Source organism: Pristiophorus japonicus, chromosome 3 (assembly GCF_044704955.1).
Source record: "Pristiophorus japonicus isolate sPriJap1 chromosome 3, sPriJap1.hap1, whole genome shotgun sequence".
Lineage (NCBI taxonomy): Eukaryota > Metazoa > Chordata > Chondrichthyes > Pristiophoridae > Pristiophorus > Pristiophorus japonicus.
The window spans coordinates 287043090-287115178 of record NC_091979.1 but is presented as its reverse complement, the minus strand read 5'-3'; the positions used below and the strand labels follow the sequence as shown (position 1 = coordinate 287115178).

General features: G+C 42.4%; 1 protein-coding gene across 2 annotated transcripts; it reads right to left on the bottom strand.

Moving 5' to 3' along the window:
* Positions 1 to 21459: 21459 nt before the first annotated feature.
* On the bottom strand, positions 21460 to 66824 carry pwwp2b (PWWP domain containing 2B). Of its 2 annotated transcripts, none has more exons than XM_070876795.1 (4): positions 66774 to 66824; positions 65467 to 65937; positions 60915 to 62567; positions 21460 to 24909 (listed from the first exon to the last, which is right to left on the bottom strand). In XM_070876795.1, the coding sequence occupies exons 2-3, from the start codon at positions 65622 to 65624 to the stop codon at positions 60929 to 60931; spliced, it is 1797 nt and encodes a 598-aa protein (XP_070732896.1). In that variant the 5' UTR covers positions 65625 to 65937; positions 66774 to 66824; the 3' UTR covers positions 21460 to 24909; positions 60915 to 60928. The 2 variants fall into 2 exon arrangements, with proteins under 2 accessions (XP_070732896.1, XP_070732897.1); XM_070876796.1 differs by having other exon boundaries at positions 21460 to 24905.
* Positions 66825 to 72089: the final 5265 nt, after the last annotated feature.

Sequence of the window (72089 nt, the reverse complement as noted above, 5' to 3'; positions counted from 1 at the left end):
GTGGATGAGCATGAAGACAGTGATAATGAAGACACACTGTCACTCAATTTCACACTCACGGCCACCAGCTCAGATACTGACACTGCACATAATTTAGAGGATTGCAAGGAAGCAGGATCTGCACGTGGTGAGACACCGGGCACAAGTGCGATGCAGCTGGGCAGGGGGAAAGGATAGCGCAGGTGCCAGCTCACCAGAGGGTGAGCTCATACACTAGTTCTGCTGCAGAGGACTCAGATGAGAACTTCAATGGGCCAGGGCTACAGAACAAGGCTGATGGGTGTACACAATGAAATGTTTGGTGCATTGAGAAGCCTGCCAGAAAGCCTGCATTCAATGTCAAGGAACATGGAGGAGTCTGGCATCAACAAGGCACAGGGCTTTGCACAGAGCTTGGAGCCCATGTTTCCCAGCATGGAACGGGTGGCCAGCTCTATCAACACACTTGTGGACCCAACCATGATGCAGCGTCTGATGACCGATGTCTCAGCTTCCATTGCACTAACACAAGCTAGTGCACAAGCACTAGCTACCAAAAGTCTGACTGCTAAAATGGAAGCTCAGACTGCTGCCATCATGGCTCTGGATACCAGTGTTCAAAGGGGTTTCCATGGTGTCACAGCAGTCCAGTAATCTGACCTCCAACAGATTACTGGGATTGCTTAGGCGCTGCCCCAGGAGGATGGCAGTGACTCCATGGAGCATGAACCTGCTGTCCTCTCTCAGGATGACAGCATTCGTACTCACACCACTGCCATTCCATTTTGTCCTGCCTATTTCCTGTTAGCCAGCCAGCCCAGATAGCTGCTGCCCAGGCCGAGATGTTGCAATTCGCAGCCGGGCCTGCTAGGCCCAGAGCTCTGAGGTAGCCCTCCAAGGCCATCTGCAGTGTTCTCCACTGAAAGTCAGCAGCAGTTTCCACCAGCCATGCTGCAGCTACTGGGGTATCACCTCGTAGGAGCACTAGATCAGGCAAAGGCACGTGAAAGAGTCACTAATAAGGGTGTTTCGATTATTTTTGTATGCACTATGCCATGATTTAATTTATACATTTGGATTGGAATGTTTGTTTTGTGTTGGCTTTTATTTTTGAATTAGGAGCAAGTGGACGATGTGATGGTCAGTGCGAGAAGAAAGGTAAGGAGTGCAGGATTGTTGGTGAATGGGGAATTGGGGTTGAGGTTACTGGTCTTGCTCTTTTGTTCACATACAGCCCGGGAAAAAAGGGGCTGTCTCGGTTGCAGCCTCCCTTCCTCTGCCGCCTCCTCCTTTTCCACATCCTCCTCCTCCATGGCCTCCTCCTCATGCCTCTGCTCCTCAACTTCTTGCCTGATAGGTGGTGGCAAGGGCTGATCCCTTATGATGGCAAGATTGTACAGCATGCAGCATACCACTACAAGTGTTGAGATCCGCTTTACTGCAGGGCTCCTTCAGCTTGGTCCAGGCACTGGAATTGTTGCCTCAGGATGCCAATGGTCTGCTCTATCAGATTTTTTGTGGCAGCACGGCTCTCGTTGTATGCATGCTGTGCACACGTGCATGGATTGCAAACCAGGCCATGTTGTCAGCAGATAACTCTAGTCGCCCAGTAGCCACCCTTTGGTTTGCCGTGGTGGTTGAAATACAGCTAGCACAGCGGGCTGCCGCAGAATGATCGCATCATGACTGCTGCCAGGATACCTGCATAAGGCACTGCTTGTGGTCACAAGCCAGCTGCACGCTGAGGGAGTGGAATCCCTTGCAGTTCAGGTATATGGCAGAGTTGACATGAGGCGCCCGTAAAGCAACGTGCGTGGAGTTACTGGCACCCTGCAGCATGCAGAAGCCTGCAATCCTTGCAAAACCTCATGCTCGCTCTGCCTGCTTCTCTCTGGCAAGAGAGAATGAAATGATGTTGTCATTCTTTGCATAGAGAGCCTCAGTGACCCTTATGCAGCAGTGCATTGTAAACTGAGAGATGTTGCTAATATTTCCTCAGCAGCTTGGAAGGAGCCAGATGCATAGAACTTTAGAGCCACATTGCTTGATAGTCACAAGCAATGTGGTCCTTGCCCTGCTCTGAGGTTGGAGTTGTAGTTGCACCAGATGGCAGGTTTTTAGTGAGGACATCCTTACTAAAGTGCAGGCGTCTCACACACTGTTTCTCGCTAAGGTTCAGGTAGGAGAATTGCTCCCTAATCACCCTCTGCAGATATGATCTTCTGCTGACATACCTTCTGTCCCTCCTTCTCCTCCCTCTTCCAACAGCTTGTCCTGCTCCCCATGGCTTGTGCTCATTTCCCCAGTCATGCTCAATGCCAAGAGGAAGGCCTACTGGTTCACCCATGTCTGGGAGCAACTGGTTTGTGCACCAGCCTTTAAGGCAACAAAAAAGTACTTCAGCACCTGCCACACCACTTCCTGGAGGCTACTGAAACATTAACCAACTATAGAAAGCACCCAAAGTGCATAGAATTGCAGCAACAGCCAGAATAAATAAACCAGCAACTAACCTGTAGGTAGTTCATGATCCCTTTAAATAGCACTGGTAGGGGGTTCTTCATGCTGCTTAATGTTGTGTTCAGCTGTGTAAGGTTAAGAGAGGGTGTAGGTTGCAGCATGGAGCTCCACAATGGCAGCGCTGGCCTCAAATCAGCACACTGATTGACGTCATGATGTGCCTGCTCTGCATGCTGCCGGCGGATGTTAGGTGTGAATGCACTAACCCCTTTAACAATATCGCGTCCTGTGCACTTCCTATCGGAAGTGTGCGCGCGCGCCGCTGATGCCATTTTGGAAACTTGAGGGATCAAAAAATGGATGCTACTGAGCTCAATTTCGCACGAGTTTTGACCAGACGTATCGTTGTCTGAAGCCAATTATTAAATCACATTTACCCAATCTTCATTGGCTATGAAGTACTTTGTCCTGAGGTTGTGAATGTAATTGTAAGTTCTTTCTTCTTTCTATCTAAAGTCATCCGAAAATATAATTGTGAAATCTCCCTATTTCACTGACCAATTCTCCTCTTCAGTAAACAGGAGTTAGTACATTTTAATAAGTGGTAATATTTAAATCAATTTCCTACACTATTTTGTTATGCAGTAATGAAGTAATAATCATTTTTGTCCTAAACTCTCAAATTAAATGAGTCAGTTTGTTTGCAACAGTGCTGCGTACTTTTATTTACTTCCCAGTCCAATATGGAAATGACATTATTCATCATTCTAAAGGTCACTCAAACTTGGACTGATGCAATCTGACGCCTGATCTCCATGATAAAATCTCAGGCTTTTAACGATATGCAGCACACCATGTGAAAACAGTGACCTCCAAATATAGGCAGCACCTGGTTATTCATCTATTTATTATCTCAATTCAAAATCTTTTGTTGCTTTTTAATTAAAGAAAGAACTTTCATTTATGTAGTGCCTTTAACATCTTCGCAAAGTGCTACAGCTAACGAGTTAAGAGCAATTTTCACAGTAGTGTGCTCTATTTCTGGACTCAATTTTGGAAGTAACTTGGCACTGCTTTGTGACATTGAAACTTCAGTTCTCCGGGAACCAGGTCAAAGAAGCAGCACTGAGCCAAAATGGAACCCAGTGTTGATGGCTGTCACCCAAACAACTATGTACTGATACTTCAATGTGTTTCCAAAGCAGTTAACATTGCTTAAATAACAAAATGAATAATAAACATAAGTTTAACTTGCCTTATAACTATTTCCAATCTGCGTACAGAAATAAAAGATAATGTACAACAATAAATTTATATTTTTGCAAGGGATAGGGCAGAAACAGGGGAGGCAGAGAGAGAGGGGGAGAGGGAGATGGAGAGAGAGGGAAGAGAGAGAGGGGAAAGATATAGAGACAAGAGAGAGAGAAGGGGAAGAGAGAAGTGAGAGAGAGGAGGGAGAGAATGGAGGGAGTGAGAGAGAAGAAAGGGAGGGAGAAGGGAGGGGAGAGAGGGAAGGGAGGAAAGAGAGCGGGAGAGCAGGTAGGGCAGAGAGAACAACTTGTATTTATATAGCACCTTTTAACATAGTGAAATGTCCCAAGGCGCTTCACAGGAGTATTATGTGCTAACAAATCTACACTGAGACGCATAAGTAGAAATTAGGGCAGGTGACTAAAAGCTTGGTCAAAGAGGTATGTTTTAAGAAGCATCTTGAAGGAGGAAAGAGAGGCATAGAGGCAGAGAGGTTTATGCAGCGAGTTCCAGAGCTTGGGGCCTAGGCAACAGAAGGCACGGCCACCAATGGTGGAGCGATTATAATCAGGGATGCTCAGGAGGGCAGAATTAGAGGAGCGCAGACATCTCGGGGCGGGGGGGCAGGGGTTTGTGGGGCTGGAGGAAATTACAGAGATAGGGAGGCGTGAGGCGATGGAGGGATTTGAAAATAAGGATGAGAATTTTGAAATAGAGGTATTGCTTAACCGGAAGCCAATTTAGGTCGGCGAGCACAGGGGAGATGGGTGAGCGGGACTTGGTGTGAGTTAGGACATGAGAAGCCGAATTTTGGATCACCTCTAGTTTATGTGGGTTAGAATGTGGGCGGCCAGCCAGGAGTGCATTGGAATAGTCAATTCTGGAGGTAACAAAGACATGCATGAGGGTTTCAGCAAAGGATGAGCTGAGGCAAGGGCAGAGACGGGCGATATACGGAGGTGGGAATAGGCAGTCTTAGTTATGCTGCGGATATGTGGTCGAAAGCTCATTTCAGGGTCAAATATGACACCAGGGTTGTGAATAGTCTGGTTCAGTCTCAGACAGGAGTTGGAGAGAGGGATGGAGTCAGTGTTTAGCGAATGGAGTTTATGATGGGATCCAAAAACAATGGCTTCGGTCTTCCCAATATGAAACTGGAGAAAATTTCTGCCCATCCAGAACTGGATGTCGGACAAGCAGTCTGACAGTTTAGAGACTGTGGCTGGGGTCAAGAGAAGTTGTAGTGAGCTAGAGCTGGGTGTCATCAGCGTACATGTGGAATCAGAAAGGAAAGAGAGGAGAAGAGAGAAGGGTGGAAGAGAGAGGGAAAGGGAGAGCGGTGAAGGGCAAGACAAGGAGAGAAAAGAGAAAAAGGAGAGAGGGCAGTAAAATAAAAACAGGGACAGAACGACACTCAGAGACATTATATAATTGGTTCAGATTTCCTAAAACCGCAGAAAGTATTCACCAAATTGTTCTATAATTATTTTTGTAGAGAAAAGGGTTGAAATTGCCCCTTCTCCTAAGACCTGTTAACACCGGAAATCAGCGGCCATGCTGCGGAGTGCAATGGCCGGCGACTTTTCGTGTCATGGCCATTATCAAAATTCCGCTCCTGTGGTAACCCGGTGGTGATCTGCTCCCCCCTACAGCTCTGCTGCTGCTGATCCATCCTAAGTGCGTCATCAGAGTGAGCACCGCCGAGGTCCCCCCCCTCAACCCGATGGCGAAATTCCGCTGGGAAAATCTTCCTCGCGCCGGGCAGTGCCAAAAGCTGCTTTTTTCAGATGGTGCAATGAGGCTGTAGCCTTCTAAAATGGCGATGCGGCTCTCATTAAAGGGGAGCACGCACTGCCGCTGCTGCGATGTTTTTTTTTTGTCAGCCGACTGCCATGTCAGGCCAACAATTAAGCCCCCGGGTTCAGTCCGGCTGCCAACAGGCAGCCTGGCACCCCGGCTTGGGTGCCAGCCCGCTGGCCCAGCCGAAACCGTCCCTGGTGGCCCAGTGGACTGAACTTTAAAATTCGTGCAGGCTCTCCCCTTTAAGTGAAGGGGAGAGCAGTGGCGACGTGGTGCCGTGATGTCATCATCAGCGCTGCGCTGATGACTGACAGCGGCAGACACTACACCGCCCTTCAACTTCCACCCCTATAGCGTGCTCACCACTACATATCTGCCCCCATTCTGAGCGACTTCCTGTCCGCCGAAAAAAAAAGCCAAAGAGCGGAATTTCGCTCAAGAGGCCAGCTCATCCACCGTGGAGGTAAAAACACTAGAAACGGGGTGCGTGCCCCCATTTCCAGCGGTGGGCAATTTCGCCCAACGTGTTTTAATATTTGGGCAGAATTTCCGACGTCCCGGGCCCATATGAAGTTTCTACGGACCCAGGAAGGCATCGGAAAAGCCAGTTTTCTGTGCGCAATGTGCATGCGCTGAAAACCAGCTTTTCCGATCTGTCAAGCTGGAGCTTGACCGATCGTAACCAGATCGGGAGCGAGGACAGTTGTATATGGCTATTTACCCATATCTTGCACTGAAAATGTCCTCAAAACTCTTGTGTCTGAAAAAGCAGGCGCATAGCCTAATTTTACAGGTGTAAGAGTTTAAAAACATAGAAAAAACATGATTAAAATAAAAATTTAAAAAACACATTTATGTTAAAACCCTGCCCATTCAGATAATGCTATTTTAAGCCCTAACCCTAACTTTTAAAAAAATCGACAATTGTTTTTTACATGTGTAACATTTTTAATTTCTGTTAGTTTATTGTGTGAGGTGTTTTTTAAATGTTTTATATATTTTTGAGAGTTTGGTGGTTTTTCTCATTCATTGTAATAGGAGTTTCATAACTTACGAAACTCCTATTACAATTAATGAGATGAGAAAATACTTACCTGTGATTGGGTGTCCAGGCACATGTGACTCCTGCGGACATCCCGACGAGCATGTGCTGGAGAGGAGGCCTGTGGATCGGGAGTTCAAGCGGGCGCAGCAGTTTCAGGTAAGTGCGCATTTTATTTCTATTCTTTATTGATTTGCCCGTGGGAAGTCCTCCTCGGAATTTCTTCCCCATAGTTTTGGGAAAATGCCAGACTCTGACTACATTGAATTGTTCATGTAAAATCAGCTAGTAAACTTGCAACACATTGAATAGGTTTATATACCCCAATTTATCAATTACTTTTTCAGGATATGGACGTGGTACCAAACAAGTAGGAGGGAGCTTTCCAAAACATAGCAATAGTATTACATAGTATTTACAACACAGACACAGGCTCAACAGGTACATGCTGGTGATAATGCTCCATTCAGGCCTCCTCTGAACCTTCTTCATCTAACCCATTTAACATAGCCTTCTATTTCTTTCTCCCTCGTGTTTATCTTGTATTCCCTTAAATGTATCCATACTACATAAGAACATAATAAATAGGAGCAGGTGTAGGCCATTTGGCCCCACGAGTCTGCTCCGCCATTCAATAAGATCATGGCTGATCTGATCTTGCTCTCCGCTCCACTTCCCTGCCCACTCCCCATCGCCCTTCACTCCCTTATCTTTCAAAGATCTGTCTATCTCCGCTATAAATATATTCAATGACCCAGCCTCTACAGCTCTCTGGGGCAGAGAATTCCACAGATTTACGGCCCTCTGAGAGAAGAAATTCCTCCTCATCTCAGTTCTAAATGGCAGATCCCTTATTCTAAGACTATGCCTCCTTGATCTAGATTCACCCATGAGTGGGAACATCCTCTCTGCAGCCACCTTGTCGAGACCCCTCAGTATCTTATATGTTTCAATAAGATCCCCTCTCATCATTCTAAACTCCAATGAGTATCGACCCAATCTGCTCAACCTTTCGTCATAAGTCAACCCCTTCATCTCAGGAATCAACATAGGCATCTGAACTGCCTCCAATACAAGTATATCCCTCCTTAAATAAGGAGACCAAAACTGTACGCAGTACTCCAGGTGTGGTCTCACCAATACCCTGTACAGTTGTAGCAGGACTGCCCTGCTTTTATACTCCATCCCCCTTGCAATAAAGGCCAACATTCTATATGCCTTCCTGATTACTTGCTGAATCTGCTTACTAACTTTTTGTGTTTCATACAGAGGGACCCCCAGGTCCCTCTGTACTGCAGCATTTTGTAATCTCGCTCCATTTAAATAAAAATTAGCTTTTTTATTTTTCCTGCCAAAGTGGATAACCTCACACTTTCCCACATTTTACTTCATCTGCCAAATGTTTGCCTACTCACTTAACCTGTCTATATTCCTTTGCAGATTCTTTGTGTCCTCCTCACAACTTGCTTTCTCACCCATCTTTGTATCATCAGCAAACTTGGCTACATTACACTCAGTACCTTCATCCAAGTCATTAATATAGATAGTAAATAGTTGAAGCCCCAGCACCGATCCCTGTGGCACCCCACTAGTTACCATTTGCCAACTGAAAATTACCCATTTATCCCGACTCTTTGTTTACTGTTAGTTAGCCAATCCTCTATCCATGCTAATATATTATCCCCACGCCCGTGAGCTTTTATCTTGTGCAGTAACCTTATCAAATGCCTTCTGGAAATCCAAATCACGACATCGACTGGTTCCCCCTTATCCACCCTATCGCCTCAACTACTCCTTGTGGTAGTGATCTCTACATTCTTACCATTCTGAGTAAGGAAGTTTCTTCTGAATTCCCTATTGAATTTATTAATGACTATCTTATATTTATTGCATCTAGTTCTGCGTTCCCCCGCAATGTCAAACGCATCTATTTGCCTTATTATCATATCTTTCTTTCTTCTTTCCAGAAAATTACCCAGTTGCCTCTTGAACCAATTTATACCACCTATGTCAATGGCTTTCCCTGGTAACTTATTCCATCACACTTTTACCCTTTGAGTAAAAAGTATAACTATAAAAATAATTATCTGTATATTAAATAACCACTCACTGGAAATGTGCTGAATTTGTCCAACACAATCTGTCTTAGTAATCAGTGATTGATGGTTTGGTGGGTAATGTTTGTTGGTATGCTCTTTGAAACCACATGGGCATTATATTCCCTTCATATTCCTAACTTAATATTTCAATTGTGTCCCCAGGTATTTGAACCATTCATATTGATAAATTTGCCTAGATCAACCTTGTTGAATCCCCTCAGATAAGTCTTAAAATTGTTAGTTAGATCACCTTGAAGTCTCCTGTTTTCCAAAGAAACCAACACCAACTGCCTTAAGCTTTCCTCATAACTTAGATTCCTAATAGTCCAGATCATCTTCATTACTTGCCTCTTGGCCTCTGTACACTCAAAGGTAAGAACATCCCAGGATGAGAAAAAAATACAACTGAAAAACAATGATAATGAGGAATAAAAACTTAAAAACATTGCTCAGCTCAGGCTAACAGATCATGAAGTAGCATAATAGTGGTTGCCTGAAATGAGAGAAAATACTAGTCATATAGTCGGTACTTGTCTACTAATCACTGCTTCTCAAAGCAAACAGTACAAGCAGCAGTTAATAAGACTGCAGTTTAATCGATTTACCGTTGCGCTTTTATAAAGGCCAGAGCTACTGCAACAGTTGAGGCCAAAAATCAACAGTGCAGTTCTTCAGGAAGCTGAAATGTTTCCTTTCTGTAGCACAGAACCTGATTTTTAGAACAATTTGCCAGCTAATATTTTTTTAAACTTCAGTTTATAACAAAAACAGCATTTCATAAATAATCACAAGCACTTTAAGGAAAATGGAATGTTTATCTGATTGGAAACAAAATAATCAGACCTCTAAAGTTGCTGTGTTTAGCTCTGAGCATTTTCACCAATTAATTGATTGGTGACTTATTGAAATTAAACTATAACTAAATTAAATTTGCATTTCTATAGTACTCCTCATGGGCAGGAAACAAGATAAAGAAGAACATGGAGAAGGGGTACAGTGAAAGGCCAAAGAAGGTTTATGAAAACAGGAAAAGACAGAGGAACTAGATGTATGGTTAATAATACAGTAGAGAATCAAGCTGATATAGAAACTACAAAGTAGTTCTAAAAGGGGAATGAGAGGAGCAGAGTGTGAGTATGAGAATAGATTAGTGGCTAACATAAAAGGGAACTCAAAAGTATTTTATAAGCACATAAAATAGTAAAAGCGTAGTCAAAGGAAGGGGACCAAAAGGAGATCTTTTTGTGGAGGCAGAGGACATGGCTGAGGTACTAAATGAATACTTGCATCTGTGTTCACTAGAAAAGAGGATGCTGCCAATGTAGCAGTAAAGAAGGAAAGGAAACATTTCAGCTTCCTGAAGAGCTGCACCGTTGATCTTTTTTGTCCTCAACTGTTGCCGTAGCTCTGGCCTTTATAAAGATGCAACGTTAAATCGATGAACTGCAGTCTTGGTAACTACTGCTTGTACTGTTTGCTTTGAGAAGCAATGATTAGTCATCATCATAGGCAGTCTCTTGGAATCGAGGAAGACTTGCTTCCACTCCTGAAGTGAGTGCTTTGGTGGCTGAACAGTCCAATACAAGAGCCACAGTCCCTGTCGCAGGTGGGGCAGATAGTCGTTGAGGGTAAGGGTGGGTGAGACTGGTTTGCCGCAGGCTCTTTCCGCTGCCTGCGCTTGATTTCTGCATGCTCTTGGCATTGAGACTCAAGGTGCTCAGCGCCCTCCCGGATACATTTCCTCCACTTAGGGCGGTCTTGGGCCAGGGACTCCCAGGTGTCAGTGGGGATGTCACACTTTATCAGGGAGGCTTTGAGGATGTCCTTGTAGTGCTTCCGCTGCCCACCTTTCGCTCGTTTGCCGTGAAGGAGCTCCCAGTAGAGCACATGCTTTGGGAGTCTCGTGTCTGGCATGCGAACTATCGAGTGTGGTCAGTGCTTCAATGCTGGGGATGTTAGCCTGGACGAAAATGCTGATATTGGTGCGCCTGTCCTCCCAGAGGATTTGTAGCATCTTGCAGAGACATCGTTGGTGGTATCTCTCCAGCAACTCGTGGTGTCTGCTGTACATAGTCCATGTCTCTGAGACATACATAGTGATTAGTAGACAAGTACTGAATATATGACTATTATTTTCGGGCCAGCCCACACTGCGATTTGTGTGCGCACTAGGTCCGTGCAGCAGAGCAGGTTTCCAGTCGTCCTGGTTTACCCTTACCACTAGATAAAGGCCTAGCTCTGTCAAGCCCGTGTGGTGGCTGATGTGCAACTGTCACCACACATTAAAAAAAATCCATGCACAGGCATCTTCCACCCCTGGAGTTCAGGACTGGAATATTGGGCCCTTCATTGAAACATCTATGAACTCATCCCTTTTGGTATGGAAGCAAGTCATCCTCGTTCACGGGACTGCCTATGATTTGATGAAAGAAGGAGTCAGTAGCGATATTAGATAGGATAAAAATAGATAAAGAGGATGTAATTAAAAAGTTGGCAGTCCTCAAAGTCAAAAGGTTACCCGTTCCAGATGGGATGCATCCTAGGTTGCTGAGGGAAGTAAGGGTCGACATTGCGGTGGCTCTGGCCACAATCTTCCAATCCTCCTTGGATATGGGGGTGGTGCCAGAGGACTGGAGAACTGCAAATGTTACACCTCTGTTTAGAAAAGGAGAGGGTGATAAACTTGGCAGCTACAGGCCAGTCAGCTTAATCTTAGAGGTTGGGATTCTTTCAGAGATAATGATCCGGGACAAAATTGATAGGCATTTGGAAAAGCATGGATGAATAAATGAAAGTCAGCATGGACTTATAAAAGGCAAATCGTGTTTGACTAACCCCTTGATCAAAGTTCTTTGATGAAGTAACAGAGAGGGTCGATGAGAGTAATATAGTTAATATTGTGTATATGTATTTTCAAAAGGCATTTGACAAAGTACCACATAATAGACTTGTTAGCAAAATTAAAGTTCATGAGATTAAAGGGACAGTAGCAGCATGGGCACAAAATTGGCTAAGGGGCAGAAAGCAGAGTATGAACATAAGAACATAAGAAATAGAAGCTGGAGTATGCCATTTGACCTCTCGAGCCTGCTCTGCCATTCAATAAGACCATGGCTGATCTACCTCAACTCTACTTTCCCGGCTTATCCCCATAACCTTTGATTCCGTTAGTGTCCAAAAATTTGTCAATCTCAGTCTTCAATATACTCAACGACCGAGCATCACCAGCCTTCTGAGGTACAGAATTCCAAAGACTTTCCTCATCTCAGTTCTAGACTCTCCATCCAGGGGAAATTGCTGTTTTTAAGACTGGAATGAAAGGTACAGTGGTGTTCCCCAAGGATTGGTATTAGGACCACTGATCTTTTTAATATATATTAATGACCTGAACTTGGGTATACATGGCATAATTTCAAAGTTAGAAGATTATACGTAACTTGGACATGTAGTAAACAATGAGGAGGATAGTAACAGATTTCAGGAGGTCATAGACAGATTGGTAAAATCAGCAGATGTATGGCTGATTAAATTTAACACCGAGAAGTATGAAGTGATACATTTTGGTAGGAAGAATGAGGAGAGGCAATATGAACGAAATGGTACAATTTTAAAGGGGCTGCAGGAACAGAGAGACCTGGAGGTGTATGTACACAAATCACTGAAGGCGGCAGGACAAGTTAAGAAGGCTGTCAAAAAAGCATATGGGATCCTTGGCTTTACTAATAGAGGAATAGAGTATAAAAGTAAGGAAGATATGCTAAACATTTATAAACCACTGGCTTCAGCTACTGCATTGTGTTCAATTCTGGGTTCCACAATTTAGGAAAAACGTTAAGGTCTTGAAGAGGGTGCAGAATAGATTTACTAGAATGGTCCGAGGGATGAAGGGCATCAGTTTTGTGGAGAGACTGGAGAAGCTGGTGTTGTTCTCCTTAGAACAGAGAAGGCGATTTGATAAAGGTGTTCAAAACCATGACTGGCTTTGATAGAGTAAATAAGATTATAAGAACATAAGAAATAGGAGCAGGAGTAGGCCCATCGAGCCTGCTCCACCATTCAATAAGATCATGGCTGATCTGATCTTGGTCTCAACTCCACTTCCCTGCCCACTTCTCATTACCCTTGACTCCCTTATCATTCAAAAATCTGTCTATCTCCACCTTAAATATATTCAATGGCGCAGTCTCCACAGCTTGCTGGGGAAGAGAACTCCAAGATTCACGACCATCTAAGAGAAGAAATTCCTCCTCATTTCCGTTTTAAATGGGTGATCCCTTATTCTGAAATTATGCCCCCTAGTTCTAGATGCCCCGACGAGGGGAAACATCCTCTCTGCATCTACCCTGTCAAGCCCCTTCAGAATCTTATATGTTTCAATAAGATCACCTCTCATTCTTCTAAACTCCAATGAGTTTAGGCCTAACCTTCTCAACCTTTCTTCATAAGACAACCCCTTCATCTCAGGAATCAACCAAGTTAACCTTCTCTGAACTGCCTCTAATGCAAGTATATCCCTCCTTAAATAAGGAGACCAAAACTGTACGCAGTACTCCAGGTGTGGTCTCACCAATGCCCTGTACAGTTGTAACTGGACTTCCCTGCTTTTATACTCCATCCCCCTTGCAATAAAGGCCAACATTCTATTTGCCTTCCTGATTACTTACTGTACCTGCATGCTAACTTTTTTGTGTTTCATGTACAAGGACCCCCAGATCCCAATGTACCTCAGCATTTTGTAATCTCTCCCCATTTAAATAATAATTTGCTTTTTTATTTTTCCTACTAAGGTGGATAACCTCACCTTTTCCAACCTTATTCTCCATCTGCCAGATTTTTGCTCACTCACTTAGCCTATCTATATCCCTTTGCAGATTGTTTGCGTTCTCCACACAATTTGCTTTCCCACCTATCTTTGTATCATCAGCAAATTTGGCTACATTACACTCAGTCCCTTCATCCAAATTATTAATGTAGATTGTAAATAATTGAGGCCCCAGCACTGATCCCTGTGGCACCCCACTAGTTACAATTTGCCAACCTGAAAATGACCCATTTATCCCGACTCTCTGTTTTCTGTTCGTTAGCCAATCTTCTATCCATGCTAATATATTACCCCCAACCCCGTGAGCTCTTATCTTCTGTTGTAACCTTTTATGTGGCACCTTATTGAATGCCTTCTGGAAATCCAAATACACATCTACTGGTTCCCTTTATCCACCCTACTTGTTACATCCTCAATGAACTCCAGCAAATTTGTCAAACATGATTTCCCTTTCATAAAACCATGCTTGACTACATTATGATTTTCTAAATGTCCTGCTACCACTTCCTTAATAATGGACTCCAGCATTTTCCCAATGACAGATGTTAGACTAACTGGTCTATAGTTTCCTGCTTTCTGTCTCCCTCCTTTCTTAAATAAGGGCGATACATTTGCCGTTTTCCAGTCCGCTGAGACCTCTCCAGAATCCAGGGAATTTTGGTAGATTACAACCAATGCATCCACTATCTCTGCAGCCACTTCTTTTAAGATCCTAGGATGCAAGCCATCAGGTCCAGGCGACTTGTCCACCTTTAGTTCCATTAGTTTGCCCAGTACTTTTTCTCTAGTGATAATCATTGTTTTAAGCTCCCCCCTCCCAATAGCCACTTGATTATCAATTATTGGGAGGCTTTCAGTGTCTTCTACCGTGAAGACCGATACAAAATATTTGTTCAAAGTCTCTGCCATTTCCCTGTTTCACATTATTAATTACCCGGTCTCATCCTCTAAGGGACCAACGTTTACTTTAGCTACTTTTCCTTTTTATATACCTGTAGAAGCTCTTATTGTTTTTATATTTCTTGTTTATCTACTCTCATAAACTATCTTCTCTCTTTATTATTTTTTTTAAGTAGAAACTCTTTCCAGTGGCAGAAGGGCCAGTAACCAGAGGACACAGATTTAAGGTGATTTTGCAAAAGTACTAGAGGCGACATGATGGAAACATTTTTTGATGAGATAACAGAGAGGGTTGATGAGGGCAATGCGGTTGATGTGGTGTACATGGACTTCCAAAAGGTGTTTGATGAAGTGCCACATAATAGGCTTGCCAGCAAAGTTGAAGCCCATAGAATAAAAGGGACTGTGGCAGTATGGATACGAAATTGGCTAAGTGACAGGAAACAGAGAGTAGTGGTGAATGTTGTTTATTGGACTGGAGGAAGGTATACAGTGGTGTTCCCTAGGGGTCAGTACTGAGACCACTGCTTTTCTTGATATATATTAATGATTTGGACTTGGCTATACAGGGCACAATTTCAAAATTTGTAGATGACACAAAACTTGGAAGTATAGTGAACAGTGAGGAGGATAGTGATAGACTTCAAGAGGACATAGACAGGCTGGTGGAATAGGCAGACACATGGCAGATGAAATTTAATGCAGCAAAGTATGAAGAGATACAGTTTGGGAGGAAGAATGGGAAGAGGCAATATAAACTAAAGGGTACAATTCTAAAGGGGATGCATGAACAGAGAGACCTGGGGATATATGTGCACAAATCATTGAAGGTGGCAGGGCAGGTTGAGAAAGCGGAAAAAAAAGCAAACAGGATCCTGGGCTTCATAAATTGAAGCATTGAGTACAAAAGCCAGGAAGTTATGATGAACCTTCATAAAACACTGGTTCAGCCTCAACTGGAGTATTGCGTCCAATTTTGGGCACTGCACTTTAGGAAGGATGTGAAGGCCTTAGAGAGGGTACAGAAAAGATTTACAGAAATGGTTCCAGGGATGAGGAACTTCAGTTATGTGGATAGACTGGAGAAGCTGGGGTTGTTCTCATAGGATTCCATAGGATATACGGCACAGAAACAGGCCATTCGGCCCAATCAGTCCATGCCAATGTTTATGCTCCACTCGAGCCTCCTCATGTCTTTCCTCATCTAAATCTATCAGCGTAACCCTCTATTCCCTTCTCGCTCATATACTTGTCCAGCCTCCCCTTAAATGTATCGATTCGCTTCAACCACTTCCTGTGGTAGCGAGTTTCACATTCCACATTTCAACTTAGAGCAGAGAAGGTTGGGAGATAATTTGATAAAAGGTGTTCAAAATCCTGAGGGGTCTAGATAGAGTATATAGAGCGAAACTGTTGCCATTGGCAGAAGAGTCGAGTGGTTAGGATCTGAAATGTACTGCCTGAAAGAGTGGTGGAGGCAGATTCAAGCATGGCTTTCAAAAGGGAATTGGATAAGTACCTGAATGAAAAACAATTGCAGGGCTACAGAGCAAGGGGGGAGGAGTGGGACTAGCTGAATTGCTCTTGAAGATAGCTGAAATGGGTTCGACAGGCTGAATGGCCTCTTTCTGTGCTGTAACCATTCTATGAATCATATTTTTTTTACATTGCGAGTTGTTGTGATCTGAAGTGCACTGACTGAAAAGGTGGCGGAAGCAAATTCAACAGTAACATTAAAAATATAATTGGATAAATACTTGAAGGGAAATCTTTATTACAGGACTATGGGAAAGGAGCAGGGGAGTGGGATTAATTGGATAGCTCTACCAAAGCCCGGCACAGACATGATGGGCTGAATTGCCTCCTTCTGTGCTGTATCATTCTATGATTCGAGACAGAGTTGAAGAGGACAGGAGCAAAATGGCTGAACGAGTTTCCAGCGGTGGAGCAAAGTACCAGGAATAGTGTTAGAGGAGGGGTGGGCATAATGTTGGAGATTGCCATGGTAGGGAGTGGCAAAGCATTGCGGTAGGGAAAAAGAGATTGGAAAGTAAAGACATGAACATTGAAGTTAACTTGAAGCACGGGGGACCAGTAGTGCTTAGAGGATAGTGTAATTGGAGCATGAGACTTTATGCAGGTGAGGCATTTTGAATGAATTGTAATTTGTGAAGAGTTGAGGTGGGAAACCCAATTCAAAAAATATTAAGAGAAATCAAGCTATGAAATTATGACAACTTGCATTTATATAGCACCTTTAACCTAGTAAAACATCCCAAAGCACTTAGATTGGCTTTTGTTTGGTGTGGGCCGGGGTGGGGAAGGGAAGGGCAGAGGTGGGCAATGTTACAGAGGTGTAAGAAAGTAGTCTTGGTAAGAGTGGATGTGGGAGAGAAAGCTGAACTTGGGGTCAAGCAGTATGCCGCAGGCCAAGGCTGTAGTGACAGTTGACAAGATTAATGGAGTCAAGAAGCACATATATTTTGATGGTGTCATTGAAACAAGAGTTGGTCATTCAACCCCTAGAGCCTGTTCTGCCATTAAAATGGATGACTGATCTGCACCTAAACTCCATTTGCCTACCATTACTCCATATCCTTTGATACTCTTATCCAACAAAAATCTATCTGTCTTGAGAATTTCAATTGGCAGGACCAGAATAATTTGTGCAATAGTACATGTGGGAATCATTTAATTATATCCATTACTCCCCTATGGTGAATTCTGCATGTTTGTTCAGGTGCATCGCTAGTGTTATTTATTTGCATCCTGAACTGCTGGTGTATTTTGTGCTATCTGAATGAACAGCCAACATCAGCTTTATCAGAACAAGATAGAACGACAGTACAGGAGGCTGCCAGAGTTCTTTCTAACAGGTTTCACACTAGTTATACCAATGCAAGATGACCATTTGATGTGCGCTCTGTTACAACCCCAACAGTGTTGCACTGCATTTTTGCAGCATGCCACATCACTAAAACTGACAGCATTGGTGCCCAGCACAGAATTCTGATAAGTTTCCACTGTGTATTGGAATCCATAGGTTATGTTTGTGAAGGTGGTTATTGAGGCAGATTCTCCTCACCTGTGCAATTGCACTGACGCTTTTCAACTATATGGCAATACTGAGATCTGAGTCAATAGATTTACTACCTCCATTCCTTACAGTTGTATGCTTTGTAGTCAAATCCTATTAAAATTGTTTGCTTCATTATTTTCTTCTCTAAAAAATAAATCTTAATTATTTACAAGAACAAGTGAGACCTGACCTATGGGTGACATATTTCACAAATGGTGAAGCAGAGTACACTGTTGAAGAACTAGCTAGACTGGTTGCCAATACTGATCACACCCAACACCTTCTCAAGGGAAACTAGGGATGGGCAATAAATGGCTGTCTTACCAGTGGCAACTACATCTCAAGAATTAATCAATACGTAAATTAAACTTCAACCGATTCCATATTCACTGTGTTGAGATGTAGTCCATTCTGTAAGCTACTTAAGTTCAATTCAGCTTTTGATTTTCTTATAACCAAATCAGTTCCTTTCTCCTCTCCAGGTCGACCTCATGTACTCCCTTTTTTGATTGGCTTAGATTATGGAATGTGTGATGTACAAGTTTAGATTTGGGTCAGTTGCATGTTCAAATCGTTTTCCCTGCAGCAGGTGGTTTTTAAGATTTACACATTTGTAACCATGCTGTCCATGCCTAACTTAGATGTGCATTGAAACAAGAAAAGAAATGGTGCCTCTTTGTACTTGAACACTTGCAAGCCGTTAACCCACTAAGCTGACCAGACAACTGAAGGCTCATTCCTTTGTTCTTGAATCCATTTATCTACTGCGAAGACATTCTCACATCAAGAACAGATGCCTTGCTATCTCAACGGACAATATCCTGGTTTAAAAATGTAAACATAGGAATTGTGGTAAAAGTTTTTTTTTTAAAACTGCTTTTGCTAAGTTTCAATAAATTAATATTCCTTAAAACTTGTATTGGGCTTTACAGAATATTTTGTCACCCTTTAATGTCAAGTAAAAAGTATTTACATAAATTGGTAATTTGGTCTTTTCAAACATCAAGCTATGTGAAGCTGATCAAATAAACAAATTATCTATTCCCTATCTCAAGAATTTAAAAATGCACTAACAATCATAGCTTTAGTCTGTTGATTAGATACACCAGTGATGTTATAATCCAGAACAGTGCTTTTGCAGAGAAATGAAATGGGGTAGAAATTCGGCGATTTTGCAACCGCGTTTTTGGTGTTATTTCACCATTTTTGGCGAAAACCCAGTCAGCAGGAAATTCAGTGACCTTTGTGCGCTGGCGCTTTCCACGTACCGCTGGGAGAGGAGCGCCATCATGCAACAGTCGAGATAGCGGTTTCACCAGAAATTTGGCTCTCTTCGCACCCGTATGCTCAGAATACTGACAGGGAAAAAAACTGTCGCAGCAGCCCTGCCAGCAGCAGTATTAGGACCTGCAAAAAGTAAGTTAAAGTTTTTATTTTTTAATTCTTTTGCAGCAAATCAATAGATAAGTGTTGTAAATGTTTTATGAATTTATTTTTTTTTCCAATTTTTTTTTTTGTGTTTTTCCGCCCTCCCAAGGCCTCTTGCAGCGGTATCAGCCTCGGACTAAAGTTGCCGAAATTCGCGGTTTGCGCTACAAATCCTCGTGCAACGCCAATTTTTACCGCCGTGCAAATTAAAGGTTGAATTTACGGCCTGATAGTGATAGTGAAGCGAAAATGGTAATTTTGGCAGAAAAATACCATTTTCGCTGAGAACCGAATTTCTAGCTCAAGGTGACTAGTTTTCATTAGAAGCAATGAACCAAAGCATACTCAGTTACAATGCATTTTTTGTGTGGGAAATACTAGCCCTACAATCTGATCACATCTGAGACACAGTAATACAAAATAGCTTGGTAGCATAGCACTCCATTTCTAGTACAAAATTCCTAGCCTATGTGGGGTGCTTTGATACAAGTCAAACAAACATTAGTTAATAGGGAACTCGAATGAATTTGGATTTGGTTCCCTGCTCATTGGCACTGCTAAAAAAAAATGTTGCATTTACGTCTCCTGATGTCAGTACTCAGGCCATTTGGCAACTCAGTAAATGAGTATGATTTCAATGGGGATATTAAAATGAACGCTAGAACACACACTTGTTTTTGTGGTTTGAGACTCTGATAGCTGTCACCAAAATTTGTGAGGTGTTCTTAGTTTCTGTCAATTTTATTTAACAATTGCTCAATTATTTAATAAAAAACATTTAAGACAGAGTTGGCATTTTATTTATTGATGCGTGTTGCTGCACACTATTTTCAGCGAAGCCATTTTCAATTGGCAAGCAGTGTCCGACTAAGAAAAAGTCAAGAGCTGTAGAAAATAAAAAAAGAATAGATAGCCAAAAACGCAACACTGGAAATGTGCCTGTACTCCATTTCCACAAAATCTTTATCCCAACAGTTAAAGGACAGAATTTGCCAATGACTTTGCCATCCTGTGTTTAATTTCATCTAGTATGGAGCAGCACTTACAACAAAAGCTAACCTCTTACAAAAGAAACTTCTTCCAACCCCAGCAATAACTATCTTGTTGGCCAAGTAAATTTCAGGCTTTCTTGCTCCATTTAAAGTACTACTCAGCCGACCACTAGAGCACTTTTACATTGCCTTTCTCTATGAAATGAGTTTTGCTATAAAAGTTTACAGAAGGGAACATTTCATTTAAAAATCCATACAAAAATGTCGTTATTTTTGACCTTTTACAAAAGTGAGGGGAGTGACAGGAAACCATGCCTTCCTGAGTAAATAACAAAAAAAAAATCTTGTATTCAATATTTCCTATTGAATAAAATTCCTGAAGCAAGCATAACACAGAATTGGAAAAAAAATCATGATCCAAGCATAAAATGGCTTAACTATCTAATTCAATGCTCAGATACTGACAAATCTCACCGGATGTCAAAGTCATTATTTTGTGCTATTTTATTGGACGCTTTTATTTGTACTGTAAAAATGGCCACCCCTCAGATTGGTCCCCTCGGAAGATAAGCCACACCCTGAAGTTTCTCTGGAATGTGTAACTGGAACTGCACAGCCCAAAGTTCTCACTGACTTCGCAAATTGCAACTCGATCCACTTTGACTTCCAGAAGCCACAAAGGATAGATCTCCCCAGAAGCCATCAAGTGCCAGCCAAAGTCCCTTTCCCCAGTGCAAGTGCACCCTTCCCTCCCAGCCAAAGTCCCTTGCCCCCCCCCCCAGCGCAAGTGCATCCTCTCCACAGATGGGGCATTGTGTGCGGATTGTTAACAGGTTTATTGGGTATGAAGTGAATAATGACAATGTCGTGACTTCTGCATTAGAAGAACCTCTCTTCCCCCCCCGTCTCTTTACCCCTCACCTCTCTCTAACCCCCATCTCTCTCCTCCCCCATGCCCAAGCTCGCGCTCTCTCTCCCCCCACGCCCAACCAAGCTCTCTCGCTCCTCCCCCCTCACCCACCCGAAGCATGCTCACCTGCTTCCCCCCCCCCCCCAAGCTCACGCACCTCCTCCACCCCCCCTCCCAAGCTCCTGTTTTCTCCCTCCCCCCCCCTCCAAAGCTCTCACTTTCCTCGTTTCCCCCCGCCAACCCAAGCGCTCTCGCTCCTCAGTCTCTCTCCTCTCCAGGCTTGCTTCTCTTCCTCATCCCCATTGACCGCAGCGACAGCTCAGCTCCATCTCTCTCTGCCCACCTGTCTCTCTCTCTCTCTCTCTCTCTCTCTCCCTACCCAGGATTTCTCTTCCCCCTCCCTCACTCGGAGGCTCATGGAATGTGGTTGGACTGACTGCAGGGTCCTACTTGCGGTTCGGGGTCGCACTTCCGTTTCAGGTGGGAGGCATGGACTCGACTGAAAAAGTACAGTACAAATAGTCAGCCCCTATTTTATTAGGTATCTTGTGTTTCCTCCTCCTCCCTCCCCTCGTTAAATCATTGAATGGTGGATGATGCAAAGATTTTACACAATAGAAATTCCATTTCAAACATAGGCTTTGTTGCAGTTATTACAATTCAGATGCAGTGTCACAAAAATGAATGAAATGCAAAGTGTTTCAATAGACTTTATTGCTGATTAGCCTTTTACCTTGCTGATGCTACTTCCGATATATCAGCAGTTTGTACAGTGGAAGTGCACTAGTAAATACACAATGTCAATCTGTTGTAAAGCAAGTTATACAGAGACTGAATACAATTCACTAGCATTTACAAGTACAGCAGAGCACATTTTAAAATTAACTGATACAATCACTTAAAATAAAATTTCTCCTGTACAGTATATGAACTATTACCATTCACTGCAGTTTACTACCCAGGAAATCAAATCCAATTTAAGACTGACATTCTCAGTGCAGGGTCATTGAAGTTGAGGTTCCATGCTGTCCCCTACGTGTCACAGCTTGTTAATGATTCCAGGGAGTCGTTTAATACCTGCATCTTACCTAAATCCATTTAGTTTGCTCATGCTAACGTAAGTGGGGGATGTTGAGACTTTGTCTATAACTGTTGAGAGCCACACAAAAAAAACCTTTGACCATCTTAATGTCACTGCATATTTTAGTACAGTGGAACTCTTTGTCTTTAAAAAGGTGCAGTATTTAAAACTGACAATAAGCAGGAAACAGAGCGTTACCTCAGGATTCAATTTGCCTCACAAATGTTCCACCTTTTATAAAGAAAAAGAAATTAACCATTTCAAATGGCAGCAGATTGGTACTAAAATCTATAATTTGTTGCTTTCAACATAGCAGGGTGGGTCTTTCACAGATGCACACAAGAGTCCAGTCTTTTGTCTCCACAGCACTATAAACAGAGGAGTCACTGAAAAGACGTTTAGCTGGCAGCAGGCAGAGCGGCTGAAATTGTCCCTGTATTAGGTAGGAAGGCGCCTTCTGCATTTATCATCTGTACAGAGTTTTGTAAACAATTGGGCAAATTGTTGTTGGAATAACCTTTTACATGCAGGCTTTAATTTAATAAAAGCTCCCACAGCTGCAATACTAGCACAAGAGGAGATCTGAAGAGAGTTATCCACTCAAACCAGCAACACCCATGTTTTTTTGCTGCTAAAACCACTTTGTACATTAAAAAGGGTGGTTTTAATCAAAAGTATGAATGTGCAGAGCTAAGTTTTAAAGCTGGTACTATAAATAGGATAAAGAAACAAGTCAATCATGTTTTGGAAGAGATCTTTAACATTCCTTCTCAGAAGGTACGGCAAAAGATGAAAAAGGCAAAAAGATGATTTTTGCAGGAACAGGTTAACAAAATCTATAAAACAAGTCATGTACATTGAAGATCAGCAATTTAAATACATCTGTAGGACACTGATCATTTAGGTTTCCTTACATACTTCACACTCAAATGGGATTTTGTAACAAAAATGGGTGGGGTACTGGGGAACAGTGGAAACAGCTGGAGTTTTCTGGCTGCCGAGATATATAAATAGATTGACAAAACCATTTTAATTATCCTGTTATGCTAATAGGTCACCTGCACATGTTTTTTGTAACGCTCGTAATGGATTAGAGAAAGCCTAGAAGCAGATATTTTGTCTAGAATGTCCCTTCATGCAATACTCAGCTCCAGTGAAATCATGGCAGAAAATTGTTGCCGATCCACTAGCTTCACACACGCATGTACATTCCAAATATTTTTCATCCCATTTTTCCGATTCTCCCTTTCCCTTCCGAAGGCACCAACTCATGCTTTGGTACAGTTCTGCAGGGCACCAGCAACCTCCAGGACCTCAAGTGTCCATCAACATGTGCTATTCAACTGGAGGGAGCATTTATGCTGAGCCCATTTCGGTCCTTGTTTGATATCTGCACACAAGTATTTTGCAACAGGATCAAACGCACTGCAGTTAGGAACAGGAACAAATTGTCACCCCTCCTAGCCATAGCCACCATGTCTACCTGTACAGTTACAAACACTACCCCTGACTAAAATCTGTACAGAACCTAGCGCCTTCCTGATGTGTATGGCTCAATATTGCAGAGGTGCATTTACCAAATAGCACATTGTGGAAGTGCTCTAAAAGGCAACTTTAAAGCATAAAACAGGGTAAAAGACACACTGGTAAGCATGCAGGTATTGCTTTCAACAGTGATGATGGGATGAGATAAACCACTGTTCCTGTAAAAGGACTTGGACTCAATTACAGTTAGTCAGCTTCTTTATACAAGATTTATAACATACTAGAGACACATACCATTCAAAAGACAAAAACAATGCACTCCACAAAGCTGTTAACCCTTTCAACAAGTCAAATATTATGATGCAACCAATCGTAATATGGAAAGATTCTCTTTAAATTTCACTCTCCTTTTTATTAAATAATTTTGGTTCATTTCTATGGAAGCACTTCAGTTTTTGGTAAACTTCATGCACACAATAGTACTAGGAGTGAAAATTTAATGGTGGAACAAATAACCCAGAGGAGGTCAACTGATTTACAGTGGCCTAGACTATATTTTAAATATTCCAATAGAGTCTGGTTACATGTCTAGTGCTAATAGCACATCTGAGAACTTCAAAAATTAACTTGATATCATGATTTGCTCAGTTACTTCAGCAGAATTGTGCACAACGTATATTACAGCGAGCCACCATTAACACTAACTTTAATGGCTACACTGAAAGATGATGTAATTGGAAATACAGGTTAATGCCATCCATAATAATGCTGTGTCAAATGAAAGGGCCAACATTCAATGCTGATCGATATGGGCTCCTCTTAGCTACTTGGATCTTTCAGGAAGTAACTTTTCTCCACTGTAAATTTAATCTTCAGATTTATTAGACTGTGGAACTACTTTAAATGCATTATTACTTCAGAACTACTGGTGCATTAGGAACATATCCAGTCAGTGCTACTGGAGGAAGAGGTAACATAAGCCTTTTGCAAGCCTTGCATCTAGTACACTGTGATAATCATATGCTGCTAAATGCTAATGAAGTTGCAAACAATGCCCAATATGCCTTGCAATTATCAAGACAAATGAGCAACTGCAGTATTTAAAAGACATTTTATACTCACTGTATTAAAACTACTGCACTACATAATTTAAAAAAATCATTTCTTGAATCAAAATAAAAAAGGCTCTAGTCTTTATCCATTACTCACTCTGGAAATTTTTTTTTTTTTTTTTAAATACAGTAAATTTATTTTGATTGAGACATGTCTTAGACAATGAAAGTGGTGACTTAAATAGCTACATTCCAAATTATATTATTCACCGTCCACCCATGAGAATATGGGCTACATCACAACCATTAATAGTCCAAAAAAAAAGTCAGACTTCTTTGCTGCTCGGTCCTTTACTCTTGCATGCCATAGCTCAAGCCCAGTCCTTCAGCTCCTTCAAGATAACTGTTGGCAGAATTCACCAGGATCCGAAAGCCATACAAAATTCTCCAATGGAGTATTGGCTGAAGTTCACAGCCATTTAAAACATAGGAACGATATCCACTCATTTTTCCCCCTGATTTCGGCTATCTTAAAAAAAGAAGAAAGGAAAATTACTGCATCACAGGCCGATTAATGTAGGTTATAATAACAAGTAGCTGCATTGAAGAAACACATTTCAGCTACTGGATTTTGACATTATAAAATGCTTCTATAACAGCAACTTGACAGTAATCCATTGTATGTGAAGTCTTTTGGAACGTAAAGTTGTTGTACAAATCCTAGTTGTTTCATTCACCAACTGCAATTTTGTGGATTTAAATACAAGGGAATTTCTAATAGCGAGTTTGCTGATTTAAAAAAAACCCACCACCAACAGCTCAAAACAACTTCCAACACTTCTGTGGGCTGCTAAAGAAAATTGATGACAAAGACAACCAACTACTAGAGTCTTTGATGCATATACAGCATCTGTTGCCAATATAATGCTCTGACTATGTAATGTCCTAAATCAATTAAACTTTAGCAAATATGTATTATTGATGATCTTGTTCAGACAGTATTTAAAGGATTTATTAAGAGTCGGTTTCAAGATTGCTTTGAAAAAAAATGCTGGCCAGGACAAGAGAACTACCCTCCTCTTCAAAAAGAGCCATGGGATTTTTTTTTACATCCGTCGAAGCGGGTAAACAATACTTCAGTTTAACGTTTTTTGAAAAAGAGGCTCAAGTGCCTGCTTCTGACAATTCCCACTTGTATTAGGTCCCATCTCCTCTTATGGGTGCAGGTTCAGTAAATGGGGAGCGATTCTAGAGGATTAGAAAGTGGCTAATGCAGGACCATTAACAAAGGTTAGAGAAACAATTTGGAAACAATAGATTAGCAAGATTAGCTTTAGTTGTAGGAATGATGTAAAATGATTCAAAAGGATTTAGATATTTTAGGCAACTGGGCCAATCTGTGACAGATACACTTCAATATGGATAAATGTAAAAAGGAACTGAACGAGGAAGTGTTGAATAAAACAATGGGATAGCATAGCATGCTGGTCACAGAGGTCTTGGGTTACAGCAGATACATCATTTCAACCATCACCACAGTCCTCAGCTATCGAAAAAAACGTGGCAAATTACATATTTATAGTGCAAACCTAAAGTTATATAGTTGCTGTACAAGGCATTGTCCAAACAACGTCTGGTGTAGTGTGGCATTCTAGTCACCTAGATTCTGTACGATGCGAAACCAGAGCATTCGTCTACATTTTGAAATAGATTTTTAAAAATAAACATTGACCCTGCTGTGCTCGTTTGCATATTTAAAAGCAAGTTTACAATAAAGTGAAGACCATAAACATTTCATTAGTAAATGTTCAAAACTCATTGCATTGTGGCTTGCAGGAAGGTATATGTGCAAAATCATACTTTCTGTGACAGACATCTTCAGTGAAGCAAAATACTTCAGTTTAACCACATCAACTTTCTATGGCAACTATGCACATAAATCCCTTTGGAAACCAAACCATTCAACCTGGCTAGACAGTAAGTGTCTGTCTGAATCACCGTCGAATGAATAATTTACTTATAGCCCTCTGTAAACAGTCAGAGTTAGGAGCGAAAATGACATGAAAATGAAATAAGGCGGCTTTCAATAAAAAGCAAGCTTATATACGCACAAAAGTCAGTAATTTGCACAATTAAAAAATTTAAATTCCTTCCAATTCAAAAAATGAATCCTATAAAAAGTGGAGCCTCATCAGCACATCTCAAATTTTAAAGCCAGTGTTGCGTGAACATTTAGATCTAACTGAAAGCACTGTGGTCAATTTCAGTTCATGTGGCCCCTCTACACAGGTCTCTTACATTCACACACATTTATGTGGTTAGAAATTGAAATAGGGCAATTCTACCAGTTAAGAGAAGGCAAATGATGACTACCTATCCATTTCTTTGCTTTGTAATGCAAAGCTTTATTTCAAATCACTATCTGGAAATCCAAGGGCCAATAAAATTTAGCTAACAGAATGAAGTGGAAACCTGGAATAGATTTATTACACTCTTAAGGGGCAGATGCTGGGAGGAGGTTTCCCCTGGCTGGTGAGTCCAGAACTAGGAGGTCACAGCCTCAGAAAAAGGGGTCAGCCATTTAGGACTGAGATGAGGAGAATTTTTTTCATTCAAAGAGTTGTGAATCTTTTGAATTTTCTACCACAGAGGGCTGTGGCTACTCAGTCGTTGAGCATATTCAAGTCAGAGATCGAGATTTTTGGATACTAGGAGAACCAAGGGGGATACTAGGAGAACCAAGGGGGATGGGGATAGTGTGGGAAGTTGAAGTTGATGTAGAAGATCAGCTATGATCTTATTGAACAGCGGAGCAGTCTCGAAGGGCTGAATGGCCTACTCCTGCTCCTATTTATGCTTTTATCCGCAGGCTATAGCAATGTTTTAGTTAACAGTCTTAAGTCAACGGACACGATTTTAAAAACATGCAAGGTCAAATACATTGCACTGTGAAGTTGGTTCATCTCTTATGAAAGCAAGGCATTCTCCCAATTATAAGATACACAAGAACTTAATGTAGTGCTGGCCTAATGCAAGTAAAGAATCGATTTCCACTACAAAATCATTAGCCTCCAGTATTCAAAATGATCTCAATCTAATCAACAAGTGGTAGGATTGACAGAAGAGAACAAACATGGGGATTAAAAAAAAATTATTAATAATTTTCACAATTCACAGAATCCACTTTAAGGCCTGGGTTAACAACCCTTCAACAGAATTACTTTAAAAACAATTTTTGGATTGAACTACAAAAATGACATGAAAACATACAACAGTAGAAACTCAGACTGGTATATCAGTTATAAATGACATAGTACAAATGCTCCAATCAATTTCCCACTAATAGACTGGGACTATCTTCACTTTGACCAGGAAATTACATTGCACAACAATGTAAAACAAAAAGGAAATAGTCAGGTTAAATTGTAAACCATTAACTTGAAGAAACTTACTAAATTCAGATTTAAAACGTTGTGATCTTTCCCTTTAAAATAAAGAAAAATCCCAGTAGCAGAAGCAACAAATATTCAAAATCAAGTGCCTTTAACGTAGAAAAACATCCCAAAGGGCTTCATAGATGCACAAACCAAAGGAGGCTTTAGGGAGGAGTATAGGGGGTGAAAAAAAGGTTTAGGGAGAGAAATCCAATGTAGCCTGGGCTTAGGCGGCTGAAGACATGGCTGCCAATGCTAGGACAAATGTAAGGGGTGGGAAAAGGATTGTAGTGCTGGAGGAGGTGAGAGTTTTAAATTTGAGGTATTAGGGGCCAGGAGCCAATGTACGGCAGCAAGGACAGGATGACAGACAAGACGACTTTGTATGGGGGAGAATATAGACAAAGGATTTGCAGTTGAAGTTTATGGAGTGTGAAGGATGGGAAGCCAGCCAGGAAAGCACTGCAATGGTGGAGAATAAAAGGTGGCAGGAGCATGGATAAGTGTTTTAGTAGTAAAAAGAAAGACTTGAATTTATATAGCATCTTTCGTGAACACCGGATGCCTCAAAGCTCTTTACAGCCAATGAAGTACTTTGAATGCAGTTACTGTTGTAATGGATGAAACGTGGCAGCCAATTTGCAGACAAGCAAGCTCCCACAAACATCATTGTGTTAATGACCAGATAATCTATTTGTTATGTTAATTGAGGGATAATTATTGGCCAGGAAACCAGGGATAACTCCCCTGCTCTTCTTCGAAATAGTGCCATGGGATCTTATGTCCACTTGGTTTAACATCTCATCTGAAAGACAGTACCTCTGACAGTGCGGCACTCCCTCAGCACTGCACTGGAGTGTCAGCCCAGAATTTTTGTGCTCAAGTCCCTGGAGTGGGACTTGAACCCACAATCTTCGGACTCAGGTGAGCCACAGCTGACACAGTAGAGGTAAGCTGTCTTTGTGGTGGAGAAAATCGGGTCTGAAGCTCAGCTCAAGGTCAAACAGAGACGTTGTGATAACCTGGTTTAGAGACACAGTGGCCAAGGGCGAGAGCGGAGTCTGAATTTGCGGTGGGGCCAATGATGATGCTTCGGTCTTACCAATGTGTAGATCGAGGAAACTACAAATCATCCAAGACTAGATGTTGGAAAAGTGTGACAGTAGAGTCAGTGGAGAGATTGAGTGTTGTGGTAGAGCTGGATGCAGTGAGCATACGTTTGGAAGCTGACCCCATGTCTGTGGGTGATGATGCCAAGGCGCTGCATGTAGATCAGGAAGAGGAAGGATCAACGATGGGTTGATGCAGGGCGAGGTCACGGAGGGATTTGAAAACAAAGATGAGAATATTTAAAAATCGAGGCGTTGCCAAACCAGGAGCCAATGTAAGTCAGTGAGCACAGGGGTGATGGATGAGAGAGACTTGGTGCGAGTAAGGATACAGGCAGTGAGTTTGGGAGTTCAAGTTTATGGAGGGTGGAAGCTGTCCAGGAGAGCATTGGAATAGTCTAGAGGTAACAAAGGCATGGATGAGTGTTTCAGCAGCAGATGAGCTGGAAGGAGAGAGAATATCCCATGGTCACAACAGAATGTTGTTTGTGACTTTGATTGGGGCCATTTCAAATGCTATGGGAGGGATGTAAAGCTGATGACTGAAGAAATTCAAACAAAATTGTGGGAGATATGGGAGGAGACAACAAGTTCAATAACGCAAGAATGGGAAATAGTTTGCAAGTAGAGGGGGTTGAGGGTGGGTTGTTTGATAAGGGGCTAATGATGTTAGGGACAGTCCCTACAACAAAATAGGGAAAACCACTTATAAAGTCAGCTGGCATGGGCGGGAAGGCAGAAGGGAAGTTGGTTGGTTGGTTGGTTGTTTAGTGTGAATGTAGTTAAGGAAGCGGAAAAGAGAAAAAAGTGAGACACAAGAGAGAGATGAAACAGTTGAAAAGTCTGAAGATCTGTGATGGGATAAACTGATTTAGATAGTTCAGCATCATTTAGCTCCATTAATTTGGAGTCAACTTAATTTTGCAAGTTTCACCAATGGTAGAACGCCGTCCTGAAAAAAAACGGCTGTTATCTGTTAAGTACCGTTTTTCTGACGTTACTTAGGGTCAAACCCACCCATAATGTCAATAAGGATTTTTTTTTTTTTTTTTTTTTAAATAAAAAGGACAGCGCCAACGACTACTTTTAAAAACCTTACCATACCAAGTCGGAGTCCTATCGAAAGCGACATTAACAGGGGCTTAGGATTGATTTATGTTAATCTATATTTATTATGCTCCAATTGAATGTAGTGATGCAATATTAACTTTGAATTACTTCATTACAAAAAAGTTTTTATTTTTAGGACTTAACATTTACTGTGATAAAACACTCAATGGGCCATTTGGCCAGGGATAGGGACGGCCGCGGTGGAGCAATTTGGCCAGGGATAGGGGCGGCCACAGCGGGCCATTTGCGAGCCGTCGGCAGAGTGCAGCGACTCGGACAGAGTGTTCATGTTTCAGCATCAAAACACTCCCAGGGCAGGTACAGCATGGGTTAGCTACAGAGTAAAGTTCCCTCTACAGAATTATATAAAAACAGCCCTCAGTCCACATTTCCTTCCTCCCACACCCGGGAACCAGAGAGTGACAAGCTCCTTCCCTCCCATTGTGCCTCGCGTTACCCTGGAAATCTAAATGCTTGAGCATGCGCAGAATGGGCCTCAATTTTTTTTTTTAAAAACGTGCAAAATATTAGCTCCACCCTCAAAACCAGGTGTTTCTGCACTGCGCCAAAGTGAAAAATAATTTTGGCGAAACTTCGGACCAGAGAAGGAATGGAGAGTCAGGAATCAAAATCCTAGCACAGAAGGTGGCCATCGTGCCTCGCTTTAAAAAAGCTATCCAATTAGTCCCACTGCCCTGCTTTTCCCACATAGCCCTGCAATTTTCTCCCCTTCAAGTACTTATCCAATTCTCTTTTGAAAGTTACTATTGAATCTGCTTCCAGCATCTTTCAAGCAGTGCATTCCAGGTCATCATAATTTGTTGTGTTAAAAAAAGAAAAAAAAACCCTAGCAGGAGCTCAAAGAGCTGGTCAAAACCAGTACAGTGAAGGGTTTCTTCTGACTCTTGCCAATCTGTGCCCTTTGGTTACTGACTCCCATCAAAACCCTTCATAATTTTGAGCACCTCTTAAATTTCCCCTTAACCTTCCCAATTTCAAGGAAATCAATCCCAGCTTCTCTAGTCTCTCCACATATTAAAACCAAATAGATAAAAATTTATGACTGAAATCACTGCAGTAAGGCTTAAATTGGATTTGGATATTTCCCTTGAGCATTGCTTCAACATACCACAGTGCTCCATAGACCATCACATTCTTCAGGAAATCAAATCTTTACTAAACCCTAGTTCAACTAGCAATGACAAATGAGAAAAGCAGCCCTTTAATGGCTTGTGCAAAACTTGCCCTAAGCACACATCTGTTTATAGCAAGGGTTTCACTTGCTTACTAGCCAGCTCTTAATGACTAATGTGACGTATTATACTGAAACTAGGTACCATAATCTAGCAGCAGCATATAGGGCCCAAGTTTCCACATGATTTGCGCCTGATTTTTTAGGAGCAACTGGTGGAGAACGGACTATCTTAGAAATCGCAATTCTCCACATTTTTTTTTCTGCAGTTCTAGTCAGGTAGAACAGTTCTACTTTGGAACAGAATTTTTTCTTCAAAAAGGGGGCGTGTCCGGCCACTGACACCTGATTTGAAAGTTTCCACAGTGAAAACGTACTCCAAACTAAAGAAGAATGGAGCAAGTGAAGATTTTTGTAGAACTGAAAAAACCTGTTCTACACATTAAAAAATCAGGCACAGGTTACAAATTAGGCGTCCAGAACGAGGTGGGGGGGGGGGAAGGGAAGTCATTAAATTCTATAATAAATCCTTATTTATACTTATACAAATAAATCCAACCTGAATAAACATTTATAAGCAAAGAAAAGATTAAATAAACCATCTTCCTACTTGTGTAAAAGTGCTTCAGGCAGGCCTTTCGGGACCGAAGGCTGAACGGGCCGGGCCCATCCCCAGCACCAGATTTACAGGTCGGTGGCGTTGGGTTGGGTCAGGGAGGGGAGGAAAGAGAGAGAGAGAGAGAGAGAGAGAGAGAGAGAGAGAGAGAGAGAGAGAGAGAGAGAGAGAGAGAGAGAGAGAGAGAGAGAGAGAGAGAGAGGGGTCAGGTCGGATCCAGTCCGGGAGCGGCAGTTGGGTCGGGTCGGGGGGCGGGAGCGCGGGTCGGGTCGGGTCCAGTCGGGGAGCGGGAACAGGAGCGCTGGTCGGGTCCAGTCGGGGGGGGGGGGGGGGGCGGGAACAGTAGCGGGGGTTGCGTCGGGTCAGTTGGGGGGGGGGGGTGTCGGGTCTGGTCCGGAGGCAGGGGGCGGGTGTCGGGTCTGGTCCGGAGGCAGGGGGGGGGGGGGGGGGGGGGGGGGGGGGTGGGGGAGCGCAGGTGTCGGGTCTGGTCTGGTCGGGGGGGGGGCGGGAGCAGGAGCTGGCCATGGGAGGAGCCTTATTCACGCAGCCCCAGTGAGGCCATTCAGCCAGGGCTAGGGGCTGCGTGCTTCGGGCCCCTCCCACACAGTTCGGCGCCTGGAGCTACTGCACTTGCGTGCCCACTGTAGCGCGCATGTGCCGTGGTCCTGGCACTGTTTTCAGCGCAGGGACCTGGCTCCGCCCCCCACAGCTCGTGCTGGCTGCGCCGAGGGCCAGAGGACCTGCAAGTAGGTGGAGAATACCGAGGATTTTTTTTTTAGGCGCACTTTGTGGCGCGAAAAACGGGCGTCCAGGTCGGGACTGCGCCATTCTAGGCGCGTGTGGAAACTTGGGCCCATAAAGTCCAGATTATTAGCAAAGACACAGTTATGTTAGATGTTCTCCATGGGAATACTCAAAGCTTTGGTAAACCTTTATAAATCGATCATCGGTTGGACTGCAGCTAGAGTAGTGTGTCCAGTTCTGGCACCACACTTTGGAAAGGAAGGATGTCAAGGCTTGGAGAAGGTACAGAGGAGATTTACTAGAATGGTACCATGGGTAAGGAAATTCAGTTATGTAGAGAGACTCGAGAAAATGGATCTGTTCTTCTTAGAGCAGAGAAGGTTAAGGTGAGATTTAATGGATGTGTTCAAAATTATGAGGGGTTTTGATAGTGCAAAACTGTATCCACTGGCAGAAGGGTCAGTAACCAGAGGAAAAAACGATTGATGATAATTGGCAACAAAAAAAGCAAGGGGGGGGGGTGGGGGGGGAAAAAGAGGGGGATTGCACTGCCTGAAAAGGATGGTTGCAGAATACTCAGTAGTAACTTTCAATAGGGAATTGGATATATATTTAAAAAAGGAACAGAAATACAGGGCTATGGGGCAAAAGCAAGGGAGCGAGATTAATCGGTAGCTCTTTCAGAAAGCCAGCACAGACACTATGGGCCAAATGGTCTCTGTCTGTGCAGTCCGATTCTAATGAAAAATATTACAATAGAGCTGCAATGCACACAAAAAAAAATTGCGCAAATTAAAAGATGCAGCAAGATAAATTTATGTAGAATCCATGACCAGATTAGACAATTAGTAAAATACATGGCATAAAAGCAACTTGGCCTACCAGTTATTTGAGTGAAATATGCATATGACCTTGGAATGCATCGGATCTCCTTATGAAGGCACATCAAAGAGCAACACCAACTATAGTAAAAGACTTTGCAAGTAGACTAGAGACTGTTTCTCCAGGCTATACAAATTTATGTCACAGAAAAATATCAATAACACCTCATACTTCTTATGATGGCTTTATAAAATCTGATTGTTTTTGCAACTTAACTGGCATAAGAATTAAAAATGTCTTAAACATAAATGCTAAGTAAGTAAATAGCACATTTCTAAATCCAATACTATCCAGACATTGTTGCTGAATATATAACCTTAAATGGCAAGGATGTCGAATTATAGTTACAGCACTAAAATTTCAAGCTTGACAGTATTAAGCAAACAAATGAATCCAAATATATTGAGATTTCTAAGTTTACAAGTATAGGATCCCTTGAATGTCTTTTAAACTTTTCAAGTTCCTTCTATTGGTTACAAAAGGAGGGTAAAGTAGTTGGAATAAAAGTTGTTACTGGAAAAACATGTTTCTTTAGATAAGTTGAGTTAACATTGCAAAATATTCATAGCAAAAAGTGAAGCCAGAATTACAAAAAAAAATCCCCTCCATTTACTCAGGAACCTCTCCAGTCCGGCACCCATGGGACCCGACTGGTGCCAGAGCATAGAATTTCCCAGACCACGGGAGGTCACGCCGAGCCCCAGACCTACCGGGTACTGCGGACCTGGGGCTGGCTCCTCCTCCTCCTCCACTCCCTCCAGGGTCGGGCTGATGCCCCCACCCCCCCAAATCGGATCAGCTCGGACAGGGAGCAAGGCACGGCAGCTGACTGAGGTTACTCACCACTGATTTATAAATCATTCTCACTCGATATTGTATATCCCTTCACACAAATTAAGCCAGAAAGATTATACGTGGTAATTTCAATTCCCAACTGACTTTTGGCAACTTTTAAAGTTAATGCTGCAAAACTTTGTGTTAACAGAACAGCTCATAACTCATCAAACTCTACACAACAGCACCATTGCTTTATTCACTGTGTATACACTGTTGTACCTAAATGAAAAAGCCAATTGTCCTGTAAAGAAATTTTAAGAGATTTTAAACAGCACTGGCAATCGTTTGGAAGCCTAATGTAAACATAAAAAAAAGATATAAAAATATAAAATCCAAACTCTAAATGCCTCAACCAACTTCAGCAGAATTCTCCAATCAGCAAACTGAAGGAGATAGGCAAATGGACACGGAGTACTCAGAATGAGGTCTTCCTGCTTCGAAACATGACCTTGAACCACACCTCTCCAAGCAAGGCACTGCAGCAGTAGCAGAATATAATGAGATCATCGTTCACATAAAAACAAGCAGCCTTTTGGAAGGACTGATCTAATAATTACATTCTTCGAAGAATCACAAAAATAACCTATTTACAACAAAGAGTTTGATATTCTGGTTAGCATTTTTACCATTAAAGACTTGCTACAACAATGGCAACAAAGCCCTTCACCTACACACAAGAACAGAGGGGTCAATGTTAACCTAGATTCCTGACTGGATGCATTATTTTAGCTGAGTGACATACTAGAAAGTTTGCTCTACCATTCCGTGAAAGAGGCCTTGCAGCTACCAACCATAAAACCCACTGCTGATCGTACCACTCTCATGCAACTTCTCTTCCCTCTCCCACATCAGCCATGGCAACAAGCATTGATATAGCACCTTTAACATAGTAAAACACCCCAAAGTACTTCACAGGAGCAAACAAAATTTGGCATTGAGCCACATAAGATTAGGACAGGTGACCAATCGCTTGTCAGAGTAGTAGATTTTAAGGAGCATCTTCAAAATAGAGGTAGGAGACGGAAAGGTTTAGAGAAAGAATTCTAGTGCTTGGGTCCTAGGCAACTGAAGGCACAGCTGCCAATGATAGAGTGAAGATAACAGAGATGTGCAAGAGGCCAGAATTGGAGGATCACAGAGATCTTGGAGGTTTATCGGGTTGGAGAAGATTTAAGATAGGGAGGGTCGAGGTCATGGAAGATAAATTAGATTTTAATCATAAAAAAATCTTAAATTTGCCTGTCCATGCTGGTTAACATTCAGGTGATCACTAATTTTCTATTACTCATTGTATTTATACCAAAAGTGAAAAAAATCTAAATTTACATCGCAATGCTGCTGCATTCAAAAGAAATTTCCCCCACTCCAGGGCCAAGAAAGCTTACAAAGGAGTCATGATGTCGCTGAGTTCTGGGAAAAAACTGCAGTACATGGAGCGCAAACGATAGCAGTGGCAATCTGGAAATTCCACAATCTTTTGCGCCGGTTCGGTCGATTCCGCCCAGAATACGCTGATGTTATCAGTAAGTTTACAAATCTATATTAATGACCTAGATGAAGGTATCAAGTGTAATGAATCCAAGTTTGCTGACGATTCAAAGCTAGGTGGGACATCATCATCGGCAGTCCCTCGCAATCGAGGAAGATTTGCTTCCACTCTTAAATAAAGTGAGTTCTTCGGTAACTGAACAGTCCAATACAGGGATTACAGTCTCTGTCACAGGTGGGACAATCGTTGAAGGAAAGGGTGGGTGGGACTGGTTTGTCACACACTCCTTCAGCTTGATTTCGGCTCTTGGCGATGAGACTCGAGGTACTCAGCGCCCTCTCGGATGCACTTCCTCCACTTAGGGCGGTCTTTGGCCAGGACCTCCCAAGTGTCGGTGGGGATTTGCATTTTATCAAGGAGGTTTTGAACCGTTTCCTCTGCCCTCTGGGGCTCGCTTGTCGTGTAGGAGTTCCAAGTAGAGCGCTTGCTTTGGGAGTGTTGTGTCGGGCATGCGAACAATATGGCCCGCCCAACGGAGTTGGTCGAGTGTGGTCAGTGTTTCGATGCTGGGGATGTTGGCCTGATCGAGGATGCTAATGTTGGTGTGTCTGTCCTCCCAGGAGATTTGCAGGATCTTGCGGAGACATCGTTGGTGGATAACCTGGCCTCCCTTCTTCCAACGAGGTGGGACAGTAAACTATGAGGAGAACACAAAGTGTCTGCAAAGGGATATAGATAGACTAAGTGAGTGGGCAGTAAGGTGCAGATGGAGTATAATGTAGGGAAATGTGAGGTTATTCACTTTGGTAGGAAGAATAGAAAAACAGAATATTGTTTTAACTGTTGAGAAACTTTTAAATGCTGGTGTTCAGAGAGATTTGGGTGCCCTTGTGCAAGAAAGACAGAAAGCTAGCATGCAGGTACAGCAAGCGGCATGTTGTCCTTTATTGCAAGAGGGTTGGAATACAAGAGTAAGGAAGTCTTGCTACAATTGTACAGGGCCTTGATGAGACCACACCTGGATTACTGTGCACAGTTTTGGTCTCCTTATCCAAGGACATACTTTCCTTGGAGGCAGTACAATGGAGGTTCACTAGATTGAATCCTGGGATGAGAGGGATGTCTTATGATGAGAGATTGTGTAGAATGAGCCTATTCTCGCTGGAGTTTAGAAGAATGAGAGATGATCTCATTGAAACATACAAGATTCTGAAGGGGATTGACAGGGTAGATGCCGAGAGGTTGTTTCCTCTGGCTCGAGCGTCTAGAACAGTCTCAGGATAAGGCGCAGGACGTTTAAGACAGATGAGGAGGGATTTCTTCACTCAGGGGGCTGTGGATCCAGAGTCTCTGAATATATATATCAAGGTTGAGAGAGATAGAATTTTGGAGTCTAGGAGAATGAAGCGATATGGAGATCAGGCGGGAAAGTGGAGTTGAGGTCGATGATCAACCATGATCTTATTGAATGGCGGAGCAGGCTCGAGGGGCCATGGGGCCTACTCCTATTTCTTATGTTCTTATTAAATGACCGGAAACTCATTCCCTAGGTTTTTGAACCAGACATTTCCATGTTGCCGTCCCTTTCCACGGACTCCAAGTTGCTGATTGCATTACTATCTGTTGCAGTAGTAAACAATAGTACTGATGATCAACATCAAAAGCTTTGGTTTCCTTCCACAAAAAAGTTAGGTGATTGTGATAGACATAATATAATTAGGCTGTATTTTACAGCACATTGCTAGGACGTCATGTAACAGTGGGCAGTGGTGGCAGAACCATGTATTTATATAGCACCTTTAACGTAGTAAAATATCCCAAGGTGCATCACGGGAGAGTTATCAAACAAAATTTCACACCACGCCAGACATGGAGATATTAGGGCAGATGAGCAAAAGCTTGGTCAAAGACGTAGGTTTTAAGGGAGCATTTTAAAAGGAGGAAAGAGAGGCGGAGAGGTTTAGGGAGGGTATTGCAGAGAATGGTGGAGCAATTAAAATACAGGACGCTCAAGAGGCCCAAACTGGGACCAGCGCAGATAGTTCAAAAATTACAGGATAGGGAGGAATGATGCCATGGAGGGATTTGAAAATAAGGATGAGAATTAAAAAATAAAAAAAATCGAGGCAGCCTTTAAGTAGTTGAAATCTTTGTGCGCAGAATGTGAAATGTTACAGGCATACATGTACTGTTCCACTTACATTCTCAGTGTTAACATCGATTATCTCATTAATGTATATGTTTAAACTTGAGATAATGAAACATAAATAGAATCATAAATGGTTACAGCACAGGAGGCCATTAGCCCATGGCGGCTCTCTGCAAGAGCACCTCAGCTACTCCCACTCCCCCGTAGTCTTACAATGTTTTTTCCTTCAGGTACTTATCCAATTCCATTCTGGAAATCCACAATTGAATCTGCCTCCACCACCCTTTCAGGCAGTGCACTCCAGATTCTAACCACACACTGCGTAAAAAAGTTTTTCCTCATGTCGCCGTTGGTTTTTTTGCCAATCATCTGTGTCTTCTGGTTCTTGACCCTTCTGCCAATGGGAAGCGTTTCTCTCCATCTACTCTGTCTAGACCCCTCAGGATGCTGAATACCTATCAAATCTCCTCACAACCTTCTCTGCTCCAAGGAGAACAACCCTAGCTTCTCCAGTCTATCCACATAACTGAAGTCCCTCATCCCTGGATTCTTGTAAATCTTTTCTGCGCCATCTCAAAGGCTTTCACATCCTTCCTAAAGTGCAGTGCCCAGAATTGGACACAATACTCCAGTTGAGGTCTAACCAATGTTTTATAAAAAGATTCATCAGACCATACATAACCTCTTCTCCTATTATTTTCCTCACACGTGGCAGCGGTTGTTGATTCTAGCATTCTTATTTACACCTCATCTAGTCATCTTTTATTTCTTAATTTGTCTAATTACCATCTCCTTTTTGTCTTTTAATCACTCCTGCCTGCTTTCCAGCCTATCACAGACCTTCCCTTTTGTTCCTTCTGCCCCTTGCTTAAAAATCTGTTACATATCTAACTTTTTCCAGTTCTGATGAAGGGTCATCGACCTGAAACGATAACTGTGTTTCTCTCTCCGCAGATGCTGCCTGACTGGCCGAGTATTTCCAGCATTTTCAGTTTTTATTTCATCATAACTTCCTTGCTTTTGTACTCTATGCCTCGATTTATGAAGCCCAGGGTCCTGTATGCTTTTTTAACCATTTTCTCAACATGCTCTGCCACCTTCAACGATTTGTGCACATATATCGGCAGGAAGTAAATATACCTAATTTGGCACCGGTCGTATTATTTGCTTGCAAAACCACCACTATCTTCTACAGTATTCTAGTCCCTCCGGAGCGCGTTTAAAATTTGAGAGTACAGATTTGCATTTAAAATAAAATGACTAGCTAATTTCCTGTCGATGTGTTTATTTGTTCTGCCTAAATGGCCAACATGATCCACCCTTTGGTTCCCTTGGAGGATAAGTCACACCCTGAAGTTTCACAGGAATGAGTCACTGGAACCACCAATCCAAAGGTCTCACTGACTTTGCAAATTGTAACTCGATCCACTTTGATTTCCTGAAGTGACACAGACGTACCTTACCCCAGTCCAAGTACATCCCTCCCCCAGCCAAAGTGCCTTACCCCAGTCCATGCCTACCCCAGCCAAAGTACATGCCTGTCCCAGCCAAAGTCCTGTACCCCAGGAGCAAGTGCATGCCTGCCCTAGCCGAAGTGCCTTACCCCAGTCCAAATACATCCCTCCCCCAGCCAAAGTGCCATAGCCCAGCGCAAGTGCATTCTCTCTTCCCCGCCCCCCACCCACCACACACACAGCATAGATGGGGCATTGTGTACGGATTGTTAATAGGTTTATTGGGTATGAAGTGAATAGTGAGAGTGTCGTGACTCAGGAACCACGAGGATGGAATGATTCAGCCGGGGAGGTGGGGGGTGGGAGGGAAGAGGAGCGGAGCTCATCACCCATCGGTCAAAAAAGTGCAGTACCGGCATTGGTGGGGGTGGGGGGCTGGACAGACACCCGTCTGTCAAAGAAAGTGCAGTACAAATAGATAGTCCCTTTCCTGTGGCATTACTCAGTGAGTCAGAACAGGAGTATCATGCCAAATAGTAGTACCCGGGTTATCAGCTTGGGGGCGGCCCAGGGTCTGGCTGTAATTTGTGTCTTGGGGTCTAACGATGCTTTGTGGAATACCTCACGATCTAGGAGTAGAGAGAGGTATTCAGTGATTCTGCACCACTTAGAATGCAGTCGAGGGGGTTCATGGGCAGAGTGTGGGTGGGGGCCAGAGAATGTGATTCAAATGGCCTTTTGTTGCAGTTCCACTGGTCAGTCTCCTCCCCAACCTGTCTGTAGCCCCTTTTGCATGGCCAAGAATCCACGCCACTAATTTCTCCATTACCAGCTCGTTCTCGTCTCTACATTCTACCTTAAAGCAATTAGTACACTATTAGGCGAGTTTGCCAATTTGACCCAGTCTAAAAGCTGCCAGCTAAATAACATTTTAAAATTTTTTGCCCTCTCCTGGCATCTATGCAAAGCAACACTTGTAGCACCACAGCAGAGACCTGTTTACCAATAACATGTCCTTTGTCCCTCCGCTGAGCTTTGAACATTGGATGCCAGGGCCTACATCCAAATATTCAATTGGAAGAAAATGACAGGAAACATGGCTGTGATTTGCTCACGGTGAAACGCGTCCAAAAGACATGCCCAGATCCACTGATGAAGTCAGAAAGCCTTAGGCCTATAAATTTAATTGTTGAAACTAAATTGACTGCTATCTTTTCACAAACCTTTTTTGATCAATAAACCATGAACAATTGCTTACACTGGAAATTCCCATGTACAATTTCAAAGCTAAAATGGTGATATGAAAGCATTACCAAAAATCCCGACAACAGGAAGTAAAGTTTGTGAACACAAAGTGCATGTGATTACTAGAATCCTATTCCAAATACGAAGAGCCTTTGCTCAGGACAAAGTTCCATTCTATGTACTTATGCTTGGCCTTTGGCCCTCAATTCATCATCTTACTTCTGCAGCTATGCATCTGCTGCACCACTCCCTCGTGTCCAAATTTGATACCTTTGTCCCCCATCAACATCTTTAACTTCATATCCTAGTCAATATCCCGGTAAGTCCCCCATTTCACTACCTTGCATCCAAGGGGCACAGACTTGGGTATATCTGACACACAACTGGTTTAGCCCTCCATCACTAGATCTACCTGATCCACATCAAGTGTCACTTTCCTCACTCCCCTCTGCCATAACCACCCATTAATCCAGGATCATCCTGGAGAGTAATCGTTGCCCTCTGACTTCATTTCTCCACTACCAACCATCTTCTTAAACCTCTCTTCCCCAGTTGAGAGCACACTTCAACTGTTTTCCCTCAGCTAAACCTCCCCCATGGCTACTCCTATCCTAACCATGAACCCTATTCCCCCCCCACCTGCAGCAAAAGCTTCGCTTTCTGTCCTATTACCTCAAGAATTCCCCAGGGATCTTTCCTTAGTGCCTGCTTCCTCATCATGTTCCCCCTTGGCAACAATCTTCACAGGTATGGGGTGAGCTTCCACATGTATGCTTAGCTCAACTGGCATACGTGTGGAGTGGGGGGATAATTTAAAAGGCTAATGGAATGTTGGCATATATCCCAACAGAGCTCCAATACAAAAGAGCTGAAAGTTTGTTATCGAGGGTATGGTATCTGAAGCTCAGCATATGGTTAGTTAGGGTGGCCTGATTCACTTGGAGATTGGCTGTGGAGGGGGATGGAATTTGTGGTGAGGGTACACGCAGTGTTGGCTTCCCAATGTTTAACTGAAGGAAATTGAAGCTAGTCATGACAGAGCTCTGGTTAGAACCCATCTGGAGTACTGCGTCCAGTGCTGGACACCGCATCTCAGGAAGGATATATTGGCCGTGAAGCGGGTGCAGCGCAGATTCACCAGTATGATACCAGGCCAGAGGTTAAATTATGAGGACAGGCTTCCCTTGAATACAGAAGTTTAGGGGGTGATCTGATTGAGGTGTTCAAGATGATTAAGGGAGTTTATGAGGGAGAATAGAGGGAGGGTAGAGGACTATTTCCTCTGGTGGGAAAATTCAGAACATGGGGGTAGAACCTTAAAATTAGAGCTCGGCCATTCAGGGATGACGTCAGAAAGTACTTCTTCACAAACAGGGTAGTGGAAATCTGGAACTCACTTTCACCCAAAAAGCTGTTGAGGTTAGGTCAATTAAATTTCACAACCGAATGATAGATTTTTGTTAGGCAATGGTATTAAGGGTTACAGAACCAAGGTTAGTAGAAGGAGCTAAGATACAGATTAGCCATTATCTAATTGTATGGTAGAACAGGCTTAAGAAGCTGAATAGCCTACTCCCAATCTCTGCCGCCATTCTCGACCCCTGCACTGCCTCGGTCAGACTGCATGTCAGGACTAGCTTCAATTTTCTCCAGTTAAACACTGGGAAGCCAACACTGCGTGTACCCTCACCACCAATTCCATCCCCCTCCCGAGCCAGTCTCAGTGAATCAGGCCATCCTAACTAACCACATGCTGAGCTTCAGGCACCATACCCTTTATCACAAAGAAACCCTACTTCGAACTCGATCAGTGATGTCCACCACTACTTCAACCTGTCACTGAAACCCACATCCATGCCTTGGTCACCCAGACTTCACTATTCAAATACTCTCCTGGCCTGCCTCCCCTCCTCCATGCACTTCAGCTCATCCAAAACTCTGCTGTTTGTATTCTATCCCACACCATCACCTGTCCTTGCCGACCTACATTGGGCCCTGGTTCCACCAATGCCTCAAATTTAAAATTCTTATCCTCTATTTTAAATCCTTTCATTGCCTTGCCTCTCCCCATCTCTAACCTCCTTCAATTCTACAACCCTTCCAACCTTCTCCCCCTCCCCCCAAAAAACTTTTCCAGACTCTAACTTTTGTGCATCTGCCCTCCCTTGAGCCGTCCAGCCTTAAAACCAATGGCTTCTCCACCTGCCTCTCAGCCTTCAAGACCCTCCTTAAAACCCAACTTCAACCAAGCTTTTGGGTCACCCCCAATACCTCCAGTGGCTTGGCATCTATTTCTGTTTGATTATGCCTCTGAAACACCTTGGGTATTTTTTCTATATTAAATGCAAGTTGTTGTTACAGTTTGAGCATGTCTGGAGAAAGTTGAAATCTAAAGAATGCAATTGATCAAAATGCCTTTACCAAGGAATCATTTGAAAGAAAGCAGCTTGAATTTTGAAGCAGACTCAGATGTATTTTCGGCTGACTAATCACCTTGTTAAAAGGGTAATCATTCCCCAGCCCAAAACGTGAATCTCTGGAAATTCAAGTTTCTCACATTCCTTCTTTATTAACATTAACACAAAGCACCCATAGTATGAATTCCAACACATTTTTCTCAGATGCTGATTAGACACTTAGTCTGCAAGTGATGGAGAATTTCAGAGATGAATGCTATGTAGAAAGCTCATCAGGCAGAAAAATCTTTTCCTAAATCTAGTGCACAACCCAGTGAACATTTGTAATGTTCTTTGAATTCTGATTATTTTCATACAACTAGAGATAAGCCACACTCATTTCTACTGTAATGCAATGTTTCATTAGACAAATAATCTGCAGAATAGAGTTTAAATGATCAGAAAGATAAGTCAGTCCAGCAGAGATTAAAAGGTTCTGTACTTATTGTTTAGACACCTGGGGCTTGAAATTGGCTAAATACCGCTATTGCCGTTTTTTTGTGCCGAAAGTCAAAAAATAAACGTGCAAAATTGGCCAAACGTGTGTGTCAATCGCTATAGTGGTAAAAGTGCATTGTTTTAAAAAACTTTTGTGCGCCGAAACTCAATTTTTCAGTGGTTTAAAAAAAAACGCACTGTGCATGTGCAAAAAATTGTGCATTTCCTGCCATGATGCGCTGAGTATGGTCACAATCTGTGCGTTCAGCGAGTGGAATCCCTTTCGGTCTTGGTAAACGTCTGGATCCTCAAAAGGTGCTCGCAGGGTGATGCGCGTAGAGTCAATGACAGCCGGTATCTTCAGGAAGCCAGCAATTCGTGCAAAGCCTAAAGCTCTCTCATTCTGTGCCTCCTTGGCCATTGGTAAGTTTATGAATTCCTTCCTGTGTGCATACAGTGTAGTAGTCACCTGGCGAATGCAGCGAACTGCGAGATGGAGCATATGTCCCCTGCTGATGCCTGAAAGGAACCGGAGGCATAGAAGGCAAGTCACCTTCACCTCGAAGGGCAGTGCAGTCCTCCTCACGCTTGTAGGCTGTGCCTTTATGAGCTGGCATATCTCTGTGACCACCTCTTTTCGAAAGCGTAGCTTTCTAACGTACTACCTCAGACAGGTGCAGCTATGAGCAATGTTCCCAGAAAACTTATGGGGAGGAGGCCTTACCCCCTGTTGAATAAGCCTTCTTCCAGGTCTCTGCTTCATAGAAAAAGCAACCAGCAATAATGGCAGAGATAGCATAGGCCACATTCTTTTTAATGTCCTTAAATGTCCTTAAAAACAAAGTATAAACTCACAAAAGGCTCAGTGCAAAACGCAGCCTTCCCATCAAATGCTTTAATTCGCTGAACTGTAGCTCCGTTTTTCAAGATAGCGCCATTAACGCCGGTTTCGTCACGAAATCGATCTGGTAAGGCTTGCGATTTTGGGCCTTTTCCACGATTTAAAAATGACTGTATTGGCCAATTTTTTCAGTATCGGAACATTTGACGCTGCGTGACATTAGAAAAACGGTCCAAAAAAAAAAAAAGGCCGGCCTTTTTTTTTAAAAAACCAGTGGTAAGCCGCTGGCCAATATTGCAAAATGATGGAAAACATTTTTGGCGCCAAAAAACACACTTTTACCGCAAAAAATGGCGGTAAAACGGGCGCAAACCTGGCCAATTTCTAGCCCCTGGAGTCAAATAGCCATACAACCCTTTCAGTGGTATTTTTACAATGGCTATAGACTCACATAATTGCTTTCAACAAGATTAAATACTGTGGCTTCCTCCCCTTCCACCCACACTCCTATGAACAATTTTGACTCCACCTTTTGTTTCTCCATCCAGCCAATTACTATTTTACTCACAGACTTCTTTTCCATCCATCATCTTCAGGCTTCTAAAACCCCAAGTTTAGCATTATTTGACCATTACTTCTCATTGCAACTTGTTTCTCAAATTTTAAAATGTTCATAAATATCACTAGATATATTTGGCCTGGATTTTGCAGTCAGCGGCAAAGTGACAGCGCTCACCTCTGACCTTAAAAGAAAGCTGCCCATGGTGGTGGCTTGGATTTCACCTTTTCCGACGTTAATTTTATTCTGGCGTCACCCATAGGGGATTTCCAGCATCCAGTAGCCATGTCATCAAGCAGGCTAAGCAGTCAATCACATTGAAGAGTTCTCAGACAGCAAACCAGGAAGTAAAATGCACTGATTGTAAAATGATTAAAAAGTGATGGAGAGAGCAAAACAAAGATTGGAACATACACATGGGATTAAAAGTAGAAGCTGAAATATGGAGAAATTTGACTTTCCACAAATAAGTTAATTTTTCAGGGCCAGAGAGGTTGGTTAGCAGTATGACACAGAACACGGTTTAAAAACCCATTTACAGCTCATTCAACAATGGTGAGATTAGAGCATAAAAACAAGTTCACGGCAATTCAAGTGATTTCTGAAGATTTCCGTCTGCAGGGACTTCAATAGAGTACCCTGTAGAGCAGCAGGGAATCACTGACAGCAACTTCTGGATTTCCAAGTTTAATAGTGCATCTGCGGATGCCAGAAGTTGGTGTCAGTTTCAGATAGTAATGACTGCAAATGCTGGCAGTTTCACCATCATTACAAGCCCAAAATCAGGGTCATTAGATATTCTACTCTAAATTATTATTAATTCTCAATAAGAAAACTTATCCAATTACTGAAGAGCAAATATCAAAGTAAAAAGAAACTACACAAAAGCAGTAAAATACAGGTCAGATAAGATCATAAGCCGGAGCAGGCCATTTGGCTCCTCGAGCCTGCTCCGCCATTCAATAAGATCATGGACTCAGCTCCACTTCCCTGCCCACGCCCCTTAACTCTCTTATCGCTCAAAAATCTGTCTATCTCCGCCTTAAATATAAATATATTCAATGACCCAGCCTCCACAGTTCTCTGGGGCAGAGAATGCCACAGATTTACAACCCCAAGAAATTTCTCATCAGTTTTAAATTGGCGACCCCTTATTCTAAGACTATGTCCCCTAGTTTTAGTTTCCCCCATATGTGGAAATATTCTCTCTGCATCCATCTTGTTGAGCCTCCTCATTATCTTGTATATTTTAATAAGATCACCTCATTCTTCTGAACTCCAATGTGTATATGCCCAATCTACCCTCATAAGTCAATCCCCTCATCTCCGGAATCAACCTAGTGAACCTTCACTGAACAGCCTCCAATGCAACTATATTCTTCCTTAAATATGGAGACCAAAACTGTATGCAATACTCCAGGTGTGACCTCACCAATACCCTGTACAGTTATAGCAGGACCTCTCTGCTTATATACTCTAACCCCCTTGCAATAAAGGCCTTCCTGATTACTTGCTGTACCTGCAGACTCACTTTTTGTGTTTCATGCACAAGGATTCCCAGGTCCCTCTGTAATGCAGCACTTTGCAATTTTTCTCCATTTAAATTATAATTTGCTTTTCTATTATTTTTGCCAAAGTGAATAACCTCACATTTCCCCACATTATAATCCATCTGAAGTCATGCTTAAAATATATAGTGCTCTAGTCAGAGTAGTTCTTAATGTATGCAGTTAGTGATACGATTTTTGCCTGCGTCAGCGATAATTGATCCCATATGCTTGGATATTTCTATCATCAGAAGAGAGTATCCAGTTTATTCAATGACAGAAAAGGGATTTAAGCAATTTAGTCCTTTACAAGTGGAATAAAAGGGACATACTGTTATTAACAGGTATCCGACAAAAAAAAAAATCGCACAGCCACCCCAATGGACAACACAGCACCATCTACCATTACCATCATTTTCCACAAACACCACACTGAACTTGCCTAATTCAACATAGCCAAGGCACCAATAAAATTGGTCCATTTTAATGGATCGTCACTGAATTTAAAAAAAACTCATCTAGGTTGTAACCTAGCACCATTATCCAGACAGTACTGTGGCCAAATTAAGAGCAATTTAGGGGGAGAAAAATGATTTATATAGCACCTCTTAGAATCCTCAGGGCATCCTAAATTGTAACACATCTAATTAGTTACTTATGAAGAAGTTAGGCAAATGTAGAAGTAAATTTTGCATGCAACGTGATCCGACAAAACAGCAAATAAGATGCACTGCCAGTTAATCTGTTTTTGGATCTGTTGAATGAGGGAAGAAAGTTTACCAGGATACAAGAACTCCCCGTACCACTCAACAGTAATGTCATGGAAAGCTCTGTCAAACAAGAGTGGCAGATTGGGCCTAATTTTAACATCGAAGCTGAAAGACCACCTCTGACAATGCAGCGCTCCCTCACTACTGCACTGAAGACCTACTTTCATACTAAAAAAAAAAGGTCTGGTTAATAAAGAATTGGGAACATGGGAAGATAGGAACATGGAGTAGTCCATTCAACCCCTCAAGTCTGCTCCACCATTCAATTAGATCATAACTGATATATACCTAGACACATTTTATCAACCGTTGTCCCATATCCCTCGATGCCCTTACCCAACAAAAATCTCAAATTGACCCAGCATCCACAGCCTTTTGCGGGTGGGCTGCCTTGTTCTGGGCCGGATTTTTGGCTTTCACGGTTTTTCGGCGAAAACGGTAGCAATACGTGAAACTTACCATTTTTGCTGCTCTACTGTTTTTAGGTCAAACATTCGGCCTTTACGTCGGTAAGGAAAGCATTCATGGCGCAAAACGAGTGTTTCGGCAACTTTAGTCCGAGGCTGGGAGCGCTGAGAGAGGTGCCTTGAGAGGGAGGGGGAAAAAACGAAATTCCAAAAAACATTTACAAGACCCTTAACTATCTAATCGCTGCGAAATTTTTTTTTAACATTTTAACTTGCCTTTTTTTGCAGGATTTTGTACTTAACCGCTGCTAGCAGGGCTGCACTGACCGCTATTCTGGGCGCAGCATACGGGTCTGGGTTGGGAGAGTGCCTTAACTTGGACGCAAACGCTATCAGAGTCGCTGCACGTCAGCGCACCTCACCCCGGCGATACTTGGAAGCACTACCGCAAACAGGTACCAGAGGATCCTGCCCAGGCTTTGCAACCGGGTTTTTACCACAGAGGATAAAATCGCGGCGAAAACCTGCCGAAAATCCAGCCCTTACGATAGAAAGATGGAGTTAAAGAATCGGTCTTGTGCGATTGTGCCCATCAGACTTTAATTATATGTTTCGCCCCTTCTTCCTTCTACCATTCCACAATTTGTATTCAAATGAGGCAAGGAAAGTTGGGAACAGAGGACATCGAGATTAGCAAAAGTTGAAATTTAAAACCAATTATTAGAAAACGATTTACTCAAAAAAGATTTGGAAAGATATGCCAGATATAAATGTAACATTAGAGTTATTGGGTGCTGCAATGGGAGAGCTAGGATAGGAGAGCAGACACTCATCGAGCCTAAAAAAGGCTCCATTCCCCCAAAGAGCAGCTATACATCAGCCTTGAAGTGCGTGCACACCCTCAAATCATAAACAGCCCCCGAGTGTCCTATCCCAGGAGTTGCTACAGTCAATTGTACTTCTCCTGCTACTACCTTACTAAGATCAGATAACATAATATAGACCAGGAATGGAAGCAGTCATTCCTGGTCCGTAAAATGGAGACAGGCTTTACTTCAGGATGGCTTCCAGTCTACATTTCAAACAGATAAAAAAGGAAAAGATTTGTGAAAACATTGATGGCTACCATAAATCAGGAACTAAAGCAACCAGCATTTAGTTAAAAGTTAAGTTTCACTGAAGACTCGAAACATCTTGCCCAAGATATTTAATTGATCACATAAGCAGCAGCAAAAATTATTACTGCCAGATGGTACTGCTCACTTATTTTTGTGGTCAGTCAGGTGTGACATACAGAAAACTTACCATACTCAATTCTCCAAACCAAGTTACTTAAAAATCCACAAAAGGTAGAGTTTGTTTGCTCTGTATGAAATGTACACTTTCCCCATTAGGGACACACTTTATTTACCCAAGACCAGAGAGCTTGACCAAGGTTGGCAACACCAAGGATTAACCCTTCTTCTTCCTCCCAATTGTGTGTGAAAGTACCGCTGCAGTTTAACAATAGCTTGCATTTATATAGCGCCTTAACATAGTAAAACATCCAAGGCACTTCACAAGTGCATTAACAACATTTGAAAGATCCACAGATGGAGATTTTAGGACAGATGACCAAAAGCATGATCAAAAAGAGGTAGGTTTTAAAAAGGAGAGAGGGTAGAGAAGTTTATGGAGGGAATTCCAGAGCTTTGGGCCTCAGCCGCTGAAGGCATGGCTGCAATGGTGCAGCGATTAAAATTGGGGATGTACAAGAGGCCAGAATTGGAGGAGCGCTGAGATCTCAAAGGGTAGTACGGCCGGAGGAGGTTACAGGATAGGGAGGGGGGCGAGGCCATGGAGGGATTTGAAGACAAAGGGAAGAATTTTAAAATTGAGGCGTTGCCAGACCAGGAGCTAATGGAGGTGATAAGTGAATGGGACATAATATACAGGCAGCAGAATTTTGGATGAGCTCAAGTTTTTGTGGGGGGCTGGCCAGGAGAGCATTGGAATTACTCAAGTCAAGATAACAAAGGCATGGATGAGGGTTTTAGCAGCAGGCGAGCTGTGATGGGGTGGAGCCAGGCGAAGTTATGGAGGTGGAAGTAGGCGGTGATGGAGCAGCTATGTGGTCGGGAGCCAATCTCAGGGTCAAATACAACACTAAGATTGCAATCAGTCTGGCTCAGCCTCAGACTGTGGCCAGGAACGGATTTGTGGTGGCGTCTGAAGACAATGGCTGCAGTCTTCCCAATATTTAGTTGGGAGGAAATTTCTGCTCATTTAGTACTGGATGTCAGACAAGCAGTGAGACAAATCAGAGATAATGGAGGGTTCGATCGAGTGAGGTGGTGGTGAGGTAGAGCCAGGTATTATCAGCGTGCATGTGAAACCTGATGCGTTTTCGAATGATATCGCTGAGGGGCAGCATGTAGATGAGAAATAGATGGGGGCCAAGGACAGATCCTTGGGGGGAGTCCAGAGGCAACAATGCGGGTAAAGAAGCCATTGCAGGTGATTCCCCAGTTACGACTGGAATCAAGGGATATGGGGATCGGGCAGGAGTGGAGGTCGAAAATCAGCCGTGATCTTATTGAATGGCAGAGCAGGCTTGAGGGGCCGTAATGTTAAGTACGACTGGATAAATAAAAATGGAATGAGGAGAGGGCAGTCCCATCCAACTGGATGACTGGAGGGGCGTTGGAGGGGGATGGTGTGGGCAAGTGTCAAAGGCTGCAGACAGGTTGAGAAGGATAGTTTACCACGGTCACAGTCAAACTGTGGGAGGCGACAACACGTTCAAGGATTTGGGAGAGGATAGGTAAATTGCAGATGAAGTGGTAGTTTGAAGGACAGAGAGGTCAATGGTGGGTTTTTTGAGGAGGGGTAATGACGGCAGATTTGAAGGGGAGGGTGACAGTTATCAGCTAACATGGGGCCCAGAAAGGGAAGTTTGGTGGTCAACCCAGGGTTGAGCGAGCAGTACGTGGGTCTCATGGACAAGGTGAGCTAGGAGATAAACTAGCGGAAGATGCAAGTTCAGGGCGAGGGCAGAGGGGCTAGGGAAAGTAAAGCTGGCCTGATGGGTGAGAGGAAATGAGGGAAACAGCAGGGGCAGCTGGATGGATGATCTCAATCTTTGTGACAAAGAAATTCATGAGCTCCTCACACTTGTTTAAAAGGAAGGATGGAGGAAGCAGGGGAGTCAGAAGACAGTTTTAAACAGCTAAAACTGCTCAGTTTACTAGTAGAGCACATGGTAAACATACTGCTGTTTTTCCTGCCAGAATCCCATTAGGGCATCATCTTACAGGGTTATGTTACAGAATGACAAGTCTGCTCCTTCAGCTTCCTCAAGTAGGTTAGGTGGTGAATTATCAGCAGTGTCCTAGCGTACGGAAGAGGAGGGAAAATTCAAATTATTGCAGCTGTTGAAGTCCAAGCAATGTTAGTGTTGAGATAGTATTACGTTTGCTTATGGTGCAACTGACATGGGTATGAGCATACACTGGCTGAAAAATATGGGAAATACACCATTCCTTAGCACAAATTGCATTTTTTTATTATTTAAAACACTTAATGCAGTCCCACTGCATTTATATATTTTTTTATAAAGTAATGCTGAATGATGCAAGAGGAGGATCTGGAGACATGCCCAAAACAAAAACAATTAAGATTTTTCTTGCTGATGGTGGCACGCAAGATGAATGTTGCTTTCTGTAAACTACAGAAATATACATTATACCCATCAGGATAAAGGTATTAATATGCATCGGAGGCTTAATTGCTGTCAAAACGATGCAGTCATTATATCCATCTGTTGAACAGTTTCCTTGATTGCTGGCCGGGCAACTCTTTAAATACCCAACTCTTTAAAATCTATATTAACGACTTGGAAGAAGGGACCGAGAGTAATGCAGCCAAGTTTGCCGATGGTACAAAGATGGGAGGGAAAGCAATGTGTGAGGTGGACACAAAAAATCTGCAAAAGGACATAGATACGCTAAGTGAGTGGGCAAAAATTTGGCAGATGGAGTTATGGGCCCAAGTTTCCACATGATTTGCGCCTGATTTTTTAGGAGCAACTGGTGGAGAACGGACTATCTTAGAATTTGCAATTCTCCACATTTTTATTTCCTGCAGTTCTAGTCAGGTAGAACAGTTCTACTTTGGAACAGAATGTTTTCTTCAAAAGGGGGCGTATCCGGCCACTGACGCCTGATTTGAAAGTTTCCACAGTGAAAATGTACTCCAAACTAAAGTAGAATGGAGCAAGTGAAGATTTTTGTAGAACTGAAAAAACCTGTTCTACACATTAAAAAAATCAGGCGCAGGTTACAAATCAGGCGGCCAGAACAAGATGGGGGGGGGGGGGGGGGAAGGGAACTCATTAAATTCTACAATAAATCCTTATTTATACTTCTACAAATATTATACAAATAAATCCAACCTGAATAAACATTTATAAGCAAAGAAACCATCTTCCTACCTGTGTGAAAGTGCTTCAGCCAGGAAGAATGGTGCAGCAAGCCTCACAAAACGCGGGAGCCGACCGAATGCGGGGGGGGGGGGGGGGGAAAGAGAGAGGGTTGTACCTGGAATTGGTGAGGCCACACCTGGAATACTGCGTGCAGTTTTGGTTTCCATATTTACAAAAGGATATACTTGCTTTGGAGGCAGTTCAGAGAAGGTTCACTAGGTTGATTCTGGAGGTGAGGAGGTTGACTTATGAGGAAAGGTTGAGTAGGTTGGGCTTCTTCTAATCATTGGAATTCAGAAGATTGAGAGGTGATCTTATTGAAACACATACGATTATGAGAGGGCTTGACAAGGTGGATGCAGAGAGGATGTTTCCACTGATGGGGGAGACTAGAACTAGGGGGTATAATCTTAGAATAAGGGACCTTCCATTTAAACTGAGATGAGGAGGAACTTCTTCTCTCAGATGGTTGCAAATCTGTGGAATTCTCTGCCCCAAAGAGCTGTGGAAGCTGGGACATTGTCTTAAATTTAAGACAGACAGTTTCTTAAACAATAAGGGAATAAGGGGTTATGGGGAGCAGGCAGGGAAATGGACCAGAGTCCATGATCGGATCAGCCATGATTGTATTAATGGCGGAGCAGGCTCGAGAGGCCTTATGGCCTACTTCTATTTCTTAAGTTCATCTCATTGTACAAAGTGGTTGGGATCGGATTGACATACTGGGGATCAGCTGGGGTAATGGTTTAAGAGTGCAAGTGGGAGAGAAAGGCAAGGCCAAAGACTTTTGATAGCCCCTATGACAGACAGTTCTGTGGCCAGGAGCTTCCAACGGTGAACTTATATTTGGTTGATGAGCCCAGAGAAAGGCTGGGCTATTCCGAATGGTATTTTTGTCACATAGTGAATGTTTCAATGATCAATTTTGTTATACAAGGTAGTGCTGGAGAAGCATCCCCAGACATCAAAGAGAACAATAAAGTTTGTAAATATGGAGCCAGATTTTTCTCTCAGCAGCAAATGAATGTGGCCAGCCATTCATTACACTTGCACTGGAACTTACTGCACGACGCAAAAAGTGCAGTGCCCTCTACAGAATCATTAATGAGCACAGCACAGCGTTCAGTTAGAATATTAAATCAGGTAATAACTAACTAACTAAACTAGATAGATAGAAATAATAAAAATCTGAAGGAGTGAGACACCACACTCGTAAGTTAATTTTCAATGCCAGAGGAGGTTGTTTGGCAGTAATTAAGAATTATAGTTAAAAGGATACTTACTCTGGAAAAGGACAGGCCCTAACTGTTGGCAAGTTTAGCGCCTCTCTCCAAGGTAAGTAGAGCAACTTCATGCCGTTCAATGTATTTGAGCGGCGAGCCAGATGGAAATATACCATAAAGCGCAGCTTTGGAGGAGCAGGGAATCCCGGGAGAGAGAGCAATTTCCTCATTTCTGCATGTGCGGTCGCCAGAAGTTGCTATCTGATTTCTACTTAAATAACGGTGAAAGTTATTAATCTCACTGCTATTTCTACTGCAAAATCTGTTTAGGAATAAGTATGGGTTTACTAACTACTGTTCATTTATTTAAATTCGATCCCCACTGCAAAATCTGGCCCATACTGTTTAGGAACAAGTGTGGGTTTACTAACTACTGTTCATTTGTTTAAATTCGATCCTCAGCCTTGTTCTGACAGTATACATTCATCTGTCTACCAAAGACAAACAGGCACGTGGCAGCACACTATATATTCCATAAAGGTTCTCTAAAATCAAGATAGTGGGCAGACAAGCGTAAGGTCTTCTTACGGAAGTACGCAGTGAACTGGAGTAGAACACCTAGTGTAAAAATCCAAAATCGTAACAGTGCATCATCACAAAGACGCACTGAGCGCAGCAATTACTTATACTGGACAGACTATAGCAAGAAAATAAGTAATGTGTTTTTTTGCAAACGTCAACTCTTTGCTAGAGTATAGTTCCATGGGTGTCAGTGGCCTCTGGTACCTTACCCAAGCAGTCATTGTTTGCAAACCTTGACAGCAAACATTGGCAGAATATTGAACTCTGGTGGGCAAAACAGCATAGCTCAACTCTGTCTTGTTGCTCACACAGCCAAAATCAGGAATGGGAACTTAGGTGATTTTAAAATGTACAAAAGGGATTCCATGCAAATACTAGGTATGCGCAAGCTAATATTACACATCCCAATTTCAAGTCCATAGTATGTTAAGCTCTTCTCACAATGGGGAAGTATCAATTTTTGGTGGCAACAGCCAACCTCAAAAGTGGGTCACGGCAGCCATAAATATGGGGACAGATGATGGCCATTACAAAAATTAGATCTACATCTTCTTGGATTTAACTTCTTGGAAATGACTTGGACTGCCAGTGTTTTTTTAAAAATTTATGTTCACCACAAAAACACAGCTTCCATAGCCAGGCCTGTGCTCATGAATCAAAACTCAACCTGGTGTGCAAAATGACTGGAATAGTATCCCTCGGGCAATAATCTAACCTTCCATTATTCAGGTATATGCCAGAGATATTATGACTGCCCACCTTCCAGACCTCTGATTGCTGGTCATCATCATCATCATCATCTGTCCCTCGAACGAGGATGACTTGCTTCCACACGAGTTCACAGATGTTTCAATGAAGCACCCGATGTTCCAGTCCTGAATTCCAATTGAGGGGGTGGAAGATGCCAGTGCGTGGATTTTAACATGTGGTGACTGTTGCACACCAGCCACCACATGGGCTTGACAAAGCTAGGCCTTTATCCAGTGGCAAGGACGACTGGAGACCTACTCTGCTGCACGGACCTAGTGCGCACACACCCGTGCTGCCCCTGCCTGGGCCCCGTACCCTCATTCACCGCACTTCCACCACGATCTCTTGCCGCTCCTCGGCCACAAATATTTGCCGCACCTCCGCCACGATCTCCCTCTGCACCAAACATTGGCCGAACCTCAATCATGATCACCCACCAAATCTCAGCCACGATCTCTCGTCGCAAGTCCGCCACGACCTTCCCACTTCTCTGCTGTACCAGGGCCCCGCTGATGCTCCTGCCCATGCTCCAAATGGCAAACTGGGTCCTGATGACGTCACCCAGCTCAAAGCCATCGCACGTGTGTCAGCTCGCACTGGAAGCTGCAGTGGCATGCTCCAGCTCTGTAGCCCCGACCTATGGAGATGTTCACTCGCAGGTCGGGGTGGCCAGTAAACCACCACCGACTGACCATATATTTCAGACTGTAAACATATTTTAAGACTCAATAAAATGCTTGAAAATGTTGAAGTTGCTTACAAAGAGCACCTCAGCCTGCATTAAGACATGGAACATAGTACACAAGTTTACAGCACACAAGGCCATTCAGCCTGCATCAGCTCTTTGCTAAATCAATTCAAAACTAATCCCCCACTAGTTTATTCTCTCCCCATAGCCTTGTATTTTCATCCAATTCTTTCTTAAAAAGATGCAATCTCTGCCGCAACCATTTTCCATGACTAAGCATTTCATGCTTTAACAAACCTCGGAGGAAAGAAATGTCTCCTTCCTGATTTTAAAATTGATGATCCCTCATCAGTTACTCCCCAACCTGAAGAAAGTCTTTCCTGTCTGCCTATTAAAGCCCCTCAAGTTAAAAATCATTAAACCTCCTCCTATGCTCCAGTGAAAATAGTCACGGCATCTAAAGTCTCTTCCATATAATTTTCTATCCCACACACCATCTTGATAAACCTATCATTGTCGGCTGTGGCTCAGTGGGTAGCACTCTCGCCTCGGAGTCAGAAGGTTGTGGGTTCAAGTCCCACTTAAGGGACTGGAGCACAAAAAAAAACACGATCTAGGCCGACACTCCAGTGCAGTGCTGAGGGAGTGCTACACTGTCGGAGGTGGTGTCTTTCGGATGAGATGTTCACCGAGGCCTCATCTGCTCTCAAGTGGACGTAAAAGATCCCATGGCATTATTTCGAAAAAGAGCAGGGGAGTTATCCCCCGTCTCCTGGCCAATATTTATCCCTCAAATCAACAAAACAAAAAACAGATTATCTGGAAATTATCACATTGCTGTATGTGGCAGCTTGCTGTGCACAAATTGGCTGCCATGTTTCTTACATTACAACAGTGACTATACTTCATTGGCTGTAAAGCAGAACTGTCCAATGGTCGTGAAAGACGCTATATAAATCCAAGTCTTTCTTTCTGTTGTGTAACCTCTATGGCTTTAGTGCTAAAACTGCACACAGGACTTGAACTGTGACCCAACTGAAGTATTATTGCACTCAATGCCCTTATTTATAAAAACCAAAAATGACGACTCATCAATCTAGACTCACTTTTCAGGGAATGATGTATTTCAATCCATAGTTCTCTGTTCACTTACATTCTTCAGTATCTCATTCCTTATTTTTCCAACCCATTAATTTCTTAAATCATACATCTCCATATATTAAAATGCATCGTCCACATCTTTGCCTAACTAACTTGTCTATGCCCTTTTGAAGTCTTCCCAAACCCCCTATGTGTCAAATTTTAAGGCTGCACTCTTTTTGCCCTAATCCAAATTATCGATAAAAATGCGTGGACCCCAGCACTGAGCACTAAAGTACATAATTTCGAACCCCTAAATCCAAGCAACATCCATTTAACCTTGCCTCTCGTTTCCAGTTACACAACTTTCTACTCATACATTTCCTCTTATACCATAGCCTCAACACACCGTATCGAATGCCATCTGACTAGAAGACCACAGATCACTGAAACAAAGTTAACTAAAGACATGGAGAAAGGCTGCAGTAAAACATGTATTGGTTCAAGATCAAAAACAAAGCTTTGCAACAGGCAGATGTCTTGTAAGAAGCTCCGAATATATACCCATGTAAATTGAATGTAGAAAGAAATCTGAATGAGTTGTTTACAAATCGGCAAAGCCCATTAGAAATTTCACATCTGGTAGAAAACCCTTTGTGAAAAGTGTGTCAGCTCACCATCACAGGCTACAAGATGTCACAAAATTAGAAAGAAAAAAAAATGCCATTAGTATGTAATAGCTCCAGACTGAATTGTACATTCACAGGTTCAGAACAAAAGGATAGAAGTCATCAGCAGTTGTCAGTGCTTCAATTTTAAAAATCCTAGAGCACTGGCTTAGCCAACATTCATATAAAAGGAAGAATAGAAACAAATTATGATGCAGGGCAGAGTCCTTATCCATCACTATCGCCATTTGCTGTCAGTGAACAAATCATTTTTAGGAGCCCAGTGAATAATAAAGGGTTAAAAAGAATGGTATTGAGAAAGTTGGCATGCATTAAATTCTTACAAGGTGAATTATCTTGTATGGCAAAAGTATCTTGCTACCTGACATTAAGACACTGAACAGATGTTTTCAACGCAACATAATCAGAACCTATTTAGAGATTATTCTAAATATAGACATGGCATTTTAAAGGCTATTCCAGAGGCTGCATCCTTCACAAAATATGGAACTGACCACTGCAATGTGACTGCAAAGCACAAACATAGCCCATGTGGTATCAGAAGTAAACTATTTAAGTTAGTTTGGTTAAAACTCAAGACATCCATTAGGAATTATTTTCAGCTAAAACTCTGAAAACCATCACAAGTTCAATGAATAGCTTCAGTTTTAAATCTGGGGACCATTAAATATTGTTCCACTTCAAATTCATGGAATTTAAGCCCATACAAACCTAAAAACAAGTAAATATTGATACCTTGGCTACCATAATAAAGCATATAGTAATATATTTGTAAAATGTAGATACGAGAGAAATTTTTAATCCAAGTACAATAATCTTAAATATTGCATGTAGTTTTTTTACAACCAAAACATTTACAGAAAATTTTACAAGATCAGCAACATTTAATGTATAAAATACAAGTCTTCATTTTAGTTGACATTTAAGGCATTGTTTATTTTAAGCAACATTTTGAATTACATTAGTCACTAACCAGAATAAAAGCCTGAAGTGAACAGTTTCAATGCACTGGAGTTATTCAGGGAAAGCTAACCGCACCAGAGTCTAAATTCACAGAAAACTATGAAAAGCAAGAGTGACTGTCTTTACTTGGCCAAATTAATTCAAATTTTACATTAATGAGCCAGAAATCCTCATCAGGTCATCTTCATAGAAGGTGCAAATACACCGCAACAGCTGTAGCCCTACAAATATATACAATTTTTTTAAAAATTCAGGTCTGCTTTGACTGCCGACTTTGCAGAACACAGGTGACTGGATCACATTTGAGATCAAAAATTGGGGGGTGGGGGAACAAATATTGTGTGTGTTGCACAACAGGTGAAGGGGATGTGGCTCTTTCAGAACAACATTATTTGTTAGTGCTGACAACCTTTGTACAAAGTATCATTTCAAGAGGGCTAATTTTATAAAAACAGCTGAAAATTCAGGAAAAAGCAATTGGGCGAGGCTATTAGGCAGGGAAATGGGTAGTCTAATATCATTCTAAAGTAAAGTCACCATCCATATCCCAAGCTTTTGGGGAAAAAGAACACATGGAACTAAACAAACCAAAATGGCTAAATGTGCAAGGACAGATATAGACTTAAAAATACTATTAAAAGGAATATAATTCACAGAAGAATGGTCAAACCATGTGAAATTAGGGGAGGAGATTAATGGAGGAGAAGATAGAAAATTGTGTTAGCAATGACAAAAGCTTTTCCAACTAGGATAGGCGCCAGAGGACTGTTAAAGATTGAATAGGGTCATTTAAAGCAGACTGAAATGGACTCGAGGTATGGCAGTGGTGTTAAATGATGACTTCGCATCAGTCTTCAATCCTGTGGACACTGCTCAACGGCCAGCTATGGGTTGCATTGTAGACAAGCTCATTATAAATATTAAAATAGCTACATTTTAGACAGAATAAGGAACCATGAAGTAGATCGGACTGCTGGCCCAGACAGCATCCACCTGAGCTTGATTTTAAAAGTGATGGGAAATGTGCTTTTCAAACTCCTTGCCAACATCTTTAACAGTTCGCTACTAGACTCTGGGATTGTTCCCTCGAGTAGGAAAGATGCTCTTCTAGCTCTGATTTTCAAAGGGCAAGTCAGATTCAGGGAACCATCGACCCATTAGTTGGACGTCTGTTATAGACAAGATGTTTGAAAGGATGATGAGATGCTATTTATGATCAACTGGAAATAGAAGGAGCCAGATGCACTCAGCACGGCTTCTGAAAAAAAATGCAGAGTCATACTAATTTGGTAGAATTTCTTGAAGAAGTCACTCAGATAGTGGATGTGGAAATTTCATAACACCTTTGATAAAGCACCTCACAATAGGTTACTATACAAGACAGAATCTTCTGGAATCTGTGGGCAGTTAAATGGATTTAGAATTGGCTGCATTTCCATAAGCAGGAACTTATTAATGGCTGTGGATCTTCTTGGGAAACCAGTTATCAGTGGTATCCCACAGGGATCAATGCTTGTAAAACTCAATGGCCCTATCTCCATAAAAGATCTAGATATAGGAGTTGGGAAATGGTCCACAAGTTGGCAGATGACAAAAATTTGTGCCAGTTTTGGGACAGTGGATGGGAAAAAATTTCTGCAAGCATATTTAGATTCACTGGGGTAAATGGGCCAAACTCTGGTAAATGTTATTTAATGGAAATAAGTGCAGTGTTATGTATTTGGGCAGGATCAACACCAAGTATGCTTACACTTTAACAGCGTTGAAACTGATTGAGAGAAAAGGATCTTAGCATTATAGTTCCTATTTTTAATATGAAAGGTTTATGACCAATGCCAAGAAGCTATAGCCAAAGCAAAAAGACCTATTAATATAACCTATTCAAATATAAAACAAAGCACACCATTTTGTCCTGTACGAGATCTTGGTTAGATCACATTAAGAATACTGCATCCAGTTTTGGTCCTCTCATGAATGAATGAATGAATGACTAAACAGAGACTTCGGAAAAGGTTCAGAGGAGAACCACAAGAATGAATCCTAGCTTAAACAACCTTATTCACTCTCGGGCTTAAAAAGTTAGGTCCATTCATTTTACTGTTGCATAGTTGTTGGAGCTATTTGATAAAGGTATATGAAAGAGTTAAAGCACGAGATTGTGTACCTCTTGATAGATTATTTCAATAGAGTGAGGGAAGACTAGGGGTCCTGTGTACAAGTTGCTCAATGATAAATCCAGGTTAGATGTTTGGTCCCAACCTCCCAAAAAAAACCCCGCAGGATAGTAAACCTATGGAACAAGTTGCCAGCTAGTGTGGCAATTGATGATTTGCTGCATATCTTAAAGAGTTGTACCAGTTCCTGGCTGGGGCAGAAATCACGGTTTGTAAAAGATAGGTGAAACAACAGGCAATAAGCATGGTCAATGTTGTCTACTAGTTCATCGAAGGAAGAATTTTTTTCCAAATTCTCTCTCCCACCCACTCCCTGCACAATTGGCCTTGGTTTGAATTTTTTTTGCCTCCCCAGGTGATCGAGACTGTGTGGGGTAGGCTTGATGGATCAAAAGGTCTTTTGCTATAATTTTCCTACGTTTTGTATGACTTGATGCTCTTAGCCAGAAACATACTGCACTACAATTCTCTCCATACTGTTCAATCTGCAGACTTGGTTTACTTGATTCTTAGTTACACAGGGAACAATTCTCAATATTGGAGTCAATAGTCTTGCTTCTGAAATATTTAATCATACATTAAAGAGAATTATTCATAAATTCACACAATAAAATTCAAGAGACTTTTGTTTTAATATCACTCACCTGCTGCGGCTCAGTTAAGTTTCATATTGTGAAAGAAGAGATCGGATTTCAGGTGTCAGGTGATCAGCTGCCTTGGCAGCTTCTGTAATCGCCCTACGGTATACTCCTTTTTTCTTTCTGTTGAACCTCAACTTAAAATACTCCAAAAATGGGGAGATTTTTGATACAGAAAGTAGCGATGTTGTAGGTGATCCAAACCAAGACACTCGAGCTTCCTGCCACAGTGGAGCCCCATTTTCCTTCTTGTTAATACTAATGCTCAGAATGCGTGCAGGCCACCAGGGGAAACCATGAATTTTCCCCCATACTATATCTCCGACAGATATAGTCCTGCCTTCAGCTGTTACACATTTTGTGACAGTTTTGGTATGAAGTCTCACAGTTAAGGGTGGCACAGTCTTTTCTTCTTTGGAAGAAGATGACACAGATGCATCATCTCCAGGTGCAAAATCACATATTTCTGGTGAAGTCATATCTGAACCAGAAGACTTTGATTCATCTAGACTATCATTACTACAGACTGATAAACTTGATGAATCTGCTCTTTTTTTCCTATAACTTAAATAGACAGTCAGATCATCTTGATCATTGTTTCGACGACTCCTTTTGTACCTCCATTGGTCCTCTTCTCCAGAACTCCCCGATGTCTCTACTGAACTCTTTCCTGTAGATTCTTCAGAATGAAGTGTACCACGATCTGATCTCCTTGTAGATTGCACATCACAACCTGTATTTACATTATCTACTAGCTCAGCCTTATAAATTGCAACACTGTCCCCATTACTGAGCCGATGAGGTTTTAATCGAATTCTAGGTGGTGGGATGTCTGCACTGGAATGCAAAGGTCTAGTCAGTTTTAGCTTTGGAATGGTTCCAGGTGGACTAGAGAATGACTTTTCTGGAAGAACCTCCATCTCCTCACAATTTGTATTCTTGTCCTGGTCCACACTTTCATTTTGCATTAACCGTTTAGGACAAAAGGGCTCAATTGAGCCATGTACCCGCGAGGGAATTTTCACAACCTTCCCTTTACCTTGAGGAGTGCTATATGATATTTTTATCACTGGGCTTCGATGAACCAGCTCAGCAGAAAATGTATCATCTCTCTTTTCCTTTTTTATTTTCCTATTTTCACAGCACATTACCTCAGGTTTCCTCTTTTCATTTTCCTCCATGCTAGTCTTTTTCTCACTCTTAATGTTGTGTCTATCTTTGTCATCATCGTCCTCCTCCTCCTCCCGATTTAGCGTGTTTTTGCATTTTTCACAAAGTACCTGCCTAGGCCGCAATCTAATGGTGCTCATTATAAGCTTACCAGGATCACGATTCTTTGATAGACGTCTTTTTGTACGCTTGATTGTCCGAGGTGGTGGCTGGGGAACCCATTGATTGTAAGTCTGTCTCAATACTAAAGGTTGTGGTAGAGGTACACCTTCACAATAAGGTGGAAAACAAGGCACAGTTTCTGGTAATGGCTGAAGAGGTGAAACTTGTTCTCCGCCTGGCATCTTGGGAAGTTGCAGGTTGCAGGGCTGTGATTCAGTTTGGCAAACTGACTGTTGTTTACCATGAAGGACTTCAGTGGCGCATGACTCTGCAGGAAACTCATCTTGCTTGGGAAACTGGTTTGGTAGAAAACCATACAAACCAGACCTGGCAGATACAAGTATTCAAGAAACAAAAAAAAAAATTAAAAGCCAGCCTGACTCTGAACATAAGGCATACAGCTTGTGTATTGCATCACTTACATTAACACTTCAAGAAAAATTCCTCACTTCTAATATCTGAACTCCTTTTATTTTAACTAAAATCCAATTGTAAAGGCTTGAGGTTTTGTTATAGTATAACTAAAATAATTAATTAATTTGATTACATAGCATATTTTGTCACTGAAGGTTGCTCAGTCATATTTTCAATATCCTACAGTCTTGATTCACTAAACTGGCTTGGATTTTTTCTTTCAGTTGGGGTGGGGTTAAAGAAGAGAGTCAGAAAACAGTTGTGCAGAAATTTGAATCCAATGAGATGATGGCATACAGAACTAACTAGTTACATAATATTGAACATCACATGATTAAATGTTTTCAAAATGGGAATTTTATTTAAAATAAAGCAAGGCAAAGCAATTTATTCCAAGGGCGGATAGCAGACTAAAATTGAGAAAGTAAAAGTTACTAAAAAAAACACAGAAGCAGAACACAATGGTTTCTTAAACTTCTCTACAACATTCAATTTCCTGCAAACATTAGGGAGGAAGCTGAACTAAACATGCATCAGATCATATTTGCAAATACAGTATTCCTGTTAACGGCAAAGTAAAACAAGCTTAAAATGTTATTCTTTGAATCTGCAATTTAAAAGGTTTTACTGATTTACTTACCCCAAGCAATATAGTTTAAAAAAAAAAGTGTAAACGATAACTTCCTAGAAGTAATCCAAGTCATGGTATGCGGCTGGAATAAGCCAGTAATGATTAATTGGTCGACTTATGTTGGGACGGGTGGTGGATCTTAAGTGATAGTGGGGTAAATTTCTAGTCTGAAAAAAGGAGAAATACCACTAGTTTCTCTTTTCACCTCACAAATGTTGTGTGTCCTGCACAAATTCAAATTGTAGTGTCTTACAAAATAATCCCACCAGCTTCTGCCTCCCTGTACCAAAATCAACAATAAGGGAGAGTTAATATGGAGGGGGGTGGGGAGGAGCAGGAAGAGAAAGAAGGGACATCTCACCCAAGTAACCATTATACATGTGCAAATCTCTAGAGGGTGGCAGCTTCACAGACAAGCAACGGTCATCACTGGACATCTATACAATTCTCGCATGGATCCCTAATATCAATCAGGAGTGGAAACCAGTTTGTTTTAATGCCAAACAATTTGTTTCCCTATTGCCACTCTAGTCAACGTCAGCCCTGCACAAATTGAGATTGAACCGAGGGCATGCTTTTAATTTTAATGGAGTGGACTCACCAGGGAAAAGGATTGCAATTGCACTGCAGCTGCTCCACAGTAATGAAATGTTTATGTTTGATTTTGTTGTGGATATTTTCTTGCCCTCACAAATATTTGTTGTTCTAAAGAGGAGGATTTGAAAGGGGAAACAAAAGGCCCGAGACAAAACAAGAGACCTTTTTCAATGGTTCAATACTTCATTGGCTGTAAAGCGCTGTGGGACATCCGGTGGTCGTGAAAGTCGCTACACTGTATATAATAAATATGTCTTTCTTTTTAATACCATGAAGCAAAATGCAAAAGCTGATACTTTGCCGCTGTCCCCCTCCCCCATCCCAAAGGGGTCAAAGATGGTAGGGCAAGTACATATTGTGTACTTACCCAATACTAAAAGCCTTTTTCAAGTACAACTTGAACTGAATCAAACCATATTAATTTAATATTGGAGAACCATTTTTACTGTACAGGGGAGTTGAAAATAAACAGGTGAAGTCCTTCGGACATTTTTTTGTGCTCGATTTCCTTGAACTATACAGGCAGAGCCCACTATTACTATCTAAAGCTTGAGCCATTACTTTTTTTGTTTGCTCTGGCTAAAAAATTTCCCCCAAAAAGCTCTCCATTACCACAGACCATGAAGGGAGCAACAGGATGTCAGACATCTTGTGAGCATCCCAATCAGGCCTAGCTATCCTTAATCAATTGGAACGTATAGCGACCAGCCAGTCAGAATAACACACCATCATGTTCATGCTACAATAAAAAGACACAGATTTTACATGTGGAGCACTTGATCTTGTGATTTCCACTGTAATTTTAGGTTAGGGAAATGTATGAGAGAGATACAAATTGACTTTCAAACGTCCCAATCTAAAAAAAAACCGACCATATAAAATTTGAGTGCTAGGTTTACAAAATATTACACCAGTTAACCAGTGCCTTGTGAAAATGCACATGGATTTTTATCCCGGTCTTTATTAAATGAAGGGTGATGTCTGCATACTGTATGTGGCAATGTAAATTCTATATATATATGTAATTTGAACTAAATCATCTGTAAAAAAAAGTTAAGATGTTGTTGCAAACTGAAGATAATGGTGTCAATCAATAGGAAAAGTAATTTAACAGGTACACTTACAGTTTAGGACATTGCTTCATTCCTACAGTTGTTTACTGTGCAAAGATGCAGAGTACTGTTTTGAAAAGGTGTTGTGTTGGAGAAAGTGCACTGAATTATAAACTGCAGAGGACAGCAAATCTTTAAATTATTCTTGTCTGGATGACATTTCTAAAATATAGGATTCAAATCAACAGGAGTGCCAATAATATAATGGCTATGTGGAATGGTGGTACTGGATGTCATTAAATAGTTCCATGTTGCTATGAACTAGATAGAACTCACGAATTAATATTTTAATTCCCCCAATTTTACAAGGAGGTCACAACGGAGTGTGTGTTTGATCTGACGCCAATCACTCATCCCCCTTGTGTTGAAGGCCTAGTGCTCATAGTTTAGCGTGGGTGACTCCCAGCTGGCTGCCAACTCGGGTTGTTTATAATGTGCGTTAACCAGGGGGAGGGAGGGAGAGAGGACTTACTTCTTGGCCATGTCTATCAGGATCCCGGTGAAGCTGCTCCCTCCGAAGTTGGTGGACACCACCAAGGTGCCGCTGACGACGTGTTCCACCGTGACGGAGAGCTGGGCGCCGGCTCGGAGACCCGCTGCGGCTCCGGGCTCGGGGATGAGCGCCGCCATGTTGCTGGCGGGGCAACGCCGGGGTGCGGGGCGGAGTGGTGGGGGGAGGGGGTCAGGGAGACGCTGCGGGAAGGCGGCGGTGGTGGCGGCGGCGGCGGGAGCGAGCGCTGCTCCGTGCCCGCGCCTCGCCCTTCAACCTGTCAATCAAAGGCTGGCTCAGTCACACGGCCTGGAGCGGAGCGCAGCGCGGGCGGCAGACGCATGCGTCCCATCGCCGATCCCGGAGCTCGAGACACAAGCAACTGCACAATCACCAGTGCAGCATGGACCACAGGCTGGACAGCACTCCCATGAAACACAGCACAGCTCCTCCCTGCAAAGAAACCAGAAAAAAGGCACACGTTACAGCACAATATAGCCTTCATTTAATATCAAACAATCTTGCAAATTAAAAAACACACTTTTAAAAATGTTTATTTCCTCTTTCACGCCCCCCACCCCCAATATAATGAAGAAGAGATTAAACGCATCTGATCCACTTCCTTCGGCTTTCATTCCAATTTACACCATTAAAAACATAATCCTCATCCAAGCAGAATTGTTCAGGGGAAATTAGAGAGACGCTTAATTAGGATTCAGCTGTGTTCATTATTTTTCATTATGGAAATCATATACATTGCACTTCTAGACAGCTGCTAGCGTTTGACTATTTGAGCAGATACCTTTCAATTATGGGTTATAACCATTAGTGTTCCAAGATCTTCAATAAATACTGTAAAATATCTCGTCCTCAGTAAAAAAGTGGTTATTGCATAGGTCACAGGCCTATTGAATACTGCAAGCAGGGTTAAACAATCGTGCATAGTCAACCACCAACATGATTTTAAGGTACCCCTTTAGATATTTTTTTTAAATAAATTGTGCAAGTACAATGCATGTATCTCCTACCTCAATCCTATAGGGATAGGCTTCAATTACTCATTTATTTTAGAACAAGTCAATAAATCCACACTGTTGGCCTACGAAGCACATAAACCAAGTCATTACAATTAACAAGAAACTTTAAACTGGTCATTTTGAGACTGAGATATAGATGTACCTTCAACAAATCAGAAAGAGGAAATACAAGAGATTTTACTTTGAAACAACACATTAGAACACATCTAAAAGCTAATAGCACCTTCCCGTAAAAAGAGCAATAAATAATACCTGAGAATTCACCGACTGAACACTACACGTAGCCGGTTTCCTGAAGGTACACCATTTGAAGTCTTTAAAGCTTCCAGCACCAAACGCCCCACAGTGGCCTAATGAGCAAGATGACTAATAAGGCGCTGCAAACGATGAATTGCGGAAGCACGAGACAGCGTCCTCTTGTGGCTCCAGTACATGTCACTCATAATTGCCAGCCGTGATCCCACCAGCATATTTTGCTCACTTTGCAAGCGAATTAATTTACCATTGCCAACGTTGTTGTTTTGATAATTTTTTGCCAAAATAAATTTCTTAAACTTCTAAACGGTCCAAAGAGAAAAAAAAGCAAAGCTAAAATGCGATTAATTTGCAATGGTGCAATTCTTTGAAAACATTCCTCTTCCTCTTTTTTTATTCATTCATGGGATGTGGATATCCCTGTTTATTGCCCATCCCTAATTTCCCTTGAAAAGGTGGTGGTGAGCAGCCTTCTTGAAGCGCTGCAGTCCATGTGGTGAAGGTACTCCCACAGTGTTGTTAGGTAGAAAGTTCCAGGATATTGTCCCAGCGACGATGAAGGAACGGCAATGTATTTCCAAGTCAGGATGGTGTGTGATTGGTGGGGAACTTGGAAGTGGTGGTGTTCCTATGCGCCTGCTGCACTTGTCTTTTTAGATGGTAGAGGTTGCGGCTTTGGGAGGTGCTGTCGAAGAAGCCTTGTTGAGTTGCTGCAGTGCATCTTGTTAGATGGTGCACACTGCAGCCACGGTGCGCCGGTGATGGCGTGAGTGAATGTTTAAGGTGGTGGATGGGATGCCAGTCAAGTGGGCTGCTTTGTCCTGGATGGTGTCGAGCTTCTACCACAGAAAGTTGTTGAGGCCAATTCACTAAATATATTCAAAAAGGAGTTAGATGAGGTTCTTACTACTAGGGGGATCAAAGGGTATGGTGAGAAAGCAGGAATGGGGTACTGAAGTTGAATGTTCAGCCATGAACTCATTGAATGGCGGTGCAGGTTAGAAGGGCCGAATGGCCTACTCCTGCACCTATTTTCTATGTTTTCTATGTTTCTTGAGTGTTGTTGGAGCTGCACTCATCCAGGCAAATGGAGAGTCTTCTATCACAGTTCTGACTTGTGCCTTGTAGATGGCAGAAAGGCTCTGGGGAGTCAGGAGATGAGGCACTTGCCGCAGAATACCCAGATTCTAAATATTTGTGTGGCTGGTCCAGTTAAGTTTCTGGCCAATGGTGACCCCCCCAGGATCTTGATGGTGGCAGCAACATACCAGGATATGGCCCAATCCTTCAGTATTCATTTAAAAAAATACTCCGCTGTAATTACCTTTAAAAACTACTTAATAAATGCCCAGGCAGTTGTTGTGCTCCCAATCAGGAACATTACACTTTCATGTTGGATTCTAAACCAAGATTTATACCTGCTTAGCTTCAGCAGTTCCGCCTGCAGTAGTGTGTGCTGGACACTTAAAAACAATATATTACTTGCTTAATTTTTGTTACTCGCCACTGAAACTTCAATTAATATGTTACATTTGTTGATGCACAAAAAGTTCAATAAAAGAATGTTGTTTATTGTATGTGGTTTGCGTTTGGCAATAACATCCTGTGTGACTTTGACTGGCACACTCCACCTTTTCCTCCACCACCTCTCCTCAATGGTCCATTTGCATGGAACTGTCCTGTCATGGTTTCACTTTGATCTATTCCAACATATTTGGAATGGCATCCCCTTCTATACACTCACCATATCTTCCATCCTTGGCCCCTCTCATTTGTGATCCACACATTGTCCTTTCATAATATTATCCAAAAGCATGGGGTCAGCTTCCACACATATGCCAATATTTCCCAGCTTTACCTCACCACCACCCCCCACTGCATAAATGTTATTGTGCTGTCTTACTGCTTGCGTGACATCAAATCACAGATAAAACATAACATTTCTCAAGCTTACGATCACCTCGTTTGAAGCCATTCTATTTAGATCTTGTCAAAAACTCCCCACCCACTAACTCCCAATTCCACCCCCTTCCCAGCTGTTTGTTCACAGTGAACCAATCAGTGCACAAGCTTGCTATCCTATTTGTCCCAAGCAATGTCACAATTTGACACATGACTGGATAGATGAAATGATGGATTATACATAGGATGCATAACAATGGGGAAACTCTCCATATATCGAACGCTTTTGTAAAGTGGTGTAAAGAGACTTCTTGAATGTGTTCCTGACTGTAATTATCTCTGACAGAGGGTGATTATACACAGCAGGAACATTTACTTAAATGGTGTTTTTAATATGGCAAAATGTCTTAGGACATTTCACAAAGTGACATATCCAGAGATGGTGATGGAGGAATCTGGGACGTTAGCTGAAAGGTATGATTCTGTGAGTGTGACTATGTCAAGTTGTTGCTTGACTAATCTGTGGGCTAGCTGTCCCAATTTTGGCATGTCCCCAGATGTTAGTGGGGAGGATTTAGCAGGGTCCATGGTTCATTGCACGGTTTCATGTGCCTTTGTTCTGTCCAAACCCGATGCCTATGTCGATGCAGAGGTGCTCTGTCCAGTTTTATTCTTATTATGCTTTGTCGTGGCGGTTTGATAGAACTGAATGGCTTGCTACATCATTTCAGAGGGCAGTTCAGAGTCAACATATAGGTCAAACTGGGTAAGGAATGGTAGGTTTCTTTCCTTAAAGGGCATTAGTGAACTAGGTGGGTTAAGATAATCTGGTCACCAATACTGATTTAGTCCAGATTTATTTAATTAACTAAATTTAAATTCCCCAATTGGAATGGTGGGATTTGAACTCACAATTCATAACCTCCACGATTATTAGTCCAGGCCTCTGGGTTACTAATCCAGTAACATAACCACTATACTACCGTGCCCTACATATTTTAAACAATATTTGTGTTTTTTGCCAAACTGGTATATTCCAAACCACTACTGACATCCTCAATCAGTACTCTTAAACATGATGGAAAAATATCAAATACTTAGACAATCTCAGGAGTCTTATAATATTAAATTAGAAATTTTAAGCAGGAAGGCTCATTTACTATATGCAAATTAAGATTCTGTTGTACAGCACACTGCTCCTTTTGCAAATAGTCTAGTACAACAGGACCATTCAAGGTTCTAATCTTCATTGGAACAATTAGAGTGATATGATAGTATAATAACTGGTCAGCACTAAAACACCTGCCATAATTTCACTTTTGTCTCCCTGCTTTACATTAGGATTATCATTCTGAATGAACAACATTGAGCAATGCCTCTATTTTAAAATTCTTATCCTAATATTCAAATCCTTCTATGGCCTCACTCATCCCTATCTCTTTAACCTCCACCAGCCCTACAAATAATGTCCCTGCTAAGGTGCCTGGCCGCGCAGTAATCTCAAAGGTCCTGTGCAGGCCGCTCACTGACTTTTCCATTGTAAATACCTCACAAGCGCAGAAATTTAAAGGGACCACACATTAAAAGAAACAGGCCGCGCAGAACAAAGCGCAGCCTACAGGGAGCATTGCCTACAACCCTCCGAGATGTCTGTGCTCCTCCACTTTTGGTCTCTATTACACAGTTTAATCGCTCCATCTTTGGCAGCCGAGCCTTCAGCTGCCAAGGCCCTAAACTCTGGAATGCCCTACCTCTCTTTCCTCCTTTAAGATGCTCCTTAAAACCTACCTTTTTGACCATATTTTTGATCATATGCCCTAATATCACCTTATGTAGCTCGGTGTTAAATTTTGTTTGATAACGCTCTTGTGAAGCACCTTGGGACGTTTTGCTATATTAAAGGCACTATATAAATAAAAGTTGTTGTGTTGTTGTTGTATGTATGCTTTGTGCAGGTATGATGATTATGGTACTGGACCACAAACCCAGAAGTCGCGTGTTCAAACCCCACCATGGCAGATTGTGAAATTGAATGCAATAAGTCTGGTCATTTGTGGAGCAGCCCCACAAAATCCAACTGGTTCACTATGTCATTCAGGGAAGGGTGCTTGCTACCCCTGCTTGGTCTGGCCAAATGTAACTCCAGCCCACACTATAAGAACATAAGAAATAGGAGCAGGAGTAGGCCACCTGGCTCCTAGAGCCTGCTCTGCCATTTAACAAGATCATGGCTGATCTGATCATGGACTCAGCTCCACTTCACTGCCCGCTCCCCATAACCCTTTACTTCCTTATCGCTCAAAAATCTGTCTATCTTCGCCTTAAACATAGAAACATAGAAACATAGAAACATAGAAAATAGGTGCAGGAGTAGGCCATTCGGCCCTTCTAGCCTGCACCGCCATTCAATGAGTTCATGGCTGAACATTCAACTTCAGTACCCCATTCCTGCTTTCTCGCCATACCCCTTGATCCCCCTAGCAGTAAGGACCTCATCTAACTCCTTTTTGAATATATTTAGTGAATTGGCCTCAACAACTTTCTGTGGTAGAGAATTCCACAGGTTCACCACTCTCTGGGTGAAGAAGTTCCTCCGCATCTCGGTCCTAAATGGCTTACCCCTTATCCTTAGACTGTGACCCCTGGTTCTGGACTTCCCCAACATTGGGAACATTCTTCCTGCATCTAACCTGTCTAACCCCGTCAGAATTTTATATGTTTCTATGAGGTCCCCTCTCATTCTTCTGAACTCCAGTGAATACAAGCCCAGTTGATCCAGTCTTTCTTGATAGGTCAGTCCCGCCATCCCGGGAATCAGTCTGGTGAACCTTCGCTGCACTCCCTCAATAGCAAGAATGTCCTTCCTCAGGTTAGGAGACCAAAACTGTACACAATACTCCAGGTGTGGCCTCACCAATGCCCTGTACAACTGTAGCAACACCTCCCTGCCCCTGTACTCAAATCCCCTTGCTATGAAGGCCAACATGCCATTTGCTTTCTTAACCGCCTGCTGCACCTGCATGCCAACCTTCAATGACTGATGTACCATGACACCCAGGTCTCTTTGCACCTCCCCTTTTCCTAATCTGTCACCATTCAGATAATAGTCTGTCTCTCTGTTTTTACCACCAAAGTGGATAACCTCACATTTATCCACATTATACTTCATCTGCCATGCATTTGCCCACTCACCTAACCTATCCAAGTCGCTCTGCAGCCTCACAGCATCCTCCTCGCAGCTCACACTGCCACCCAACTTAGTGTCATCCGCAAATTTGGAGATACTACATTTAATCCCCTCATCTAAATCATTAATGTACAGTGTAAACAGCTGGGGCCCCAGCACAGAACCTTGCGGTACCCCACTAGTCACTGCCTGCCATTCTGAAAAGTACCCATTTACTCCTACTC

Excerpts from the sequence above, each read along its gene's own strand:
- pwwp2b (XM_070876795.1), bottom strand. The coding sequence starts at position 65,624 with ATGGCGGCGCTCATCCCCGAGCCCGGAGCCGCAGCGGGTCTCCGAGCC. Across the intron at positions 62,568-65,466 it reads CTGATAGACATGGCCAAGAA|GTCTGGTTTGTATGGTTTTC; the intron begins GTAAGTCCTCTC and ends TGTATCTGCCAG.